The 70,171-nt window shown below is 46.6% G+C and overlaps 3 protein-coding genes across 3 annotated transcripts in view; 2 read left to right on the forward strand and 1 right to left on the reverse strand.

Annotated features, from left to right (window-relative positions):
• The first annotated feature begins 1,880 nt into the window (after positions 1 to 1,880).
• Positions 1,881 to 19,316, forward strand: ACBD3 (acyl-CoA binding domain containing 3). Its single transcript, XM_021543314.3, has 8 exons — positions 1,881 to 2,216; positions 9,114 to 9,255; positions 10,297 to 10,437; positions 11,153 to 11,311; positions 12,692 to 12,866; positions 15,324 to 15,516; positions 16,162 to 16,446; positions 17,264 to 19,316. Exons 1-8 carry the CDS (start codon positions 1,958 to 1,960, stop codon positions 17,473 to 17,475), a joined length of 1,566 nt encoding a protein of 521 aa, XP_021398989.1. The 5' UTR covers positions 1,881 to 1,957; the 3' UTR covers positions 17,476 to 19,316.
• Positions 19,317 to 41,616: 22,300 nt separating this feature from the next.
• H3-3A (H3.3 histone A) lies at positions 41,617 to 48,257 on the reverse strand. The gene is made up of 4 exons (XM_021543313.3): positions 48,121 to 48,257; positions 46,558 to 46,712; positions 44,595 to 44,748; positions 41,617 to 42,268 (listed from the first exon to the last, which is right to left on the reverse strand). The coding sequence occupies exons 2-4, from the start codon at positions 46,683 to 46,685 to the stop codon at positions 42,140 to 42,142; spliced, it is 411 nt and encodes a 136-aa protein (XP_021398988.1). The 5' UTR covers positions 46,686 to 46,712; positions 48,121 to 48,257; the 3' UTR covers positions 41,617 to 42,139.
• Positions 48,258 to 64,724: 16,467 nt separating this feature from the next.
• SDE2 (spliceosome associated SDE2) overlaps positions 64,725 to 70,171 on the forward strand; it is a 6,126-nt gene continuing 679 nt past the window's right edge. The window contains exons 1-6 of the mRNA XM_021543320.3: positions 64,725 to 64,850; positions 65,974 to 66,091; positions 66,626 to 66,737; positions 67,239 to 67,408; positions 68,051 to 68,162; positions 68,763 to 69,147. Coding sequence (XP_021398995.3) covers positions 64,731 to 64,850; positions 65,974 to 66,091; positions 66,626 to 66,737; positions 67,239 to 67,408; positions 68,051 to 68,162; positions 68,763 to 69,147 — 1,017 coding nt within the window. The 5' untranslated portion in view covers positions 64,725 to 64,730. The remainder of the gene's footprint in view (positions 64,851 to 65,973; positions 66,092 to 66,625; positions 66,738 to 67,238; positions 67,409 to 68,050; positions 68,163 to 68,762; positions 69,148 to 70,171) is intronic.

Below are 70,171 nucleotides of genomic sequence, written 5' to 3' on the forward strand. Positions count from 1 at the left end.
GATCAGTCAGAACTTCAGCTTCTCTTACTCTGAGGATGCATTTTAAGGATAAAGAATTCAGTTTCTTAAAGCAGAAACTATGGATTAAAGTGTAGAATTGATGCCAGAAGAAAATATTTATGAAGTGCATACTCAAGCCAGGCAAAAAATGTGTCAGACCAAAACTCTGAAAGCTAAAATGTCAATAGGAATTACTTATAAATTAACTATTAAATGCTTGCTGAAGTGACAGACATGTAAGGCAGGGTGCAGGCTTGTATGAGGAGATAAAATAATCTCTTCTGCTGTTAGATTGGTCTCTGTGAGGTAGCAGCAAATATTCAGTACAGAGACCTGTGTGCTCTGGAGAGCTCCAGCCAACAAAAGGGGATGGTACAGCCTCATTCTGCAGTCTTTGACAGGAAAAAACAAACCATACTGTGTTACATTTGATCCTCAATAAACAAGAATATTAGTGAAGAGGCTACAAAGGATTTCCAGTTAGTTGTAAAATTTATTTTGAAGCTTAAGTGACTCATCATCCAAACCAAATTCTGCCCCATGTGTAAACAGTGCCTTGAGTGGCATTGTCTCCCAAGAAATACTAACTGGAAATAAAGTAATTTAATTTAAAGCTTTGCATTTCTTGTCCCTTTTACCCAAAGGAATCTAAGCACTTTGTAAGTGTGACAATGAAATTTCTTCAACGTTCCTGAGAGATCAACAGATGGACCCAAAGCCACTTGGAATGGCAGATAAACTAGGCAATGTGACAAACTTCAAGGGATAACCCAAGAAGAGGGCACGGGCTTTGGGGGGACAAGTGAGACTCCCACCCCTCTGAGTTTCAGGAGGCTGCAGAGGTGTGCAGCTGTCTTCTTTAGCACTGGCTTCATGAACCACCAGGCAGGGATGTGCCACTTCCCAGGTGTGCAGCCTGAACCTTGGTTTGGCTGAGAAATGTGACCAAATGCACTCCATGCTAATGCAGTCTCTCGAAATCCCTCAAGACTGTGTGAGCTGGGAATAAACCTCTGCAGTCGTGCATGGTAGCGACTCTCCCCTTCCACAGCACACGATAATAGTATTATTGTAAGCAGTGTTTCATGGTCACAAGGGAATGAGCTAATTGCAGATACAGCTCTTGGAGAAGTAATTGCCTTGTGCTCTTTTTACCTTTCTCTGGCTCATTTCTTCCCTCTCCTGTGTGAGGTCTGAAGGATGATTTCTGAGAGAGGAGGGCAAGGTCAGCAGCAGACTCCACACCACCTTCCAGCTGGACCAAAAGGCTTTTACAGAATCATAGAATTGTCAAGCTGGGAAGGGACTTCTGGAGATCACCCAGCCCAACCCCCTGCCAAAGCAGGGTCACCTGGAGCGGGTGACACAGAACTCATCCAGGTGGGGTCTGAATGTCTCCAGAGAGGGAGACTCCATGACCTCTCAAGGCAGCCTGTTTCAGCTCTCTGCCAGCCTCACTGCAAAAGGTTGAGGTGGAATTTCTTGTGTTATAGTCTACAGCCATTGTTCCACATCCTGTCATGGGCACCACCGAAAGTCTCAGCACTTTCCAATAATTTTACGTATTATTGAGATTCTCTCTCAGTCTTGTCTTCTTCAGACTTAACAGGCACAGCTCCCGCAGTCTCCCCTCACGAGGGAGATACCGCTGTTGAAAAACCATTATCAACCAAGCATCCAAGAAGCGCGGACAGGGTGCCCGGCGGCGGCTCCCGCAGGCACTCACGTCCCCGGGATCCCGGGGTGCGGCAGCCCAGGGCCAGGGCCAGGCGCTGCTCCCGAGGGGAGGGGAGGGGACGAGCCGGCCGCCAGCCGCAGCCCGGCGCATCCCGCGGCCCGGCGGGCGGGGGCGGGGACGCGGGCGGGCCCGGAAGATCCGGGTCGGAGGGGACGGGAAGTCGGGACGTGGCCGCCGCAGCGGAGCAGGAGGCGGAGGGCGGGTGGGAGGCGGCGGAGGATGGCGGCGGTGCTGAGCTCGGACCGGCTCGAGGTCTCGGTGGACGGGCTGACGCTGAGCCCCAACGCCGAGGTGCCGCCCTGCGAAGCGCGGCCGGCGCAGGGCGAGCCGGCGGCGGGGCGGGGCCGAGCGGGCCCCGGCGCCCCGGGCGCGGCGGAGGCCGGCGGCGAGGCGGCGGAGGAGGCGGCGCTGAGCCTGGAGCGGCGCTGGGGCTTCGCGCTGGAGGAGCTCTACGGGCTGGCGCTGCGCTTCTTCAAAGGTGAGCCCGGCCGCACCGCCCTCCCCGCCACCGGGGAGCCCCGGGCGGCAGCGCCCGCCGGGCCGGGCCGCGGGGCTCGGGCGGAGCCCCGGTGCCGCCCGCAGGAGCGCTCGGTGTGCCGGGGCGGGCAGCGCGTCCCGGCGGCCCGCGGGGATGCGCTTTGCCTGGTGCCGGGCGAGAGCCGGGGCGGGAGCAGAGGCTGGCACTGCCGGGGTGTGCAGCTCCCCGCCTAAAACCGGCGCGGCGGTGGGAGAGCTCGGTGCCGGTGGCACGGGAACGGAGAGCTCGCAGGCGTGGGCGAGGAGCGCTCGCCGTGAGCGGTGCCGCGCCTGCTGACAGCCGGGTCCTGGCGGGAGTGCCGTGCTCTCTCCTCAGTGTGCCAGCTCCAGGGCTGGCTTTGCTGCTTCAGGACGAGAGGACACAGCTTGAGCTGTGCCACGGGAAGTTCAGGGCGGAGATTACGAAGAATTTCTACACAAAACGGGTGATTAAACATTGGAATGCGCTGCCCGGGGAGGTGGTGGAGTCACCGTCCCTGGAGGTGTTTAAGGAAGGACTGGAGGCGGCAATCAGTGCCATGGCGTTCATAAGCTGGACTCGATAGTCTCAGAAGTCTTTTCCAGCCTAAATGATTCTATGATTCTGTGTGCCACCATGACCCCAGCAGGCAGCTGTGAAATACCGAGGTGTAGACCTGGAATGTTTTTGCTGGGATCTCCTGTAAGCCAGGTTTGCTTCTTGGGAAGGTGGACGTACCTTGCCACACTCGGTGTCCTCAGGAGGGAGAAGAGGGCTGTGGCGTTTTTAGGGAGGAGCTGTGCTCACTTCACTGAGCACATTTCAGCAATGTTTCACCCCTGTGGCTTTCAGGCAGACCCTGCTTCAGGTGGGGCAGGCAGTACAGCCTCATGCCTGCATTAGGGAAGACAAGCTGTGCACTTGGAAAGGTCAGTCTTGTGGCAGTCAGTTGTTAGATGACCTCCCGGGGAGGCTGCCTCTTTCTAAGGGGAAGCACTTGCTGGCAGGTGGAAACACTGCTGGAAGGACAAAGCTATCTTTCTTCACATTAGCTGACCTGCACCTGGTAGTTGTTAGGAGTATGTGAGACACTAAGCAGTTTTCCTAACCCTGGTGCTTTCAATCTGATGCCCTCCAACAAAATAGTTTTTTTTTTTAGCATGTTAATATACAGAGGTGTTATTTTTTTTTTTTAAGCTGTAAAAAAAACATGAGCTTACTTTTTTTTCCTCCTGTATCAGAGCTTATCAGGTTGTGGAAGCATTGTACTCAATGTCTCTTTCTTCTTTCTGTAAAAGAAGTTGCTTAAAAGAGTTCTGGTTGTGTTTAATGATGCAGAAAGAAATGTCTCTGCAGCAGCAAATTCCTTGTCTTGGTCAGCTGTGGTCTTTTTCTGTCTTGGGCTGAATATTCTATGGGAACCTGTTTTTGCAGTATGAACTTGTGTTTACAGTGCAAAAGTTAGGTGCTGTGAATACTTTATCTATATTGTTGCTATGTAGCAATAACCTATATCTGTTATATCACGTTTTAACACAGTTTATGTTCTGGCTTTATCTCCTCTGTAATGGTGAAGTCTGTGCAGCGTTATTTGTGTGTAAGTTCCAGTTCCTTGCCTTGTGCTCTCTTAGCAATGTTTTTTTTTTGTTGCTGTTCTTTTTAATCAAAACTTTTTAATCAGCTTACTTCCACTCCTTTTTTAACCTTCTGCAATTTCTTGTAACTCATGGTACTGCTCATAAGATGATAATTTTCCCCATTCAATTGTGTAGTCAGTCTTTCCAGTGAAAATTTTGTTTCTCTATCCTTGTGGCTGGAATAACTCGCACAAAGTCATTGCTCCTCATTTCATCTGTAGATTTTTTCCTAAAAGTGACATAACACAAAGATTTTTATTTATAGGTCTGATGGGGAGCTACAGGAGCTTGCAATGCTTGGGTTACTGATTCTTCCAGCTTGTTCTATATCTGCACAGCTCCAAAAATAAGTGGTCTCATTTCCAAATTATTTTTATGCTGTCAGAACAACTGTGGGAGTGGGCACGCTTGGTTAGCAGCCATGTGCATGCCAAGCAGCAAACAGGGATTCCTCCTGTACTTCAGGAGGCAACAGATCTATCTGAAGGGTGGCCTATGTTAATAGGTCAGTGCTGAGATCTTGTTTCTGACCATTCTTCTAAAAACTATGCTGATAGTTAAGCGGCTTTTTTTCTGCTTCAGTCTGCAGCCCAAGTTGTCTGTAACTTTTGGGGTTACAAGATAAGGTTAATCTGATAAAAATACTTCAAGTTTGCTTATTACAGTGGCTGCTGGCACTTGTCAGTGGTGGTATACTGCAGGTAACAGAGTTGCTCAGAGACAAGACAGGGTGAGAGCGTGTATAAACAATGAGCAAAACACAACAGAAACCAGGCTAGGATATTAAAGAGACTCAAAAGCTACTTTATTCTGTCTCTGATAAAGAGAAATCTAAAGCAGATCTAAAATACTCGACCCTGGGTCACTTCAACTGTTAGGCCTTAGGCTGTGCAGGAGATGTGCACTATATTTTTTCTTTCTTTTTTTTTTTTTTTTTAAGATTCATAATGGCTTGTGAAGAGAGCTTTTCAGAATAACAGAGGCATAGAAAATACATGGTAACAGTGTTCCAGTCCATTTTTCTGTGGGAAACAAGAGCCTTCTTTCCCTTATGTGCTCTCCCTCCCTGCTCTGTTAAGCCTAGTGCAGTGTTAAGCAGCATTTTGGCTGCCATTAAGAAGCTGCTGCACTGTGCTGGATCCAGCATACAGTGGAGAACAGTCATGTTACAGTCATTGCACATTGCCTTGTCTCTAGGACTGCCTGTAATTGTGAGGCCTGGGGCCTCTGGCCCAGCAGGGAGTGTCTCTGATGGCTTCCTCTGCTTGCTGAGCTGGTACAAGTTATGCCAGTGAAGGTAACCTGTTCAAGCTCTGTCCTGAAGCAGGAGAGGATGGCTTGCATAGCTCTGCCAGCAAATCTCTCCCTGGATCAGCCTGGCTTTGTTGTTTTCCACATCCTGTCATTAAAATACCATTGCACCCAACCTTCAATATATGACAGTCCGTGAAGTGTTCATTCACTGTCTAAAATGATTTACAGTGCAGCACATCTGAGCAGACAGTATACAAACCATATCATTTTGGTATCTAAAAGCTCTCCTGGAATGTTAAGCACTCTAATTTTGTTTGACTGCTCTAAGTTATTTCCTCTTATCCTAATAAAAATGCATCTTCAACCTCAGCAGAACATCTTTCTCAGTTAATTGTCTGACCTTTTTTTTTGAGCACTAATTTGATGGTATGATTGTAATTCGTAAGTTAAGTAGACTCTTGTTGTCAAGAATATGAAAACCCCTATAACGTATCTACATTTGTGAAGTTGAGCTTTGATCATATTTAATTGGAAGGGCCAGTCAGTAATTCTTCTGTTGAGGCAGAGCACGCTTTCAGGAGAGGAGGATTAGGAGTGTAAGAATGAATTGGGCTCTGCAGGCAGCAGTTCAGTCCTCATGCTTCTCAGTTTTGGTCTTGCTCATTAAAACCTTGCAAATGAATAGCATTAACATATGTGACTTTTGCTCTTAAAAGGTATGAGGTGAAAAATCACTCTTCAGAAATTATTTTCCAGTTGCTTCTAGATGACTCAACTGAATGATATCCCAGTGGAATTAGGCATTCAGAGTGGGTGCAGTAGGTGAAGATGGAGTGGAAGGTGTAGCACGGTGTGTCGTGTTTCTAATGGGGAAAAATCTGAAGTTACAGAGGAGTAGCAGTATCTTGCACAATGCAATCTCTTAAGCATATTTCTTAAACTCCTTTGTGTCTAAATTTATGGCTTTTATCAATCCATGTCAATAATACAGTGCACACAGTGACATAAGCCCCTCACGTTACTAGTAACAGCTTCATCTTTCTGTTGTGGGGAAAACTGAGCATGTCCCTGCCCTTGTTGGGTCAGGGATACCAGTGGCATAGGGAAGGTGGTACAGTTGCTGTTTTACTGCTGTGCATGTCCTTTGGATTTTTCAGTGTGTTCCCTGGAGCTCTTTGGTGTTCTTCCACTTCCCCCAGCTGTGCGAGGTGTGTGGGTAATGCTTAAATGGCATGTTCACGGATGCTTGGATCCCTTTGGCACTTCTACTTGTCTAGACACACTAATGCTCTTTTTGGCATATTTGACTCTGCAGATGAATTCAGGTCCTCTGGTTCAGTTAAACACCAAAAATTCCTGATCTTTGGGCTAATTACAGTGTGGTTTATGCTGTAGAGTTCAACTGCAAAATAGTTAGTATGAAACGTAACTTCACTGTCCAACTGGCTGCAAGTGTTTTTCTGATAATTTGCTTCTAAGCTACATTATGTAAAAGTCACTGGAAGCTTGTCTTGTATTTTTCTCCTATGTCTTTTACCCTCTCTTATTTAGCTTGTTTGTTGTTCTTCCCTTGGGTCACCATTCTTTGTAAATGCAGATTTTGGCTTCTGACAGTAATTAGGGCATGAGGTCTGACTTCTCTGTTCTGTGAAAATGAAGATGTGCTGTATATTGCATGGGAAAGGTTTTTTCACTTTAACTCTTCTCAGGAGTGAGTTCAAATATTGATGTTACCTGGCTTAGGTAGCAGTTTAGCACAAAAACCAGCTGTGTGTTTTGCCAGACAGGTGTAGGTACACAGGTTGTGAAAAGTTAACTGTGCTATAGGGACCCCTTGAGAATCATGCTTTGTTCAGAAGCCTGGCAAAATTTCAGTGCAGTACCTTTATCTATTGAGTTGCTTTGTAGCACAATGCCCCAGGACATTAAGTATTATTTCAAAGTAGTGCTCTTTATTGAGGCTAATGGAAGTGCTTGTTGTCTAATAAGTAAATTCTGAGTTGAGTATAAACTGTGTAGAGTTGAGGAAAAGCCAAAGGGCTCTTTGGTAGGCCTGAGAGCAGGAGTAGAAAACTCACCAGAATGTGTGATTTGAATCCCTTAAGGATCACAAACTTGGGGTGGGAAGGGACTGCTGGGGATTGTCAGGTTTAGCCCTCCTTTTCAGTTCAGGCTTCGTGGCACTGTCTCTCTTTGGTTTTTAACATCTTCAATCATGGAAACTTAAAAAATTTTTCAGGGCAACCAGTTCCAGTGCTTGATCAATCTCAGTTTAAAAAAACCCAAAAACAACAGCATTAAGAAACCCCCAACAACTTCAAGCAAACAAACAAAACCCCATAAAAATACTTAAGTGGCATTTCTTATACTTCAGTTTGTGTCAGCTGCCTCTTATCCTTTCATTGTATACACTGAGTAAACTCTGTTTCAGTTTTTACTTTTACCTTTTCTACCCCACCAGATACTTTTGGAAGTAGATATTTTTGGGCAGAAATGCTTCTGTTTTTGAAGCTGGCAGTTATATTTGCTGCAAGGCTGTGTGACACTGGGACAAGAGCAAATACTTGAAATTCTGCAACAGTGATGTGGACTTCTAGGAATGGATAATAAGTAATTAAATGTTTGCCTTCCTAATAATTTGATTGTGGCTTCAAAATAAACAGCATGCATGTAGTAGTTCCTTGTGATTTTTTTAGCTAAGTCCAGCAATGTACTGAACTTTCTCTATCAAAAATATAATGTCTTGCTGAGGCATGCAAGCACTTTCCCCTAGGATTGTTTCTGATTTCCAGAAGTATTTGCTCTGAGTTTTTCAGTACTGTAGTAGGGGTATTTTCCTTCCACTGTAGTTCCAAGATTCACTTATTTTCCTGTTAATAACTGTTGACAAGTGTCAGCCAAGCAATTTTGCAGTATGTGTCAGCCTGAAATTTAGGTGTGGACTGTTCAGTTTGGGGCTGTAAACACCTTGCTCCAAAGAACTGGGAATGAGTGGCAGCTTTGTCTCCAGCTCCCAGTTACGTGGAGAGCAGTGCAGTTGTGGGAAGTGGTTGTTTTTTACCTCTGGTAGTAGCTTCCTTATTTCTCCTTCCAAAAGGAGATGCTTATTTATCTGTTTTCCTGTTCAAGAAAAATGTCTTCCTCTCAATGAACAGTGTAGTCACACACAACAGTGCCTGTTTGTTTGATTTGTTTTGACAATTCAAATGTGTTGAGGTAAGCTGACTAATTCATATATCATTTTAAATCAATGCAAGTATCTTCTTAACAGTAAAATCATGGTGGGATCTAACTGGGAATGCTTCAGAAGATCTTCCTGTGGAGCCACTGGAACTTTTTCAGCCTTATGTTGCCTTCTTATTGTCAGAATTCACTGTATGTGTTCGAGCTGATGGAGTCAGGTGCAAGGATTTTCATTGTGAGGGGCTGTTCCAGCTGCCTTGGCCAAGGGCAGCAATTGTATTCCCTCAAGGAAAACTCTCCTTGACTCTTATTTTTTCCTCTCTGCAGTTCTCCTTGCCTTCAACCTTGGTTGTTCTGCTTTCATCAATGTGAAGAGCATGAAAGGAGAGCAGTTCATAAAGCTAGCATCACATCTTTCTTTGTGGAAATCCATTCTGTGCACACTAGAGTAGACTTGGCAGACACATTTGAATTCACTTAAAGTTTTTAAATATTTTGAAGATACAGATCCATATGGTGTGATGTTCAACAATTTAATGTAAATATCTATGTGATGACTGACTGTAGATAGTGGGATGCAAAGCACTCCACACTGAAGTTTTCATTAGCCAAAATAGATGTGTTTCTTCTGGACAGATTTATATTTTTAAAAGAACTGACTTAATTTGTCTAATCTTTTGTGACTCGACTTTTGTTCTCTTTTTTTTATGGTGGAAATAATGGTAATGGTTATGCAAAACACTCACTCATATTCTGTGCTTAATTAATCACAATAGTGAAAATGATTTTTTTTTTCCCCCTACAGAAAAAGATGGCAAAGCCTTTCATCCAACATATGAAGAAAAGCTCAAACTTGTGGCACTGCACAAGCAGGTTCTGCTGGGACCTTACAACCCTGACACTTGCCCTGAAGTTGGATTCTTTGATGTGCTGGGGAATGATAGGAGGTAAAAGGGCTGGTGCTTTTGTTGGTCTTAACTCTGCTTTTCCTGTGAGAAGATAACATCATCCAATTTCTACAACTGTGTGGGTTATCTCAAGTGTCTGTGCTAGTGGAAAGTGAAAGTGGCCTCTTCAAATACATCTTAGAAGTGTGAGTCACAGTTCAGTACTGGAGCTAACAGAAGAATATTGTTTGTTTTTTTTTCAACCACACTAAAAGCTGCTCGGCTGACAGTCCAGTTTCTCATAGCAGTTTAAGATGCATTAACATGCAGGCCCCTGTTTCATCAGAACTCCACACCGTGGCTACAGCAGGCTAAGGCTTTTGCCAGTGGTAGAAGCATTCACCACAGCTTGTCCTAACACCAAGATATTTTCTGAAGTCAGAAGATTAAAACCTTATGCATTTAAACCCTGAGTAAATCTTTTATGAGACCTGGGAAGTCTCAAGTATGTCTCTTGTGTTGCTTCCAGCTCAGGCTGCAGTTCTCATGTTCACTGTTGCTCTTTTTAGTGTTCTAGAATGAAGGCAATGTGCAACACAGCAGTGGCTTCTCTGAGGTGGACCCAGTGCACTGCTTCTGCACAAAAGGATGCAGCTTTTCTTACAAAGAACAAGGCTCTTTCTTTCAACCAACTGAAGTGCTGTAATCAATATTTGTTACCATGTTTGTTCATTCAGAAAAATATATACTTTTTTTTCCACAAACTAGAGTGGAAGTAGGTTAGAAAAATACTTCAGGTTCACTTGTAGCTGGGAAGTTTTTGGTCATAGTTCAGAATTCAAAGTAGGGTTGATGGGATGTATGAAATTTCATGTAAGAGCTGAGTTATGTCTATTTGAAAGACAGAAGAAAAGAGAACATTGTGCAGGCAGAAGAGAACGTTGTACTGCCTTTGGGAAGAAGTTGTTGGTTCTCTGAAACTGCAAATGATAATATTTGATTCCTGGTTTTCCAACTTTCTTTTCTTTGCTGAGTTGTCAGTGCTCACTACTAGCTTAAAAAGAGTTGAGTCTGTTGTTTCAGCTGAATTCTCTCTCTCAGGAAGGAATGGGCTGCCCTTGGAAACATGTCAAAGCAAAAAGCTATGACAGAATTTGTCAAGCTCCTACATAGGTGCTGCCATTTGTTCTCAACATATGTCACTTCCCACAAGATAGAGAAAGAAGAGCAAGAAAAGAAAAGGTAACATTTGGGTGCTTTGGTGTTAGCATCTATGGAGTGTGTAACTCTTGGCCTGCGGACAGTATCACAGCCAGCTTAGGCTGGAGTTGTCTTGTGAAGGGAAATACTTGCAATGTAGGAGGCTGTGGTACCATTTGATCTCTTTAAGCCTTTCTACTTTGCCAGTAATGGATCGTTGTTTAGGAGTTTTAAAAATTTTGCTGATGATCTGCCTAAGAAGAAATGCTTCACAAAATGTCTGTCCCGATATGTCTGTGGACTAAATATACAGAGAATATTAAATTGTCAGTTTTAACCTTCTCTTCTAATATGAGTTAGCAGCTTGACAAAGGCTGCCTTGTTATTGCTTCCAGGTGTGATTATTAAACCATAGTATCCACATCATTAATGAACATGTGTGAAAGCTTGGAAGATGTGCTTAAAGCTTCCAGGCAATTTTTTCTGCTATACAGGTGGCATACTAACAGGTTAGCATGAATATCAAATTGTAACACCGAATTTACCCTTGTCATGCTGCTGAGTGCAGTAAAACTGCAGTAATCCGATTTTTGTGTGTGTCCAGTAAGCCACTTCTCCAGGCCAATTTTAGTGTGAGGAGATGGTACCGGACTAAAAGCCTCACTGGGCAGGCAAAAGGCAGGTTTACAGCATGCTAAAAATAACTGATCCTAGGATTGTAGGAATGCTGAAATGGCTTATTGAGTGGATGTTGCAGGAGAGAAGAGGAAGAGCGAAGGCGGCGTGAGGAGGAGGAGCGGGAGCGGTTACAAAAGGAAGAAGAAAAACGTAGGCGAGAAGAGGAGGAAAGACTGAGAAGGGAAGAAGAGGAGAGGAGGAGAATAGAGGAGGAGCGACTTCGGATGGAACAGCAGAAGTGAGTAGTGGAAACAACACTTAAAAGAAAATAACTGCCTTGCATTTGAGACAATTCTATACTTGGAATATGCAGTTCTAATTATAATTCATTGTTCCCATCACATCCGGATGCTGAAAACACAGATCTGGCTTTGCACATGTGATATTTAAGAGAATAGTAAAGCTGTTCCACATCAGTCAGCAACTATTTTCTGCCATAAAAATGCAGGGGGTGTCTCTGAAGTAGATCCTGTGCTTGCTATGCAATGGTTTTGAGAAGGGAGCAAATAATTAAACCACAAGTTTTGCTGCTTAACATGGTGAGAGCCAGAGAAGTGTAAGAGACAGACATGAATTTATATATACAATAAAGTGTTGCACAGTGCTAAGTAACAGGAAGTGTGGTATGCCTTGAAGTTGAGGGTTTTTTTCACGTGAATGGGAGTTGTGTATTAAGTGGTCATAGCAGGTTACAGAGATAAAGTGTTTAGACAGAAAAGGAATGGGGACACCATTCTAAACTGGTCACAGTTTGCTGAAAAGCAGTAAATGCTGCTCTTTGGGATATTAGACCAGTCTAGTACTGATGCTTTAGAGTATAATTTGAGAAGGAAAGAATTTTTCTTGCAATTGTGTGATACTTCTTCCTTCCTCTGAAACACTGATAGCTGGTCACTGATGGACACAACATGAGACAGGCCCTTGATCTATCTTGTCATTTAGCCATAGGATTTCTGTTAGCTCTTTGGAGAGAGGAGAAAAACAGCCTGTGTATATGTAACCCATGTGTTCCTCCTGAAGTTTCAGCAGTTGAGTTTACTGGAGATGCAGATGCCCCATCTGGCAGCTTTTTTTTTTTTTAATTCCTGAATTAGGCCACTGTCAGTCATGTTTTTTGTATTTGTTTGCATACTGACCAGGACAACTAAGATAGTTATGTTGTGTGTTTTTCTTAGATTCACCAAAAAGCATTGGTGTGCTGTGCTACAGCAGGTTTATTCCTACCAATATTTATAGAAGGTCTGCTGGAAGGATGGTTTCTGGAAAAGGCATATGTGGGTTTTTCCTTTGCTTGTTTGAGAAATTCAGTCGTGGGTTTTGTGTAGCACTGCCTCTTCATCGGATCAGGAATTACGTAAGAGCTTTTGTTGTTTTAACATTTGATGTTTCCAAACAATGGGTAGAAAATATTGCTCCCTTGTTTATGTTCTCAGCATATTTTCAGGCAAAACCCACGTCTGTGTTAGCTCTGGGTTCTGGTCCGTTGCGTAGATGTATTTTAGTTGGGTTTTGCAGAATGGAATTTAGTGCTGTAAGTGGCCTGCAAGGCAGCTCAGGCAGGGCTTGCCCGGTGCCCGAGCTGTTGGTGAGGCCGTGCTGTGCTCCCCGTGCCGTGCAGGCAGCAGATCATGGCAGCGCTGAACTCGCAGACGGCCGTGCAGTTCCAGCAGTACGCGGCCCAGCAGTATCCCGGCAACTACGAGCAGCAGCAGATCCTCATCCGCCAGCTCCAGGAGCAGCACTACCAGCAGTACATGCAGCAGCTCTACCAGGTCCAGCTCGCACAGCAGCAGGTATGGCTGGGCAGCCTGGGCTTTGTGTCCCAGCCTGTCACTGGGACGTATGAATGTGTCTGCTGTTATCTCCTTGGAAGGATAATTGCTACAGGGAGATCTACCCAGCTAGTGAGTAATGCTGCTTCAGATTCAAACACCAAAGCCCCTTTATTTGTTTCATCTTTTGGAGTAGTTTTCTGAAGCAGCTGTTAATTAAGAAAACAGTAAGCATTCTTTACTAATGACTTGGTTCAGTATTATTATTAAAGATGAAATGTGAGCCGCTCTGCTGCAGTGATGGTGATGTGTGTGTGTAATTTAATGACACACCAGTGCATCTGAGCATGAACAGACCTCTTCAGGTGACTCTCCTGAAGATCAGTGCAGAGCAGCAGGCTGTGGTCAGCCCTGTGTTTCTAGCTGAGCATGCCTATGCAGCACTGTAGCATCACTGCTGGGGTGGAGGTTGCTTTTCCCTGCCAGCCTGAGCACTGCTGATTTCTCTCTCCTTCTGCACCTATTGCCTGTCTTCATCACATACTAACAGCCGATGAAGTTGCTTGCCTGCAATAAGCTGCTCATGATTTGGGTGGGAGGACAGGCTGTAGCTGCCAGCCTGAGGTCTGTTCTTGAGCTAAAGACCTAAAATTCAGTAACTGATTTCCTGTTATGTAATTTGTATTTTGTGGAGGCTGATGCCCTCAGTAAAAAATATCCAATAAAGAGAGCTGTGTGAGCCTCATGAAGTTCAACAAGGCCCCTGCAGTGGGTCAAGTCAGGGCACTCCCCAATATCAGTACAGTATTGGGGGTGAATGGGTTGAGAGCTGTCCTGCAGAGCTGGACTGCTGAATGAAGCACTGGGTATGAGCTGGCAGTGGGCTTTTAGAGCTCAGAAAGTCCTTTGTATCCTGGGATGCAGGAAAACAAGTGTGGCCAGAAAGCTGAGGGAGAGGGATAATTCTGCCCCTCTGCTCTGCTCTTGTGATGCCCCAGCTGCAGTGATGCATCCAGCTCTGGGGTCCCCAGCAAAAGAAGGATGTGGACCTGTTGGAGCAAGTCCAGAGGAGCCACAAACGTGCTCAGAGGGCTGAAGCACCTCTGCTATAAAGAGAGGCTGAGGGAGCTGAGGCTGTGCAGCCTGGAGGAGAGAAGGTTCTGGGGAAACCTCACTGCAGCCTTTCAGTGAGGGGGTTTGTAAAGAAACACAAAGAAAGACCTTTTTACCAGGCCTCTAGTGACAGGACAAAGGGCAGAGGTTTTCATCTGCAACAGTGTAGGTCTAGAGTGAATATAAGGAAGACTTTTTTTTTACAGTGAGGGTGCTCAGACACTGACACAGATTGCCCAGAGAAACTGTGGAAGTCCATCCCAGGAAGTGTTCATGGACAGGTTTGATGGAGCTTTGAGCAGCCTGGTCTAGTGGAAGGTGTCCATTACCATGGCAGGGGTGTGGGGCTAGATGATCTTTATAGCTCCCTTCTAAGCCAAACCACAGCTGGATGGAGCTGAGGTGGTGTAGGAAAGGCAGAGACTTTCTCCCCTGTTATAATTACTCTTTGGCCTTTCCTCATGTAGCTTCTGTAACACTTCTGAGGAATTCTTTATTTGGATGCCAGGTGCACTGGGATCTCTTAGTGCTGTTATAAAGTGCTGTTCTGCTTGCAGATCAGCTTCTGATGTAATTAATCTTGGAAGGGCTTTGTGCAATAGTTATGTAGAAAAGTTCACACCACCTTTCAGTGCACAAAACTGCTGTAGTAAGTAGTAAAATCTGGACAGCATCTATGCAATTGCTTAAATTTGAAATCTTAACTGGTATTTTTTCTATATTGTCTTCATATTCCTGCAGGATACCTATATTCCATTTGCTCATCAAAATCTTGTGATTATTGGGTTATCCTTTAAAGTGGCACTGTCACTTATACCTTTTCCCTGTCCCAACAAATAAAGCCTGTGTTGTCTCTCTGGGCTGATAACAAGGGACAAGGAGGCTGCTCTAGAGAGTTCTCTGTTTAACTCATAAATTGGCAAGTAGCTAACAGACCTTCAATAGTCAGCTCTTTTTAGACCTGGATGAGCTCAGGCTGGATGGAACCCTTCCAGCCAGGGAAAAAAAAAAACAACAAACCAGCAAACAAGTCAAACTTCCAACTTGGATAGAAACATTATAGGAATGAAAAACTTCCATAGTTCAGTGCAAGAGTTTGTGTGTACTGTAATTAATTTGAAAGTTGAACATTTTTTTGTTCAGATTGTATTCACCAGCCTAGAAACAAGTGACTTCACATCCCTTGGGACTGAGTAGATGTAACTGGTTAATGTGTGCTGCTTCTGGTCTTTTGAGTCAAGCCCCCTTGTAAGGTGAAGGGGGAGGTTTTTTCTTTAAATTGTCTGCATACCTTTTTCTGGAGGATGTAAAGCTGGCATCTTGGGAGGGTTTGGTTGTACTTGACTTAAATTCCTGTTGTTTTAGGCAGCCTTACAGAAGCAGCAGGATGCAGTGGTGGCAGCGACAGGGACACCCCTAACTACTGCATCGAAGGTGAACACCCCTGCCCCAGGGGACACCCCATCCATTAATGGGCAGGCCAGTGCACATGCAGACAGCCCTGAAAAAGAGTTGGATCCAGAGGTTTTGGAAGAAGCATTGGAGAATGGACCAAAAGGTGGGACTAGCTGAATTTCTTAATTAAAAATAAATAGCAAAAATCTTTCTTAGGATTCAGGTGTCTTAAGTAGGGTTACTGTGGTTCTGTGTTTGGCTTCATCTGCCTATGGAAAAACTAGGTTCTCATGAGAGAATAATACTGCAGAGCAAAGGTCAGCTTTGGGAGGGGAGGGAAGGAGGAGTATTTCAAAGTTGCAAAATTGCAAAGTTGATGGGATCCAGAATCTCTTGCCACTCCAGATTTGAAGGAAGCTCTAGCACAAAGCTGTTCTGGGCAGAAATATGCTCAGTTTTATTTGAACTGGGTCAGAGCTGTTTAAAGATCCTTCCAGTGAAGGGTTCTGTGCAATACAAACCTGTCACCTGTAGCAGTGCATTTGCCTTCTGAGGCTTTTCTGCATAAGCACTGTTGGTTTAAATGTGCTGGATGGGTGAACTGGTAGCATTTAGTAGTGTTATAACTAAATTTTCACTCTTTCATACATCTTTTTAGAGTTGTAACTTGCTTCTTCTGTTAAAAAAAATTACCTGGAAGCAACTTGAATGCTTGGGGCCCTCAAGTACTCCTCAGGCACACACTTAAGTATGCAGCATAAATAACTGAAACAGAGCCTAACTGGAGTATTTCCTCCCCTGTCTCCAGATTCTGTCCCAGTGATTGCTGCTCCATCCATGTGGACACGACCCCAGATCAAAGACTTCAAGGAAAAAATCCGTCAGGATGCAGACTCTGTGATCACAGTGGGCCGAGGGGAAGTGGTTACAGTCAGAGTCCCAACTCATGAAGAGGGGTCTTACCTCTTCTGGGAGTTTGCTACAGACAATTATGACATTGGTTTTGGGGTGTATTTTGAATGGACAGACTCCCCTAATACTGCAGTCAGTGTGCATGTCAGCGAGTCCAGTGATGATGAGGAGGAAGAGGAAGGTAAGCAGGCTAATTCAGGTAAACTGTCAGGGTTTGCTGTGAAGTAAACCCCTACTGCTGATCTTGTGTAATTTCCTGCTTTCTCTGGCTTCCATCTGGCTGGAGGCATGTTTTCAATTGTGACCAGCAACTGCAGTTCTGCAAGTAACTTCAGTCCCCTCCTTGGGTCACAGACAGGTTAAAGCAGCTGAGGCTGGGGAAATCCTTTTCCTAAGTCAGCTACTCAGTAAACTGAAACCCATGCTATAACAGAGCACAGTGCCTCTGCACTCTGAAACCTTGAGGACAATCCTGTCCTGTTCAAGAGATGTTTCTGGGGAGGAAGTTTCCTTGAGGCTGCAGCAAAACAGCCTCAGAGAGCAAGTGGCTGAGACACAGGTCACAGCCTTTGCTTGTGGAGGAGTCTAGCATAGCAACACAAGAATGTTTTGAAATGAGCATGTGATTTGCTTGGAAAGAGCTGCCCTAACTTGGCTTTTTGGTCATCACTACCAAGTAATCTGTGCTAGTCAGTATGGCACATCAGTGCTGGGTGATTGTTGTACTGACAACTAGAGTTTGGCATCTCCACAAACTGACCTGGCTGTGTTGGGGAGATGGGTGGTGGTTTTTAATATCAAGGTGTTAAAATCATGATAAAGTGAGCATGCTTGCTGTTCCTCCTGCTTCTGAGTGCTTCAGCCCCAGCCTTAATATGAATCCCTGCAGCTCCTCTCATTCCTAAGCTAACAAAGAGCGCCTTGTCCCCTAGAGATTAGTTTTTCTTTCATAAAGCATCCACCCATGTTCACTGGCATCTCTTTTTTTTCCCTTGCAGAAAATACTAGCAGTGAAGAAAAAGCCAAAAAGAATGCCAACAAGCCTCAGCTAGATGAAATAGTGCCTGTGTACAGACGAGACTGTCACGAAGAAGTGTATGCTGGCAGCCACCAGTACCCAGGGAGAGGAGTTTATCTTCTTAAATTTGACAACTCCTACTCTCTATGGAGGTCAAAAACAGTTTACTACAGAGTTTATTATACTAGATAAAGGTGTGGCTGTGTCTGAGGCTGGGCTGTGCAGAAGATGTCATTTTATTTGGAATTTTCTTCAAGCATAATGGATCCTTTTGAGTCTGTGTTTCATCCTGTCTGTATCTGTATGGTTTGTGTGAACTTTTAACAAGTAGACACTGGGATCTTCCTGCTCCATGACACTAATGCATATTGCATTGGGCTTAACACAGGATCTCCCTAACCTTTTGGGGATTGGAGTCATTGGCTCCCGTGCTGAGGTCACATCCATTGCACTTGTTAAAGCCTCATGAAAAAGGGGGAGGGAGTTGCTGGCTCACTGGCTGGGTGATCTGATGTTTCCAGGTCTGGATGCCTTGAATAACTTGTTGATGGTTAATATAAAGGTCCCATCAGTTGCTGGTAGATTTGGATGCAGTTTGCTGTGTAGCAAGTTTCTCCTAACTGTAATTGAATGTCAGATTTTTTACATCATTAAAACTTGAAACTTTAAGTTTATGCAGTTTAGAAACAAGTTGTCTCACTTCTGTCCTCATCAAAGAAGAAACATTCAGTTCCTTAAACCAGTGTAATGTATAAGACAAGGATGAACAGCATCCTGAACGTACAGCAAATAACCTCTTCTGAAGGCATAAGCTGAATGAAGTTTAAAAGTATGTGTAACAAGAAGAACCTTAATCTCTGTCCCACTGATAATCCTAGAATAAAAGTCATATCTTGATGCAATTGACTTCAAACAGGACACAGACTACTCCTGAGTGTAATGGGGTAGGCTAAAAAAGCTACAAGGCTACAAACCCGAAACCAGTTTTGTAAGACCTGAATACGCATGTTGTGCCTGGAGAGCAGTCAGTCACTTTGGTAGAGTACAGGAGTTAATGTTGCACTAATGATGGAAATCGCTGCCACTCCCTTTTAGTCTGAACTGGCAATAGTGGGGTGCAAACTTTCTGCCTTAATTTGTAACTGTGGGCAGAAAGGCCAGGTGCACATGCAGATACTTAATGTAGCTTTAATCTCAATTTCTTACGGTTTGGTTGGGGCATTTTGTATTTTGTAAAGCGAAAAGCACTGCAGGTGTCCCTTGGCTTGAGGCTGCAGTAAGAATCCACTCCCCCGGAGCCCAGGGGTGAGTGTTGCAATAATGACTTGTGCAAGTGCTCTCTGCATGGGTGATGCACCTTGTTACTGAAAGGAAATGGTTGCTTTGGGTCTCAGACCAGCTCTTGCAGTCAGGCTTCCATTGATAGCTGCAGCATGTGCAGTTCCACGGCAAACGATGCTGAGTTGGCGGGGTTTGTGTGAACGGTCACTTTGTACATACATGATACTTTACTTTTCTCATACCAACCATGGAGATACTTCTCCTAGAGTGCTTAACTTGTCATCTTGCTTTTTGGGTCAGCAACACCGTACCAGCTCACAGCTAGTTAGTGCTGCTTTATCCAAAAACACTGTACAATGTTCTGCTCTTGTGTACATACAGTATATAAACCATGAATTTAGAAAGTACCTTGCTTTTAAAGAAAACTGTATTTAATGTAAAAAAAAAAAAGAAAAACAACAAAAAAAACTCCCTTTTACAAAGGCAGGCACTAATATATTTCTTCTGGTCTTCAAATTACTTTTTTTCTTTGTCCATACAAAAATGTTACAACTTCTTCCTCTAAGAATATCTGTTGGGAGCGGTGTTTGTCGCTTTAAATGGCAGCACTTACTGTCATGTGTTGGATGCTAGAACTTCAACATTTCCAGACTTTTTTTTATTGCCTCTGGCTGTTGATAGTACAGTAAAAGTGCGATTTCAAGATACCTTGAGATAGTATTTAATCCTAATTAAAATACATTTATCTGTAATGCTGTTGGCTTTTTATTAATTTGCAAACCTTGGCATTGCTGTGTACGGCTCTTGAGCTAAGATAACCTTGTCATCATCTCTCTCATGATTAGGGGTTCAGCACCATGCTCACACTGTGGTCCAAGGCTCTGCCCAGGAATGTCACTGGCTCTCTGCATGTATCTGTCAGTACTGGAAGAGCCCAGCTTGAACTGCATCCTCTCTTTGGGTTTTGAGTGGGTAGCAGAAGGGGTTGGATGTGGGCAGTTAAAATCTGTAAGCTCTCTCCTCCAAGAGAGTCCTCACCTGGAGGGCAAGAGACAGGGCCATGCATGGTTTAGACTAAACAAGAAGAAAAGCAAGGACCTAGAGGCAAAAAGGCAAGTTATGCTGAGGTTTGTGTCAGTCACTTTTTACTGCTTAGCTGCTCCTGGTAAGCAGCTTATCCTGGAGCTGAGGCCAGGATGTGCCCTAGTTTGGTCCCAGAGTTTACCTGGGGGGCAGAATTCTCTTTGAGGACAAAGCAAGTGCTCTGCTGTGAGAAACAAGATGCTGAGAAGTTCAATGTACTATTGTCTGGCTACACTACAGGCTCATTTCACATGAAATGTGCAAGTGCCCTGAAAATCAAAGCAATTGCAGCAGCAAGCCTGCCCCAGTTGAGCCTATTTTACCTGTCTCATGCATGTATAAATTCTCTTTTCCCCAAATGGAAAGGAAGCACTGTGCTCCTCACAGCTCACTTTGGGCAGCTCCCTTCCATAAGAGTTACTATAAACATTTTGTGGAAGGAACAGAGCCACTGGCAGTGACTCAGGTGACACAACATCAACAGCTTGACAAAGCTCAGTTCTCAATACACTGGTCCTTTGAGAAAAGCTAAATAATCCCAGGGGAAAAACACTGTTAGAACAGGTTCTTGGAGGCACTTTGGTGGGAGACAGCAAGGCATGGTCTTCCTTGGCTCTGCTATCCCAGAAGGATATGCAGTGTGCTCAAAACAACTTCCTAATTAAGCCACTTGTCTGCTCTGTGAAATTATCCTTGCTTATCCCCTTTGCTGTCCTTGCCACCCCTTGGCTTTTAGCACTTTCTGCTTGTCCTTGGCTTTGTCACTCATAGATGAGAGGCTGTGGTTTAGAGCAGCTGGATGCAGCCTTTGAGGCAACTTTAGTGGGCAGGGTCATCAGACTGGGGGCTCTGCTGTCAAAGGGACAAATTTAAGGGCTGGGTCACTGCTCTATTTGCCACAGAGATGTGCAAGTTCCTGTGCTAATTAATGTTGGTCCCATGCTCTGTGACAGCAGCATCCCTGCCTTGGCTTCTGGTGTGAGCAGCTTGCACCCACGGCAGGGTTCAGAGGCCAGCTTACAAATGTCAGCTATCTGCTTTTGGGTCCATTGCTTTAAAAAATAAAGCTTGTTAACTCACACCACATGTACTGGAAGATGGAGCAAGGCATGAAATGCCATCCCAAACTTTTCCTGACTACTGCTCATCTGAGGCCTGCCCCTTGGACTTCAAAAGTTTTACTGAAACATCAGACTGGCTTAAAGAAACACACTGAACTGCTTGTAGATATGGCCATGCAATATAGATACTGCATCTGCAACCTAAAAATATAAAATGTGCAAGGAATGAGGAAAAACAAGGCAACACTGGTTCTCTATAATAAATTCTTCTCCCAGCCCTTGTTATTTTCATCTTGTGCCATCTCCACCATGAAACTGGTGAGAAACCTGCTCCTTTTATTCAGGGGGTCAACAGTGGCATGGCTTGCTGGTGGTCAGATTTGGAGGAGTAATTCCTTATTTCAGCCTCCACTTCTCTGGAGTTTAGTGTTGTCCTCAGTGCTGGACGTCAGCTTTGGTGCATGTTTGGTGCATGAAGGAAGGAGCTGCTGGGTGGTGGGTACTGCTCTCACCTGACCTGCCAGCTGCTCTGTGCTCAGGCTCAGAGGAGCTTTGATGTTTTATCCCTCACAGTGCATTTGAGCAAAAATTCCCTTTGGCTGTGCTCCCCTGATGGAGAAGCAGCTCCAAGTGGAAAAATTCCCTTGGCCTGGACAGTTCACCACTCCCTTTCCCCAGGGATGTCTGAGCTGCTGTTCCACCCCTCCAGGCCTGCTTGCAGCTCCTTCCCTGCGGTGGCTGCATCCTCTGTCATGGCAGGAATGTCCTGGGGAAGCTGCTGGCACCTTGTCTGCCCAGGAATGCTTGGGCTCTCCCCCTGCTCTCTGCGTGACCTGTGGGCAGGAGAGCGGCCCCTGCTCAGCCAGCAGAACAAACGCTGGGCCCTCTGCCACCAGCACTAGTGAAATGCCTGCACAGCCATCAAGGCTGGCACAGGATGCCTGGGGCAGCCTGGGAACAGGTATGGGCATGTGGGAACAGGTATGAGGATGTGGGAACAGGTATGGGCATGTGGGAACAGGTTAGGGGATTAGGAACAGGCTCTGCTGTGGGGTCTGAGGGGCAGCCCAGCACAACCTCTGCTGCCCCAGGGCTGGGCACAGGCTGGGCCTGGCCCCCTCTTGCTGGGGCTGCTCATGAAACCGGGGTGGCTGTGACCTTCAGACCCTTCCTGTGCCACTGAGCAGTCAGCTCTTATCCAGCTGTGACCCAGCTGTGACCCAGCTGTGACCCAGGTGTCCTTTCTAGACCTGCCTGGATGGACTAATGAAGGGGTCTCCTTCCTCACATAAGCCACTCCAGGTCCTCCTGCCCATTGCAGCAATTTGCTCTGGAGGGTTGCAGTTCTCCAGTCCCATCTCTCAGGCTGTGCAAAACTTCGGGAAGTTATTTGCAACCTGTGTCAAACCAGATCACAGAGAACCTAGCAGAGTTTTGCTAAATGCTTGTTGAGTTTGGCTCTGGCCTGAAGAGAACAGAGGTTTTTAACTTCCAAAAGAAAAGCAAGTGTCACTAAAAGCTTGGATTGCTTCATGCCCAGGGGGAAGTGACTTCATGCAGGCCTGGTGATGGGAAGGATGAGGCAGCAAGGAAAATCAGCTGCCCCCCAGGCAGTGCCCCAGGGCTGGGCTTTGCCCTGGCACAGCAGAGCTACAAGAGCATCCCAGCACAGCCCTGGCACACAAACCAGCCCCTGGCCCAGCCAGCTACACCCCACAAATGTCCCCTTTGGCCTGAGGTGTCCCTCAGTGGGGAGTGGGGACTCACAAGCCCTCACCAGCCCAAGGTGGGGCACACTGAGGAGAAGCAGTGTCCTTTTGCAGGTGCCCATCTGCAGCTGGAGATAAAGCTGTGCTGGGTATGTCTGAGCAGGTTGCTCAGCCTGGCTGGGTGATTTTCCCCTGGATGAGTAATCCTGTTTTCCTAAAACCTGCCGACAATATTTTTCCCTGGCAAATGCTCACCGTGGGGTTCTTGTGCCAAAACTAATTTTTACAGGTAGATTTTGGTAGCGAGCCCGTGCTGGATAAACAAGGGCTGGGGGGAGCTCCCACTCACAGCAAAAGGGACCCCACAAAGAGCCACTTTCTGCTCCCCTGGAGCCCACCCAGTGGGAGATGGGCCAGGTTTCCCTTCCAGCCTCACTGGTGGAACTTGCAGTGGCCACAAAGCAAAGGAAAACCATGGAGGAGCAGGGCGGTGCTGGCATGGGCAGCCCAAGCAGGGCTGGCTGGCCTGGTGGTGCCAGCCTGGCTGGTCACAGCCATGCCACAGCCCCCAGCTGCTGGAGAATCCCCTGCCCTAGTGCCCAGGCAAGGGGAAAGACCAAAAACAGTGGGAGAAAATAAATATCCTGAGGCTCCAGCTGTTGGTTTCCTGCATTTCTGTGCTCTTGGGGGATAGTGTGTAACTTGTCGCTGTGGGAGAGCTGGGGCTTGCTCCCACCATGGTGCACGCTCTGGAGCCAAAGGGATAATTCCTGATGTTCCGATGCTATCTTGTTCTCAATGCCCTCATGCCCGCAGGGCTCCTAAAAAGCCCCCAAATCACCATCCCCACTCAGACTCAGGCAGCAGGAGGGTCTCAGGTCACATGGGAGGTCAGGGCACAGCCTCATGCATGGAGGAAGTGCGAGGTGAAGGGAAATACCCACAGCACTGAAGTGGTGTAGGTTGTACAGAGGAGCTTCTTTGCCCAACCACAGGAGCATTTCTCTCAGCCAGGCTTGGAAAAATCCTGATCCTGGCTTCAACCCCACTGCTGTTTTTATGGCAAGGAGCTGCAGCCGGGGTCCTGCTGGGCCTTCATCCTCCTCATTTCCCTGCTGTGGCTGCTGCTGGCAGCACAAAGTTCCAGCCAAGCTCACCCAGGCAGGCTGGGTGACACGGCCAGGGCTGTGGATGCATGCCTTGACACACCTGGATAATGTGACTAAAACATCCCCAGGGCAGCACAGAGGGCTTGCCCACCTCACTCCACTTTGGGTGGGCACAGCAGAGCATCCAGGCGTTCCAGCCTGCTGTTGGATCATCTCAACACCACGGTTTGGCTCCAGAAAACAAGATCAGCCACATCTGGCACTGGGAGCTGGGTTTGAGCCAACAACATTTGAAGATGTGTGTAAATGCAGTTAAAAAAGAAACCCGAAACCAAACCACCCTAAACCAGCTACTGACCTGGCTGCCATGAAACTGTCCCCAGAGGCAGCAGCATCAGACTCCTGAGGCTCAGGCCAGCCCCAGGCAGCACCCACAGACAGCAGAGTGCAGAAGACAGAAGGATGCTTCAGCCAGCAAGGCACCGAGCAGAGGCAGGACCCCTCCTCCAGGCAGCAGCTGGGCTGAGCCATCCTGGCAAAACACACGCCACAGGCCCGATCTCTCATGGCTTTTCCTACCTCAGCCACAGACAGCACTGAAATCCAGCTGAAGTCCCCACCAGGTGAACTTTCTGTTGCCCCTGGGACATCAGAGCAGGGTTGTACACAGGGCTCAGCCCAGGAGCAGAGAGTGCCCGTCCCAGCTCTACACCCCAGGGCCACCCCATGGGTTTGCTGGAAATTTTCCCCATTTTCCTTGCTGGAGAGTGCAGGGAGCCAGCAGAGTCTGGGTGTCCATTGATGCCCAGCCCCTGCAGCAGCAAGGAGATGTGTCCAGGCCAGTGTGTCCATGGACTATTTTGTGTCCATGGACTATTTTGTGTCCATGGGCTGCAGCTCTGTGTGTCCATGGACTATTTTGTGACCATGGGTTCCTGCTCTGTGTGTCCATGGACTATTTTGTGTCCATGGGCTGCAGCTCTGTGTGTCCATGGACTATTTTGTGTCCATGGGTTGCTGCTCTGTGTCGCAGCCCTGCTGTGTCCCAGCCCTGCTCCCGGGGCTCTCCAGGCAGGCAGCGCTGCCCAGCCTGTCCCGGCTGCAGGATGCGGAGCCCCAGGCAGCTCCTCCAAGCAGCCGCTGTTTTACACAGTAAAAAGGGGGACACCAACCCCGTTCTGGCGCTGCAAGGAGCAGCCTGGGGCACAGCCAGAGCCGCTGGTGTCCCGAGGGAGGTGACAGCTGCTGCTGTGTCCCTGCTCACCGACTCTTGGCAGGGGAAGCTGGCATGCCCCGCCAGCGAGGAGCCCCGGCTCCCGGGCAGGATTTGCATCCACCGGAACAGCGGCACGGCGCAGGGACCTGCGGGGATCGGGCCATTAGATGGGGCTAGAGTTAAAGAATTCGGATTTGCATTTCAGACTCCGAGTAGGGCTTGCCCGGGGTCAGCAGCTGAGTCCCGGCCATCCCTGCCGTGGTCTGGCGCCCTGAGGCAGGGGATGGGCACTGTGGGATGCAGAGGCGTGGCAGGAGGGATGGGGGTCCCGGGGAGTCTGTGGGAAGCTGTAGGTGGGAGAGGTTAGCAGACTTCCTCTCCTGGCATTGCCGTTTATCCACCCCCACTCCCCTGTAACATCCCTTGGTTTTCCCAGGTGTGGCACACAGATCATAGAAATGGGAAATGATCATAAATCAGAGAAACACCTGGCAAAGGCAGGGGGCTGGTGCTCATCTGCCCATGGGCTCTTTTGGCTGACAGAAAGAGTCTCCCTGGCTCCTGGTCTAGACCAGAGAACTATCGTGGCTGCAGGTGCTGGATAAATATTTAAGGAAAAAAAAATCCAACTGAAGACTTTGAAGCTCCAAAATAATCCCAAACTGAGCAATCCCTGGGGGAACTGGCACGTCTGTGGCACTGCTGGGGGAGTGAAAGAGGGAGCAGAGCTTGCTAGGTTTTTCCAAGGCACAGTGAGACCCCTCTGCCACAGGACCACCCCATCCCTTTTGCCCTGCAGGCTCGGGGGCCTCTGTGGTGCTGGAGGCAGAGGAGCTGGGCTGGCCCTCGTCCCAGCAGCATCAGCATCTCTCCTGCCACAGTGGGGACTACTGGATTAAAGACCACAAAACCAAACTGCAGGCACGACCATTGGCCTCCTCCCTGCACAGGCACATTCTGTGTAGTGGAAATTCACTTTCCAGCATGCAAATTGCTACCCCTTCGGGGACAGGAGAACCCAGGAATAGCTGCTGACAAATCTGTCAGAAAACACCAGGATTTTTGGCAGCTCCCACATCCTGTTATTTGTGGGAATAAAGCCATTTATCCTGGATGAGAAGAAGAAGGGATGTCCTCAGCCTGCACCCAAACCCACTCCACTCTCCCAACACCTGAATGGGAGGACATTCAGCAGAGCAAGGGCCACCCCAGCCTCTGGGAAGGATGGATCAGAGAAATTCCTGTGCTCCACCAGGACAGCCACACCAGTGCCCAGACTCACCAAGTGCACGGGGCATTGCTCAGGCCAACACTGGTAATAAAAACCAGTCCTTCCCATCCTTTATAAAGCAGAAAATACCAGATATGCCCCAGAACAAAGCAGCCCGAGGCTGCAGGAGCAGGCAGCACACGTGCCTGCATGAGGCGGGTGAGCAGGAAAAGAAATAGGAAGTGGAGACAAAGAATTTCCGCAGCATCCCTCCAGACTGCTTCCTGCAGGCTGGGAGGCAGGAAACACTCACAGGAGAGATGCCCAGCCCAGGCTGAGCAGGGCCCCACACAGCCCCTGGGGAAATGGGCTAAACACAGGGAATTAGATGGGAACTCACAGCTCACACCCACAGTAAAAATCCCATTTGATGCACCATGAATCCTGGTGCATCAAATTTGGGAAGCATTCCATTTGGGAATGGCTCTTCACCTCAGAAAACAGGTGGACCAAACTCTTCAGGATCCATATCTACATCCCACCTCAGCATAAAACCCCTCCCAACAGCCCAGTGAGGAGCAAGCCACCAGGAATGCCACTGATCCTCTGTGAACCTGGAGGGACACACTTATTTCAACGCTCCCCTTTGCTCCAGGAGAAAAACAGGGAGACAGGCTGGTTACTTGTGGATTGAGAAACGTCATGTTTGGATTAAAAACTCAGTCCTAGCCCAAGGGGCAGGAAGGCTGGAGCCCCAGGAGATGCTTCTAATTCTTTGAAGTAATCTGGGAGGAGCCTGGTGCAGTTCCCTGCATCCCAGAGGTGACATTTCACATCCCCCAGAAGCACTGCTGACCCATGCACAGCTTTTCAGCCAGCTGCAGACAGTGTTTTTCCTGCTTCTATGGAAAGTTTTGGATTTAGCTACATTAGGAAGCAGAGCTGCATTTGCTTCCTGGCCCTGCAGCCCCTGCTTGGTAGAGGCAGTGCCTGCAGCTGGCAAATCCAGCTCCAGAGACAGGGAGTGACTATTACATATTGGAAAGGTGTGTTGTCAGAGAATCTGTGTGATAATCTGTGTTTTATACATGCAGATATGAAAAAATCTGTTGCGCTTTTTTTTCTTCTTCTTTTATTGAACTACTCCTCATTTTGTGGGCTATTCATTTTGGGTTCCTGCTGGATTTTGTAGCTGGCAGCCCCAGGTCAACATGAGAAGATTTCATTTGGGTTGGTTAAATAAACCTCTCCCTGTCATTAAGGAGCATCTCTCACACGTGGGGTGGGACCAGCCTCTGTCACCAAAGACAGGGTGACACATTAGGGAACTTTGACATGGGATTATGCCTTTTTTTTTTTCCCCTCCCTGATCTGTTTGGCAGTAGATGGTTAAGGCCTATAGTCAGAAGCACTTCATTAGACAGCTCATTAGTTAATCATGCTTGTACGTGTGATTTCTCCTGTCCCCATGCATGTGACAAGGGGAGCTGAGGAATCCCTGGGAATTATTTAAATCACCCACATCCCAAACCTAAGGCTTAAACACCCTGACAGGCAAAGGAGCATTAATTCATACAACCTCCTGGCATTCTCCCAGTGTCACTACTGTACTCCAAAATATTAATAAGCCCCAAAGCAATAATGGTTAACACTTTAACAGTTAGAAACAGGCGGGGGAGGGGGGTTAAGCATTAATTTGCCAGGAAGATGACAAGATTATTTACATTGTCAGAAAAGCAGCTCATTAAAGCTGCCCTCATGCAAATCCTTGGCCATGCTTTGTTGGGAGAGCATAAAGCAAGGGGGCTGCTCCTGACAGCAACTTGCTGCAGGGTTGCAGCAGAAGAGTCACAGCTCAGATAAAAGGGAAGGAACAGCAAGGGGAAGGGATCTTCTTTTTAAAAAATCTAGGCACAAGTGAGAGAGAAGACATTGCAGCTGCATGGTTTCAACCAACCTGTTGGGCAGGATGTGCCAGATGTGACTGACAAGATTTGATGGCTTTGAGATGTTCCCCTTCTCCTTCACCCAGTGAGCAGCAGTGAGGACCAGCACGGTTCAATCCCATTTCTGTGCAGAAGGATGCAACTGGCCCCAGGTGCGGGGATCCCCTGCAGCACACAGCCCTGCCCTGTCACCCCCAGGGCACCCAGCCATGCACACAAGTGACACAAGAATGACATCCTGGAGTTCCCCCAGGGCTTTACCCAGTGACCGAGCTAAGGGATACCTCCAAGCTTCAACTGTCAGAGAAACCTCTAAGGGCTTATTTTAAACCTTTATTATCTTAATACTTAATTCCCTGATGCTGGGCTTGTGCAGATTCCCAGCAGCCAACCTGCGCTCTGCTTACACACTGAGCACCCAAGGAATGCATTTATTTTTGAAGGTTTAGTGTCCAGTGAAATGGCTCTGACGTCCTCAGGAAAAACAAACCTGGGAACACGAACTTCCAGACACAAATTACTCTGCTACATTCCCCAAACATGCAAGGAAGAGTAGCAGCCCCAAAAAAAACACTATCAGCCACAACTTGGATGCCAGTCATGCAGGGAGGACCTAACTTTGCTACTGGCCCCAGTGTCACTTGGGAAGGGGGAACTGGGTGTAGATGGGCACTTCCCCACTTGGTCACTTGTAGGGGGAATTGGACATTTACTGGTTTTAAGTAAAGCTGAAAGCCTCCCCCTCTGGGTGGCAAGGGTGTCAGTAGGGTCTCTGGTGTTCCCTGGGGATCCCAGCACTGTGCCAAGGGTGTGCTGGGGTGGGCAGGAGATGGGGCAGCCAGCTGGGAGCCCTCCCTGCTCCATTTCACCTCCACATTTGTGCTGCTTGGCACTGGGCAGCACAATCCATCAGGAAGGCAGGCTGGATGAGGGCAGCAGAGATGCTCTTCACACAACAAGGAATGCTGAGCCCCTGAGGACGAGCCCACAACCTCCACTGCAGCTGCTGGCTCAGGGCTGGGCTTCCCACAGGGCACTGTGATGTCAGAGGGACATCCCAGGAGGGTGAGCCTGGGGAAGATTTACCCTTGTGACTGCAGAGCTGCTGGGGCCTCGCTCCATGCACCCACTCAGCTCCCAAATTCTCCTGTGGCCCTATTGCCACTGCCCTCCCCTCTGCAGCCAGTGTCCCACCTCCTCCCAGAGCATCCCCCCAGACCCCTCTGGGATGCTGAACTGCCTGGTTTTGCTGGGAGCTGCTCAGGACCCAGGAGGAGAAAAGAGAGGGGGCTGGAGTCCTGGTGAAAAATGTGCTGGCAGCAAAGCGCTGTTACAGCCATGGCTCGGGGTTATTAAGGAGAGGCAGGGAGGAGTAACATCTTTTATAGGACCAATTTATAGTGTTGGGAAACAGGCTTATGGGCACAGGAACTCTCTCACAGGAGGATGGATGTGCTTCCTCTCGGGCAGCATCCATTAAAGGGATGGATTTGGACAGGGTAGTGAGGAGCAGCAGCACAAAAATTCTAAAATAGACATGACAATGTTTCTTTCTGTCTGGCTCACCTTGCACAGGAGTTTCTGCTGCTCCTCCAGCAACTTGCCCAAGGAGAGGGGTTTCCCTCCAGCACTATACCCACCTCCATCCCAGATCTGGCTCAGTGTGATGGGATCAGGCTGCAGAGCCATTTCCAGCATCCAGTTCAGTGATCTATCATTTCTGGAAGCCTTATACAGACACCGTACCCCTCACACAGCTTCCACGCTTCTCATCAGCCCTTGTCAGCCTCTATATTACACGTGTACATTCAAGTCATGCCCCTAGCAGGAAATTTTGTATCCCAAGGAGCAGGGTAATGCTCAGGGAAAACCCAAATCACAAAAATTAGGTGTGGTGGGGTGTGGGAATGGGAGGTGATAAATGCTAAATTCTGACTCAGGAAGTCAGAGATACACATGAGTAAGCAAACACAGGTGGATGGAAATGAAAGAGCATTTTTGTCTTGTCTCTGAAACCCTGTCCTTTTCTGTCCTTTTCTATAGCCAGCATCAGCTGCAGAAGGAGCTGGGGTGGCGAAGTGACTGGGAAGGGACTGGGAAAGGACTGGGAAGGCTGGAGATCAGCAATGCAACTGGAGATCTCTAAAGCAAACTGCAGTCCCCTGGGGTGACATCCAGATTTTTGTTCCCAACTCTGTCCCACTGAGCTGTATAATAAATTGTGGAGTTTTTATTTAAATTCTGGTCCAATATCTGTGACTTTAGGCCTTTCCTTGCTGTTGCCATCAGTCCCTGCCCATCAGGATGTGCCACTCCAACACAGAACACAGCAACACCTTGACCCTTGTGCTCCCACATGAAATATTTGGCATGTTCCCTGCCATGCTCAGGCAAGCCAAATATTCTTTCCTTTGATTTGTTTCAGACACACCAGTCATAAACCTCATTCTCTGGCCTCTTGTTTTCATGTGATAAGACTGGCTCAGAGGAAGGCAGGGGTCCATCTTTCTCTGTGCTGGGTAGCCTCATCACATCTGCTGAGCAAACACCCTCAATTTCTCCACCGTGCTATCCAAAATCACCTCCCAGCCCTGCCACCTCCTCCCTTTCAGTCCCAGTTGCCATTTTCTCCAGGTGAACCAGGGGGGTTGGGTGTCCTGGTGGAGCTGCAGTGACCTTTGTTGTCACTCAGTGCCCAGCCAGGCGGGTGCTGGGATGGTCACTGCCCTCAGAGGCCCAAAAGTTCATGTGAAAACCTTCCCTTGAGCTCAAGGTACCCCACACTGCTGGAAATGGAGCCCTGTGTTCTGTTAAATCACTTTTTCCCAGCACACAGACACTCCAAGACATCTCTGAATTGACTCTGAGCCCCAGGCAGACTTTGTCCCATGTGAGTCTTTAACCCTCATTTCTTTTTGCCTTATTGCAGGAAGAAAACTGCCCAAACTCTCCCCATGAACACCAAATAATGCCTCATTAAATTCTTCAGAAGCACTTGTCCCTGAATAGGTGCAGAACAGCAGGAGCAATTTTCAATTACTTTAGGAAAGTAATCAGTTACAGAATTATCACAGAAAAGTTTGGGTTTGAAGGGATCTTAAAGGACATCCAGTCCCAGCCCCCTGCCATGGGCAGGGACACCTCCCACTAGAGCAGGTTGTTCAAAGCCCCATCCAATGTAGCTTTGAACACTGCCAGGGATGGGGCATCCAGAACTTCTCTGAGCAACCTGTGCCAGGGCCTCACCACCCTCACAGTGAAGAATTTCTTCTCAATATCTAACCAAAACCTACTCTCTGTCAGTCTAAAGCCATTACCTTTTCTCCTTTCACTACAGGCCCTTGCAAAAAACCCTTCTTCAGCTTTTTTTTAGGTACCAGAAGGTGCTGCAAAGTCTCCCCAGAGCCTTTTTTTCTCCAAGCTGGACAACCAGCTCTCCTCATTCCAGCAAGCCCGTGTCCTTTCTACACTGGTGTTTCCAGAGCTGGGTGCAGCCCTGCAGGTGGGATCTCACAGGGGCAGAGCAGAGGGGCAGAATCCCCTCCCTCGGCTTGCTGGCCACACTGCTGGGGATGCAGCCCAGGATGAGGTTTTTTTGAGCAGCCAAGCAGGGGAAAGCAGCCTGGAGCCTGTCACTCCTGCAGCCCTGGGAAAGGCAGACGCTGCCTGCTGCAGCCCTGAGATGGTTTTTTGCTGGAGCATCCCATTGTGGTGACCATTGTGCTGCTGCTCAAAGGAAAACCTTCCTTAGGAAGCATGGATTGAAGTGGCTCCTTTCAGTGCTGGATTTAGTCTGGAACAGCTTTAATAGGGCACCACTGCCCTTCCTTTTCTTCCAAGGAGTATTCAGAATTCCCCAGCCTGCTCTGCTCTCCAAGTAGCCACTGCCTATAATTTTGACTACTACATAGAAGTCGTTTGTGCAGTTAAAACAACTTAAATGGGAACACAAGGAGTCATTTTAACAACTGTTTGCATAGATGGAGGTTGGAGAGTGTAGCTAACATGGAAATGGGAAAGCTGACCTCTTATCTGGAGCACAAGGCTGAGAACTTCTCGCTCTGCTCCTCACGTGTCAGATGGAAAGGAGCAAACCACCTCCCCTTAACTTGTCCAGCCTAAGTAGAGTGGTGTTTATAGTCTCCCCAATTAACTAGAGCACATCTACACATTAATTAGCTCTTTGTGCCCAGTTATTCCATTTATAACCCTTATTACATCCCTCTGTCAATGGGACATCTCCCCATCACTGCTGCCTGGAGGTGAGGGCAAAAGCGTCTGCATGGATGCGAAAATGGAGCCAAGATGGCTCAGCTCCTTCCTAGGGCTGCATTTCTGCCACAGAGATGCTGTGTAACCTTGGAGAATAACAACAGCAACAACAGAAAATAATAAGCCTTTCACACAGGGCAGTTATGAAAAATTGAGCTGCTTCTGAAAGAAATAAATAGAGTAGCTCGAAGGAGAGCTAAAGCGGTCAGCTCAGCTGTGGCACAGCCCCATAACCCCCAAGCTTCCAGCAGATTTTCTCAGCATTTCTTCAGTGCCTCTAAAGCATCCTTTCAGCCCAGTCCATCTCTGCAGCTGGAGCCAGCCTCACACACACACAGATACCCTGGAGGGAGCATCCCTGCAATCCAGCCAGCAGCTCCAGCACAGCTGCCCACTCCGGGTCTGCAGCCTGGCTTTGGGAACACAGGAGCTTTGCGAGGGCATCGTTGGTCCTGGGGAGGAGAGAAAATCATCTCCTCCCTTCTCATTTCTGTCTGCCCCAAATGAGGTCTGGAGACTGAACATCTGCTTAACGTGCCAGCCAGGCAGGGCCAGGCTCCCCTTGTTTGTGGCAGAGCCACAGCCACAGAAAGCTGAATTTCCATGTGTAGCCTGGAGACATGCACATGGCCCTGGCTTCCCAGCTGGAGCAGCAGCAGGGCAGGAGAAGGAAAGCAGCAGAAAGAAAAAATGGGGATGGAGCAGAGCACCCACAGAATGTCTGAAACCATCCAGCAGCCTAGGTCCTCCAGTGGCACCTGAGTGCTGCTTGTCCCAGCTTGGGGTTAAGCCTCTGCCTTCTGAAATGCAAGCCTGGCATCACCGAGGTACAGGGGGATTCATGGATGACTGTGGAAATGCAGGAGCTGACAGCACAGCCAAGCTTATTCAGCAGAGTAGAGTGATAAATAGAGAGCAAACAGCCCATTGCATACTGATTTCCCTTGAGGATCAATTAACTGTAGTTAAAAAATATATTTTTAATGTCATGGTCTTCAACTGTCACTAGCTGATTGCAGTCACAAAGTGGAGCCAAAATTCTCAGTCAAAAATGTTGGTTCCTCATTAAAAGGGAAAAAAAATAAATTTGGCTGCCAATATCAGCACCAGGCAACCCTGTACCCAACAGAGACACAGGAACCAGCACAGGGGACACCAAGAACAGGCCTAATGCCAAAAGAGCGTTATGACATTTTATTAAATAAAATATGCTTATTTAGCCACCTCTAAATAAGGTGGGTGTATTTCCCACTGTTTGAATCTGTTCAGCTATGGAACAACTTCATTATTAACATCTAGGCAAGCATTTAAAGCAGCAGGGAGCTCAGCAATGTTGCTGAAAGCTGATTTCCATCAGCAGAAATGCACTCCTCTCCGAGCTTCCCAGGAGAGACCTCTGTGGTCCCACCTGAATTCCTGCTCTTCCAACAGTGGAGCATCAATTCCAGCTTTCAGAGGACCTGTAATGGGAGGAGGGTGCATTTCAGGAACTAAACTCCTCCTCTCCTGGATAAATCTCACTGAGTGGCTGGTGGCTCTTTGGAGTGTGTTGCAGTTACAATTGTCCCAGCCACACTGCAAAGGCAGAGGAGCAGCAGCCTCATGTTTAGGAGAGAAAACAAAAATTCAGAAGTGATGTAACTTGCCTAAAAGAGTTGAGAAAGTAATTACTGGGGCAAGGCTGGGAGGGAAATCCTGCTCCTGAGCTCACAGAGAGAGCTGGGTGTCTATTCCCAGTGCTGACTGCATCCCCAGTCCTCATTTTTTGCTTGTTTGAGTCTCCATCACACTTTTGCTCCACCCTGTGGTTTGTTGTACTTGGTCCTGAGTTTATTTGATATGGAAACACTTCCAGAGTGCTCTTCCTCAGCTTGTGAAGCCCTGGTCACAACTGTGGCATTGCATAAATACCAGTGGGTAAAGGCTTGGTTAATTTTATTTTGGCTGCCTTTACCCCAAAGCTATAGCTCAGCACCTTACTGGGTTTCACCCAGGGGCTGAGATTTTTTGCTGCACCCTGGTCCAGCAGCTCCCTGCACTCGTGGGATGCAGCCACAGGTACTCTGTGAATGCCCACGTTGCTGGGATAAAAGCAGCTGCAACTCAGCACCAACACATCATCGTCAGGCCAGCTGAAGAAGGGATTAGTACCACGCTGCATCCCGAGGACAGCAGTAGCACCATGGTGCTAAATAAAAGCAGCTCCATGTGGTGCCAGTCAGCTCACAATGGACCTTATCTGCTGCTCACATCACTCAAAAGTGAGCTGCACACAGTGGAGCCATCTTCATCCATCTGGCAGTAAAACCCACAACCCCACAGGTTTGCTATCTTTGTGCAACTCCAGATCTTGGAACTGGACCCATGTCCTGCCCCTGGTTTACTGCACCCTGCTCCTCATCTCCCTCACACACCATCTCTGCGAGCTGGAGGCTGAGGCAAACACCCTGAGTCTGAGCTGCTCTGCAGAGCATGTGCTGGAATCCTACTAGGATGGAAGACTTCTGGAGAAACAAAATTAATTTTCTTATATTTAGTAAAGGTAACCCAGGAAAGAAGTCACCATTAGAACTGTGCTATGTCTGTCTCAAGGCTGTGAAGGCAAGGGGGTGAGGAGAGGGCAGGACAGAGCAGGTTCATACATGGGAGGGAGGGAAATCTCTGTTCTCCACACTGCAGCCCTTCCCAGCCTCTAAAGAAAGAGCCTGGGCTGGCCCCTGGTGGCTGTGGCCTGGGTGATAAATGTGAGCTCCACACTTTTGTTGGTGCCATTTAAACACTGTACATCAGTAAAAATGTTTCTTCTTTCTGAAGAATCCACATGACTTTTTCCACTTAAAAAAAAAAACAGAAAAGACAATATTAACAAGTAAACCTAGGGCAACCTACCTTTAACAGCCCTATGGAAAAATAAAATTACAGAGTTATATATATAAAACTAGCAGCAACCTTCCATTGTAATACTCCATCCCTCTCCCCTTGTGACGTTGGTATGCTTTAATATGCCTAAATATATCATTATGATAAATATATTATAATTAAAACATTAAAAAAGCATCTGTCTAACCTCACATGCTTTAATAATAACATACTATTATTATATATTTTAGGATGCACGTATATAATTACATACAATTCACATTAATAAGTTTACAATAAATATATGTACATTTTTACTGTGAGTGGATGCAGTGGCAGGAGAGGGAGCCTGTGCATGGGGAAGACCCTCTGGGAATGTTGTGGTACTCCTGTTTTACAGGGAGCAGGGCTATGGATGCGCAGAGAGGGGCAGGGCGGTGCAGCAGGGGAGAGGAGAAGATTTATGGCCAGAAGGGAATTATGGCTCTCTGACATGCAGAGGGAGCACACAAGTCACCGTGACACGGAGTTGGAGAGACTCAGGCTTCCCAGGCTCGCTGTGTTCCTTCCCTGCTGGGAGCACATTCCCTGCCTGCACAGCATCCGGGCAGCAGGAAGGCAGGGCAGCCTCAGGAACAACGTGCCAAGGCCGACAGCATCCTGCTGTTAGCACTGGTGTGTTTTACAGCATCTCTTGAGGCTCAGGGAAGGCAGACCAGGGGACAATTCAGTGCCAGCAGCAGCAGCAGTGGAGCCAGAGCAGCTCCTCCTCGGCAGGGCAGCAGCAGATGTGTTTCTATGGAGCTGCTACGCCCCAGCTCCACGATGCTCCTGGGTGCACTGTAACCCCTGTTTGCACCCACAGCCAGGGCTTGCACATTACAGAGAGTGGCTGCTGCACTGTGTGCTCTTCCAGCAGTATCCAGGATGGCTTAAAAATATGCTGTGTGCTGTTATGATCTTGAATGCTACCCTGTTAGTGTTTATTAATTTATTGAATAAACACCAGCGAGATTAGATGCTGTCTGTGGCTTTGGCTTCTCTTTTCCACAGCATTCAAAGCAATTACTTTCATGAAAGCAAATGGTCCATTTAGCTGGAGAACCTATAAGGCAGAAATGAGATCAGATTCCTGAACAGATGTGCCCTCCTCTAGAGGGATTCAGTGTCTGTGAGGCTTCAAGATGACACCAGGCAGAAAACATCTCTCAACTCCACCGTTTGAGCTGCACAGCAGAGCTGGAAGTTTTATCAAAGAGCCAGTTTCACCCTTCAAAACAATGACAAATACCATAATTTTAAAGCATTTCATGTCCCAGGGAAGGGGAGGAGAAAGGATTTCTTTCTCTTGGAGATGGGGATGGCATCACCATAAAAGCCCCTAACCCTGATCCACTAAATGAGTCCCTCTTCCTCAACAATGCAAAGAAAAACACTTCTGCTCATTTTTTGTACACACAGACCCGCAGAGGGGGCTGGAGGGAGCCAACAGCTCCTGCACATCCCCACAGTGTGTAATGCTTTCCCTCGCTGGCGCTGTGCTCTCTCAGGAAACACCTGAGCTCCCCACCCAGCTCAGTTCCAGCCCAGACAGGAGCAAGTCACAACTCCCTTATGTCACTTCAGGGACCGCTCAGGCCATGCCCTGGGAACAGGGCAAAACCCTCCTGGAACAATAGACCGCAACCATGCCAGGAGAGAGCACATCCATCCACAGCAGGATCCCTCAGAGCAACGCCTGGCACCGCTCCTGTTGCTCACATCTGCCTGGTGAAATCCCAGCTCCCATCCCGTCCTCCAGGGAGAGCAGTGCTGGCATCAGCCTGGCTCCCCGAGCTCCAAATGCTGCCCACACCCCCGGGATCTGCTGGAGACGTCTCCCCTCCTTTGAGCATCTTCCCCATCCCCAGCGGGGTGCAGATGGCAGGAGGCACGAAGGAAAAGCCACTATCCCTCCACAGCCCCTCTGGGCAAAGCCGGCAGCGCAGCAACTCGTGCGGCTCCCGCCCCGCTCTCCGGCCGGGCACAGCCGAGGGGCAGGGATGGATCTGCCTGACCTGGCAGCCCTGCCGGGCCCCGGGCGAGCCGGCACTGAGGCCGCTGCTGTGCGAGGACATCTCTGCTGCCCTCATCCAGCTTGGAGCGGCTCCAGGCTCCGGGACACGCAGGGAGCGCTCCTGGGGCCGCTTCCAGCTGGGAGCCCCATCCTGCCATGCCCGGCTCCTGCTCGCCCTGCTCACGGCCGCCATCCGCGCCCATGTGTTCACCTGGCAGCCCTCCCAGCCACGCTGCTGCCAGGGCTCAGCTGCCAGGCACTGATGCAGCGGGAGAGGAGGCCCGAGCAGGACTGGCAGCGCTGCTCCTGCGGGCTTCCTGCGCCTCCAGCCCGCGGAAAAGGAAGGAACCTCTCGCACCTGATGATCACTGAGGCGATTCTCAGCCTCTCCTCAAAGCAGGCGCCAGATGAAGGCAGAAGAGAGAACCCACCCCTCACCAACTCAACGGATGCTGAGGAAAACTAAAAATCACAACTAGCTGTTATCACAGCATTTCTTGCAAATCTAGGCTGGTGGGAGTGGAGAGCAAGTGCTCAGGAGCAAAGAGTGGTAGGGGCAAACCCAAGAGCCAGCATTTATCACCGAGGCACGTGGGATTAGCTCTCACTCACTCTGGGGTGTAGAGGCAACATTTTCCAGTTGGGTTTTGCTTGGGATGCCTCCATCAAACAGCACATACAGGAACACAACGAGGAGGTGAGGGCGGCTCCTCTCAAGGGAGCAGGGCAAGAACCCTCAGTCCTGACACCATCGGGAGACACAAGTGTTTTCCAGAGCTGTAGGGATTTTTTTTTTTTTCCTTTTCCAGGATTTTTTTTTTTTTTTTAACTTCTTGAATCTTTCTGACATCACAGGAGCTTTCAGTAACATAAAGCACCCCTGCTGCTCGAGACCCTGCTGTGTGTAATAGTCTCCCTGCAGAAGGAGATGAGGGGGATGCTGCTGGCAGGGGACAAAACCACAAAGGAAGTAAGAGCACATATCAAACCACGAGCTACATATAAGTGTACAAATGTGTTCTGAAGAAAGATGGACAGAAAATCCAGGCTTATTTCCCACTGAAGAGCAACTATGATGTTGACTTGGAGAGCACACACCCTGCCTTTGACCCCAACCTCACTTTCTGTGGGATTTTAGCCCAGTGTCCTGATCTTTGGTGTTACTGCTGCGGAGGGACAGTAAGGATCACCATAAAGGAAAAAGCAGAAAGCTTCAGCCTAGGTGTGCTGCAGCTGAGAGCATTCCTGAGCCTCAGCATTTTGCAGCCATTCCTCAGAATTAGGCAAGTCTCTTAACTTAAAATATGTAATTTCTTGTATATTGAGTTTTGATCATATAGCAGGTAATATTCCCAGGAAAGCAATCAGAAAGATAGCTTACATTAAGATCCTATAAGCCTATACAGTCCTAACAATCCCTTTTTAACACTACTATTTACAGATGTAAAACTTTTTACACACTCAGCTATCTTTTTGACATTGTGTTACCAAGGTCAGAAGATCAAAACCTCCTCACAGATTAAAATAAAAGGAATAGATAAACAGTGGCTTTCTGTTCAACAAAATACTTAAAGGCCAACCTGTCACAAACAGGTCTGCAATATCCACTTAGTGCAAAAACATCTCATCACTGAGGATGATTCATTACACATGTGAGTAAGACACAAGTAAAAGCTGAGCAAGCAGCTCCCCAATATCCTCCTGATCTCGACCAGGGCAAAAAGAACCCAACAACTATCCTGACACTAGAATTCCTCCTCTTAATTTCAGCCTTTGAAACCGAGTTATATGAAAAGTGTTATTAAGTTCTTACTCCTATGAAGGCCAAGAAAAGTCATGTGTTTTTATTACCAAAGCAAGAAATAAAATTGCAGCAAACAAAATATTTGACCAGAACGTTGCCTGTATTTTATTAAACCTTGAATCTTAAAGTTAAGTTCCAGATCTTCAGAGCAAGTGGATATGCAGAGTCCAGTTCTGGCTAAAAGACCAAAAATGGTGGCACAGGGAGTATGGATGTGAGACACACTAGCTTTAGTCACTAAAAAAAGTGGAATCAGGTGCCTGGATTAGGATCACCTAATAGCTACTGCCAGGTGGGATAAAGGGCTGGAGGAACATGGTTCAGAGATGCAACACTAAAACATAGGTGCACTAATATTAGTTACTTTATATTCAGCAAGTTACTTTCCTAAATAAAATCTGAAATGCTGGGTTTAAGCTCCCTCTTAGTCAAGCTCTCAAGAACTGCTCATTGAATTTGATAAAGCCACATAAGAGGGACGGATCTTGTGTCTGAAATCATTTCCCATTACATTAATTTTTGGCTCTGGTAAGAAAGCTGGCTTTTTGTGTTGCTGATACAAAGCAACCAACTTAAAATAAGGTTTTGTATTTACTCTGGAGGAAACAGCAAGTAAATGCAGCTGTAAAAATACAAATATAAAACAGAGCCCTAAAAACCAACTTATTGCATACACATTATAAGGGACTTCACCAAAATAATTCAGAAACTGGGCTGTGGACATACATCAAACAATGTCTTAAAGAGATGTTCTATTTCTGAATATGACTGTTACTAACAAGGAGCCACTTCACATCCAACCTTCCACTCAGTACAGTTAAACTGCTCCACAGGACTAGAATTTGTTTCTGGTATTTAAAATCTCAACTGTAGCTGCACTGCCCAGGAAACAGCAAAACTGGTATTGGGGGGAAAGAGGGGAAAAGTGGTAAACTATTTTAAAAATGGAAGTTTCTTGGCATTGATACAGGCACAGACAGCTAATCACTAAAAGGATTTACCTGGCACCTCTAGGACCACAACTTTCAAATAGGTGAAATTTATCCCTATGCTGGAGTCAAAGCACTACACACTAAAATGTCATCTGCTCAGATTCCTGATCCCCTCATCTTCTATCAGGATTTCTTCTGCCTTTAACAATTTAACTGCACTGTCAGTTAAACTGGGATATTCCTCACCCCAATTCTCCCAAAGGGAAAGAGCTCAGTATTTCATTTGAGTACCAAAATTTTGAGATTTGGTTTCCTAATATTCCTAAGAAAGAAAACCCTGAGTTCCTTATCTATACTTCAGTTCCAGATTATTTAATAAAAAACTCTCAGGCTAATTACCTGCTTGCAGCACTGCTGACTGATAGGTGAAACAGAATTCTGAAGTACAGGACAATTGAAATGCATTGATAGCAAGTTTAACAGGCTCATTATCAAGTAGACAGAAATGACATCTTAAATCAGTTCAAACTCAGTTGCTCACCTTTTATATTTCTGTTGTTCTGGATGCTCCAAGACAAGTCTTCCTTAATTTTCAGTTGATAGCTATGAACTGCTTGGCATCAAAAGGATGTGATCACATTTTGTCTAGCATTAGTCTTGCCTGTGACAAGCTACTCCATTTAAATATACTTTACTTTGCACAACCCTGGCAGTCAGCATTCATTACAAAAGCCGAGCAAGTTATGAACAAAGTGATTTATTCTGTAATTTTTGGCTCTCTGTTCAAGATACCAAAGCAGATAATATATCTCTATTAATCCTCTTTGGAAATCTTCAGACAAATTCACTCGTGTTTAGAACTCTCACAACTTCTCAAAAGAAGTTAGCAGCAAATAAGCTCTGCAGGAGCCTTAGCATGGAGGTGAAATCTGTTCACCGCCTACGTTTTTTTCTGTGGAGCTCATTTCATTATCTGCAAGAGCTATCAAGAACTACAGCACATAACTCGTTTCCAGACTGGTCTGCCAGAACCCTTAAACAAATTTCAAGGGGAAAAATTAAAACCAGGTTTTCACAGGACAGAATTTCAGCAGTAAATTTCTTCATGTGAAGTTCCATCAGCAATTGTGGGAGAATATAAAAACCCAGTAGGTTTTAAATGTGTGATCCTGTCCAAGTATTGCTTCTGTAAAGAACTGCAACAAAAATGGTACAAAAGTATCTTTTAGATTGGGGTGTACAAGCTGAAACTAATCACATGTGGACTAAGCTCTCAAAAATGCTAGAGGGTGTGACAGAAACAGAAAGGTGGTCAACCAAAAAGGGAACATCTACAAGAAACTAACGGAGTGAAAAAGGGGAAAAAAAACCACAACAAAAAACACCCAAGAAAAATAAAACCCCCAAACAGAAAAACCCAAACCACTACATTCCACCATTTATACCATACTAAAAAACCAGTAAAATCAGAAATGCTTCCAAATTCAGCACAAGATCAAATAAGAAAGGAATCTAAGTAACAAATTGCTGCTTCTTAGCACTGTAGCTTAGAGAGCTCAGTTCAGCTCCAGACTTTACCTACACACACCAAACTTGCTTTTATGCAGTCCAATTTTGCACTCTTAAAAGAACCTCAGATATACACTACTTCAGCCAAGGCAGCAACCCCAGTATTTCCTAGATCTGCCCCAAGGAATAAGGCCATGCATTGAAGAGCAAAAGGGGAGGGAAGGCTGGTCACTTTTGAAAAATATAACCCATGTGCAATATTTAAAAATCAAGACTAAAACCAGGCATCATTTAATGTATTTTAATAGCAAACTTACAGGAACAGCACAGAAGACAGACAACATTAAAAACATGTACTTGCATGTAGGACAACTCAGTTAGAAAAGTATAGTGAGTGGATGGAATCTACTGTATGATAAAAATGCTACAAACACCATTTAGTTGCCATTGATAAGAAATTTACTTGTTTAAAAAAATCCAAATGCTGGCATTGTCCAGAAAAATTTGACAGGTTTATTTATAATTTTTTTTTATAAAGTTCTTTTGGTGAACAAGTTTCCATGATTCACAATTTTATTTTTTGACCACATTGTTTGTTTTTATGTCCCCTTGTTTATATTAAAAATCCACACACAAATGAAAATGGAAAGAAAACTTGCCAATACCCAATTCTGTCCCCTATTTTTCCACTTGCAACCATATACTTAAGGTACCTTTTAACCCCATGGAAAAAATATCTAACGTTCATTACTACCAATAACAGGAAGAAGATTTTGCTTCGAGAATGACAAACCCATCGTGGTGAGGTTTTAGGCACGCTCCCCACGTATGCGGCGTGCTAGCTGGATATCTTTTGGCATGATTGTGACACGTTTGGCATGGATAGCACACAGGTTGGTGTCTTCAAACAGGCCAACCAAGTAGGCTTCACTTGCCTCCTAGTGTGGAAGAAAAAGAGGAAAGAACATTTTCACTCTCTGAGCACCAGGAAAAAAAGACATCGTTCAGAACTAAAAGTACAGCGTAACATGGCACTAAGCTGAGGTTTTGATCTTTATTATTCACAAATATCAAAAGTTTTAGATTTTCAGAAAAGAAAAACCTCCACTTTCTTATAATATTCTATGTTTAAAGTAGTGTACTGCTGCCATTTGGTAAGGACATCCTCCAGAGCACAACAGAATAACACTCCCATGGGACTCCCACGAGACAGGAAGGGGTTACATTATTAACAGGTTAGTTTTCTTTAGGAAATTCTCTTTTCAAAGGCTATGTTACACTGTTTCAGGGACTTGTTTGCTGCCTCTTCCAGAGTAAGAGTCACTGAGGTCAGGTGAAATTGGCAGTGCCAGGGAAAAGAAGAACATGTATTCCTTCCCAACACACCGTTCAGGCAAACAGCTCCTTCCAGATACTGAGGAAGTGGCTTAAGTCAAAAATTAGCAGAAAAAAAATGTACTGAGAACTATTAGAAATAAGAGAACTCTTTTAGTTTCAGACACTTGTCCTGCTCCTGTACTGGGGGCACAGCCCTGGCCCCACCACCACAGACAGTTCTCACCTCACACCAGAGAGAACCAGGGCCAGCACAAGAACAACGCTGACCACAGGGGTTTTCCCTGTTACTGAGCAGCTGCAGACAGAACTCTGAGCTAGACAGATGCTCAGCTGGACCTAAATATTCATCTGACTCACATTAAGTTAGCTGCTGCTAAGCCCAGCACAGCAGTGGTAGTTGTTCAAACACTTTTGGAACACATGGAATTCTAACACCTATCAACCTCCTAGGAAGCATCTTAGTGTGCCAATACTGGACACAGCCACACCTGGGCTGAGGAGGTGGGAATGATGGGGCTCAATTATAGAAAGGAGGGCGAGGTCACCCTATCTACAATACACGTAAGAGAAAAACTTGTGTGAACCACTTCATTGCCAGGAACTCCAGGAATCAACTTGTTAGGTTCAAAGATCCTGTTTAAAAACATAAGAGTATCCAATATGAAAAAAATCAATATTTACTACAGCAGATGAAGACTGTGGTATTACTAAGTCATTTAATTTGCAGTAGGATATGAGAATCCCTAATGAAGTTTTGTCAAATCACTATGTGAAAAATTAAGACACTTCACCAAATATCCATGCTGGCACAAACAACATGGTACCCAAAGGGTTAATAGGAAAAAAAATATTTTACTTTTTTGAGTTTGTTTCTTTTTTCAACTATGCAAGCAGAACCCACTAGGAATTGTATGTGACCAGGTTCTATACCAACAACTCCTCAATGCAAAACCAGGAACATTCAAACTAGGAACTTTCTGAAAGTGTATTAGCTACTAAATTTTAATAGACAGTTCTAGATAAAGAAACACACACATAAACATCAGGATTTAATAACTACCACAAAGAATAACTAAAAGCAAAGGCAGCAACTCTGCAAACACACAGAGGCACCTTTTGAAGCTAAGCATATGCCCAAGTTTATGGGCTCTCATGGCAAACATCTTGGCCCCTTATCAAGTGGAAGTCATTAACTAGAAAGAGACCATTTTGTCTGCATGTCAGACAGACTACAATTACAGATACACTCTGGAACAATCTTTCAACAGCTATCTTTAATCAGGAGTGTCTTCTATCACGAGAGGGAGATGTCCCCATGATAAGAACTGAGCCTGTGGGGGAATCCTAACTTAGATTCAGGAATTTGAGCCAGAAAGAGCAGTTAATATTTTTCTCTCTGTAAAATCTGTTACATAACTAATATATTTTTAAATGTGCTTCGCATCAACTACATCCTAGGAAAGCAACTATTTCCCCAACTGTGTTTAGATGTGGTTTATTGGGTTGTTTTTCTTTAGAGGGTGTTTGAGGACACCAAGACCTCCTCATTAGGAAACCCCTGAATCCGCTTTACAAAATGTTCCCTCTCCAAGTGCAGAGCTCAAAGGTGGAGGAAATGTGTTTTTCTTCGGCATCTTAAGCACTGTCCTAACAAATCGAGGGGCTATTTTACAAAACCCAACCCAAAGCACCACCCACAAAGCCACACCGAGAGGCTCTAAGGAGCAGCTGAGCCGTCCCTGAGCTGTTTGAGCCCACGGCACCCAGGGGCATCCCCGGTCCCCCTGGGCAAGGCAAGGCTGAGCGCGCCTCCCTCCCTCCAGGCGAGCCACGCCCACCGCGGCGGCGCCGCCAATCAGAGGCGGCCCGGAGGAGCCCTGGAAACAGGCTGGCCAATGGGCGCGCGGGGCGGGGCCGCCGGCTCACCTGCAAAGCACCGATGGCCGCGCTCTGGAAGCGCAGATCTGTCTTGAAGTCCTGAGCAATTTCACGCACCAGGCGCTGGAAGGGGAGCTTGCGGATCAAAAGTTCGGTGGACTTTTGATAGCGCCTGATTTCACGCAGAGCCACAGTGCCCGGCCTATTAAAATTAAATACAATGAAAATAAAAATAATTCGTATTGAAAAACATATTCTGTATCACCAAATAGGGGTCCACCCTCCAGGCTAAACCAAGCACCATACACTCCTGTTTCCCCTAGGAGAGTCCCAGCATTTACAATACAAAATAGGTTCCGCTGGCAAAGGGTCACTGCTTTCGCAGCAGCAGTCTGTGCCAACTTCCACTGGCTTCATCACGGATCCCTCAGGCAGACTCCCAAGGCCTGGTGAAGGCTCCTCCCTCTTCACCAAGGGAAGAGTTGGCCAACATGTGCTGTCCAACTGACAGCAACACAGCTCAGTGCAGATGTGGCAAACCACAGAGCTGCCCCAAGTTCAGCTGTACCAAAGGTATCCCTGAGGGGCCTGACAGAAATCCCTGATTTTAATGGAGAATTGGTTCTTCTTCTCTACTGCCAGCATTCATACAACCAACAAAATTTATATCCCCTATTATATTTTCAGTCAAAAATATCCAGCATTAGTTTTGGTGTCAAAATGACAAATCTCGAATAGCAACATATGTTTGCAACCATGATGTCCATCTGTGAAACTAATACCACATTTATTTCCATGGAAGCTTTGTCTTTTCCTGCTCCAGCTTTATTACTTTCCTCCCAATTGATGAATTCCGCCTCACACCTAGAGCAGGAATCACAGAGTGGGTCAGGTGACCACAAGGAAGGGACCACAGTGGGTCACCTGGCCCAACCTCCCTGCTAAGTCCCAGAGATTGTTTCTCAGGATTGTGTCCAGATGGCTTTTGGTAATCTCCATGGAAGACAACTCCACAACCACTCTGGGCAATCTGTTGCAATGCTCAGTCACCTTCACAGCAAAGTTCTTCCTCATGTTCAGGTGGAATTTCCTGTGCATTGGTTTCTGCCCATTGCTTCGTCCTTTTGCTTGGCACCAGTGAGAAGAACCTGGCTCCATCCTCTTCAGACTCCTCGATCCATTAATAAATCCCCTCTTGGACTTCTCAGTTAAGTCCCCTACTTCTAAGTCCTACTTCTTCCCCATCCATCTTTTCTCCAGCGAATACCTACACGTAGCCCAAAACCATCCTCCAAGCTGAAGCACGACTGCTGCCGCTCTGCACAGAGCCAGGACGGGAAAGGTCAGGACTCGGGGGCTGTGTGACAGCTCTGCCGCCGACCGCGCTCGGGCCCGGCAGTCCCAAGGCCGGGATTCGGGACGGGCGCGCGGGGCGGTGCGGGAGCCCCGGCGCATCCACGGGTGCTCGGCCCCCTCTGGCGGCGGCTCCGCGCCCTGCAGGGCCCCGCGCCCGCCCAGCGCCGCCGCCGCCGGATCCGGCCCCGCGAGGGAGCGCGGAACGCGCCGGTAACAATAAACTTGGCGGCGGCGGAGGCGCAGCCCTGCTGCGGCCTCTAGATAACCGCGAGTACAGAATTAGAAAAATTTAAAAGAACCGCCGAGCCGCCTCCGCCGCGGCGGGAGGGGTGTCGGTTTTGTAGTCACCAGCACCGGAACGCCCGGAAAAGGGCTGATGACAAACGTCGGGATCGGTGCCGCCCAGGGAATTTCTGGTTATTTTTGCGGCTGGCGGGGACCTCCGATTATTTTCTTTTCGGTGATTTTTCGGTTGTTTTTTTTTTTTTTTTTTGTTATTCTGCCGTCAGGCGGGCGGCTTGGGGAGCAGAGCGCGCAGGAGGCGGGGAGAAGCGCCCCCCGCCCTCTCGGTCCCCCGGGGTGGGGGAAGAAGATTTTTTTTGGGGGGGGTTGTCCGGTAGCGCCCCGCGGCCGCCTCTGCGCGGCGCTGCGTTACCTGTAGCGGTGCGGCTTCTTCACCCCGCCAGTGGAGGGCGCGCTCTTGCGGGCGGCTTTGGTGGCGAGCTGCTTGCGGGGCGCCTTGCCACCGGTGGACTTGCGGGCGGTCTGCTTGGTACGGGCCATGCTCCTGCCGACGTCGCTGCCTTACACCTGCCGGGAGGAACGTAGGCAGACGGGGCAGGGGGGAGGTGGTCGCCCCGCTCGGCGTGCGCCCCCCGCGGCACCTGCCCCCGGGGCGGGCGGCAGCGCGGCCCCCGTCCCGCGCAACGCGTCCCTGCCCCGCCAGCCCCGAGCGCCGAGCCCGCGGCGGCCGAACGCCTCCGACGGCCAGTTTAAAAAAAAAAAAAAAACACACCAAAAAAGGAAAAATTAAATTAGAAATTAAACGCCTGCCGATCGCGGAATATTAAAATACAGCTTTTTTTGCCCACGAATTCAATATCAAAGCGGCGGCGGCTGAAGCCGAGCGAGCCGCACGGCAGCAGGCGCGGAGAGGCGGCTGTCGCCTCCCCCCGCCGGCCGCCCGTCACCTGCCAAGTGTTTGCAAATACCGCCCGGCAAACATCGGGGGGCTGGCACCGACCCGCCGCTCCCACCCGCCGGAAAACCTCCTCCGAAACTGCGGAGCGGGGGCCGGCGGAGCGGCAGCCCCCGCCGGCCCTCCCCGGCTGCCCGGCGCTCGCCGCCGCCCGCCCGCGCTCCCCGACCCGCCGGCAACCGCAGGCAGCCCGGCGTTTATCGTGCGAAAAGAAAAAGGGCCGGATAAAGTGCGAGAAAGCAACAAACTTTGTTTTCGGGGGGTTGTTTTTTGGGTGCCGTCTTTCTCTTTCTGTGTAACTGCTTCCCCAAGAGCTGCCTCGCTCCCAAGCGCCTCTCACAGGCAAACTCGGCTCCCAGAGCCAGAACAAAATGGAAACAATCACGAAACGCAGCCCTAGTCCTTTTGCAAAGGAGGAAAAAATAAATTGCAAAAAATATCGCCAAAAATATCGCCAGAAACTCCAAACCATGCGGGTGCAGATGCAGGGGGAGGCAGCGGAAAAGTTTGCACTCGAAAACCAAAAAATTGCGTCGCGTTTGGGTCGTTCCTTCGGCGAATTTCTTTCCCTTTTTATTGTTTTTTATGCAATAGGAAAAAAAATATGGTCGGTGACCAGAGAAAAGAGACAAGATGGTGAAGCTGAGCAACAACTGTGGGGAGCAGGGGAAGGAAGGCAGGAGAGTTACCCTGGGCTGGCGAGCGGCTCCCCTTTGCGACCGCTTCCCGGCCCCGATCCGGGGGATGTCGGGCTGAGGAGGCAGCTAAGGGGCTGGGGAGGCCGCTGGTGGGGGTCTGGAGCGGGGGCGAGGGGAGCAGAGGGGGGCAACGACCGCGCGAAGCGGGGCCGGGGGTGCCGGCGGAGGGAGCCGCTCCGGCTGCGCCGGGAAGGCGGCGCGGCCGAGGGGAACCGGAGCCGCCGCCGCCTCCCGAGCCCCCCAAAAGTTTGTGGGGAGGGTCGGGGGGCAGCGGCGGCGGGTGTCGGGGCGCGGGGGGCGGCGGGCGCGGCGCCAGACTTACCCCGTCCGCTGGGCGAGCGCGGCTGCCGTGCGGGAGGGAGGGAGGGAGGGATGGAGGGCGGGCAGGCGGGCGGGCGCAGGAGGAGCCGGAGCTGCTGCGGCTGGCGCTGGCGGCGGCTCGGAGCACAATTGAAAGATGGCTGACCGGCGAGGGCCGGCCCCGCGCGCCGCCCCGCCCCGCGCGCCGCGCCGCCCCGGCCCGCGCGGCCGCCAATGGCGCACAATGGAGGGAAGGCGCGGCCCCGCCCGCGGCCCCGCCCCGCCCGTGTGTACAAACACAAAAGGCACGCCGCGCGCGAGGGCAGCCCGGCCCCGCCGCGCCCGCCCAGCCGCGGGGCGCCTCCGGGCCCGCCGCTGTCGGTCTCGCTGTGTGTTAGGGGGTTCTTTCCGGTTTGGGGTCACCCTGCGGCCAGCAGGGCTAGGGGAGTGATTTTTCCTCCCGGTACTGGGCGTTGGTGAGACCACGCGTCTGGGCCCCTCGCTACGGGAAGGACGCGGAGGTGCTGCAGCGTGTCCAGAGAAGGGCAATGGAGATGGGGAAGGGTCTGGAGCATTCATCTTACGACGAGCGGCTGAGGGAGCTGGGGTGTTATCCGGGAGAAAAGGAGGCTCAGGACTGACCTTATCACTCTCTACAGCTCCCTGAAAAGAGGCTGTAGCCAGGTGGGAGTTGGCCTCTTCTCCCAGGCAACCAGTGACGGGGCAAGAGGAAATGGCCTCTGATTGCACCAGGCCTGGTTTACCTTGGACATTAAGAGGAATTTCTTCACTGAAAGGCTGACTGGACATTGGAACAGGCTGCCCTGGGAGGTGGTGGAGTTACTGTCCCCCTGGATGTGTTTAAGGAAACACTGGACATGGAACTTAGTGCCATGGTCTAGTTGTCAAGTTTGGACAAAGGCTGGACTCGATCTTAGAGATCTTTTCCAACCTAATTGATCCTGTAGTTCTGTGCGGTTTTTTTCTTTACATGGAAACAAAACAAAATTTCACCCTGTAAGCTGGCCCATCAGACCCCACCCAGCAAAGATCTGCTGTGGAAGGACCATACTCGCTCTTTAAAATGAGAGCCGAGTGTCAGGAGGGGACTGCTGGGGATGCTTCTCAGAAACACACTGCAGGCACGATGGTTCGCAAGCAAAATCTACTGTTGGGGAAGGAAGAGGAGCCTCATTTCCTGCATCAGTGCTGTCCCACTGTTTGGAGTTTGAGATGCAGCTATTGGAAAAGCAACTGTAAGTTTAGCACTGTCATTGCCAGCAGACCCCAACCAGTTGTATCAGCTGCCATGATATTAAGTGAGAAAATTTGCTCTTTATTTTCTATTAATGTTAGGTTCAAAATGCCCTGGGGAAAAGTAACCTGCACTCTAATACAAATGAACAGTCACTAGCAATTGTCTTAAGCGCATCTCAAATACAGAGTCAGATCCTCTGCTCACACAAACTGGTGCCACCATCTTGTCTGTCATTTAGGTGTTAGAAGGAGCCATATTTGATTTGCAAAATCTTTATTACGGATGATGATGTAATGCAGCTCCGTGTGGAGACATCCAAACTACCTCCAGCTGCAGCAGTGGTTTAACCATGTGAGCATTCACTTGGGGCTAATCAAACCTGACAAGAAAGAGAGTGTTATCATGGGCAGAACACCCTGCTAAAATAGATATAGTCTGCATTAGTGCTCAGATAAAAACAACGGGCTGCACGACACAGACATGACCAGACAAGCCACACATACACCTCTGACCCTATGGTGAGTTTGAGAGGTGGCTGTCAGGAAAGAGAAACCACAAACAGAAGTATCGGTGGATTGATTTATCTATTGATAATATTTTATGAGACAACAGTGCCTTACTGGACAGTCTGAAGTGAACTCTGAGCTGTTCAGCATCATACAATAAGAGTATTTGCAAATGCTCAATAAACTCTAAAAGCCAGGCACCGAAATTGGCATCGATTCCCCACGCAACACACACATCCCACGATGAGCATCTGGAAAAGTTAAAAGAGGGCAGCACCGGTTCCCAGCCGCAAGAAGCTGCCTGGAGGTCCATAATCCATAGGTTGTCCCTGGCAGCTTTAGCTCTGCCCGCTGCCGGGGGGTGCGGAGGAAGCGGCCGCGCTTCCAGCGCTCTCCGCGCGGCTGTTCCGCGCCCTTCTCCCGCAGGCGGAGCTGCTCCGCCGCTCTCCCCGGCCGCGGCCCTCCCTGGCGGCCGGGCGTGCCCGAGCCCCGAGGTCACCGGCGGGGCCCGGACCCGCCGCGCCGGGGCTGTCGCGGGTGGCACCGGACGTGCCCCCGCCGCCATTGGCGGGAGCGCCCTGGAATTCCATGACGCCAGGCGGGGCGGGGCGCGCGGCTGTCCCGGCCCCGGCGCTGCCCCCTCCCACCGCGAGCCCGTGCTTTCCTCCGGGAGCTCGGCGGCCGAGCCAGCTCCCGTGTCTCCTGCAGGACCGCAGCGCTGCTCCCGCCCTGCCGCTGGCAGCTCTGCCTGGTTTCAAACGTATGGGGAAAGCCGCAGGCAGGACTACAGGGTATTGTCTGCCCAGTGCCCACAGCGGAACACAGGGAAAGCCCAGAGAAGGAAAAGCTATTCCAGTATTATCAGGTTTTGCACCTTCGTTTCGTCCTCGCTGATTAATGCCATTAAACCCGTGCTTTTCCAGGGCTGCAGGAACAGGTACGGCCCTTTGAGCTTTACCACAAATGCTATTTGAGTGCCTACAGAACAGCACAGAAAGAGCTGGTCCAACTCTAAAAAGACTTCAGACGCTCATCTTTCACTGGCAGCACCGATAAGCCTTTGCTCCTCCTTTCCAAAGGCCTTTATCTCTGCAGACCACAGGCATCTTCCACCCTAAGGCATCCATAAGCGGCCATGAAGAAATCTAACCTAATGAGATTCCACTGGTTTAGCCGGCAATAACACGCCAAGGACAACTGCAGTACTTCATCCTCACCCAGCGTAACCACCGCTGCTGCAAACGTGGCCAGATTGCTACGGGAAAGAAGATTAGGGTGGAAAACGGCTGGTGCAGATTGGAGCCAAAGACTCAAATGATAATATATAGAAAAGAGGAACATTCAAATCAGATGTTGTTTTCAGCACCTTTCACAGAAAGTAGACAGCCCTCATTCAGCAAAAAGAGGCAGATTTCCTGCTTATACTCTTTTTACACCTTCGGGCTGTCCAAGTAGCAGACATTTTTCAAAATAATCTCTTTCACCTTTCTCTTGTTGGGAAACTCTCATCTTGCCTGGGAGACTGTGGACAGAGGAACGAAGGCATTTAATCCATCAAGATACATTAATTGCAACTATTATATAAACCTAAAAACACTGTAACAAAATGTTACTCAAAAAAAAAACCAAACCAAACAAAACAAGCAAAACTAACACGCTGTTGGTTTGGTCCTTTCCAAATAGCTACTAGTCAGCTTCCAATGCCAGCGTAATGCACTGGCCCAATTGGAGGGAGAGCTACCAGATCAACCCCAGTGACATCAGAGACTGCAGGAACATCTACAAACAACTGCAGCAGCTGCTTCCCTTTGCTACAGCACACATTACAAGCCAAATAAAACACAGCAGAGCAGATGAAGTTTGCCTTTTTTGAAGTTAACAGGACCAAAAAAGAAAAAAATAAAGGGAGTCCAGAGTGTTATCAGAGTATGGTTGTTTTCAAGCAACACTGCAGGTAATCTTTCAGAATCATTTGAAAAAGGTTTCCCACTACAAAAGACAGGCACAGTTTGTCACCAAACTCCAAAGGGTCTTTGATCAAAGAAGAAATATTTCTTTCCTATCCCCCCAAAAGCACAAACTAAACATCCAAATTACTTAGTCAACAGAAAAAGGTCCTCTCCTATCACCCAGGGAAAACTGGGGTTGTTATTAGTTTTATCTAAAAGCTACTCCAACATTTTGGTGATGGAAGGAGTATAAAAGACTACCTTTGTTTATCTACAGCCTTCACCTGACTCCTCCTTTCTTTCACCTCCTCCCAGACCCAATTCTCCCTTCCTGTTCTCAATCAGATCCATCTTCCTTCTTTAAATTGTTGAACCTCCAACCAACCTTTGCACTCCAGATCTGCAAGTTCTCACCTATTCCCTGCCCCAGCTCCCAGTTCCTTATTTCATATTCCCTACACACCTCTTTGACTCAATGTATTTGCTCAGACAGTTGCATTTTTCTCTTATTTCTGTTTGTTTTTTTCCCCTATCTCTATCTTTCATCCTCTTGATTCTGATGCCAAACAGTTCCCACCTTCCCCTAGTTTTTCAGCCAGCCGCAGTCCCATACCTGCTGTGTTCCCTTCTGCAGCTCCCAGGCTGGACAGCCTTTCCTAGCCAATTTCAATTCCATCCTTAAAAAACATTGGACTGTGTTGCTTCATCCTCACTCCAGTCCTGGCAGGCCTGCCACCCAGTTTGTGATTATGGCTTCTATGCACTTACAATTTCTCCTGGAAATTAAAGTTAAATGTCAGTACAAAATGCTCACAAGCTTTAAAACTATCTTCCTCTTAAAATACATTTTGATAGGATTAAAATATTTGTAGCCTTAACTTAGCATTAACAGTACATTTGGTGGAGATTTAAACATATTCCTAAATAATCATCTACATAAAAGACAAAAATACACATTTGGTGTTTTTTCCTAGGAAGTTACTAGGGGTGGCAATCATTGGCAGCTGTTAAGGAAAATATAAGTCACCTAAAAACCTCAAAACGAGTTACAATAATCTTGTCTCTGTGTAAATAGCTTTCTATTAGTATTTGTTTTGAAGGTTTCTATGTCATGGGTTTGTAGAGCACAGAAGTTACAGCACAGTAACAGCAGCCATTGTACTGCATAGCTGTTTGATATGCTGGGTTGCCCATCACATAGGACACCTTCCTATCCTTTGGAAGATTTCTATTCCCTGTCAATGAAGACACCAAAAGTACACTGGCCAGAACTAGCAGCTGTGTAGTACACCCATCTTTAGAGATTGGCACCTACTAGAAACACAGATAAGTTGTTGTGTAGTAGCAGTAATAGTAGACACAGCTTTTTCCTCACTTTTATCATGTCTTTTAACAGTGTCTTTTGCCTTTTGCAGTTCTCTGAAATGCTTCACATATATCAGACATTATGGCCCCACTGTTCAAAGAAAACTCTTCTACAAGAGTTTACTTTTAAGCAACTCTCAAGCTCCATGGGTTCCTGGGGAGGATTCATAGTTTTTAATTTATGCCTATAAAAGAAGTGTATCCCTGAAAACTGAGCCCAAAGTCTCCCTGTTTAAATAACAATGGAACTGTACATGTGCCACACAAAAAATTTATTGGAATTCCTGGGTTCTTCAGGAAAGCTTAAAAGAGACAGCTACTATAAAATGCAAAATCATCAGTCCTGACATCCAAAGTCCAAAGGCACTTCTTTTCACACTTTGTGCATCACATATGGCCAAGGGATTCAGGACAACCTACTTTGGTGACAAAGTGCATTTTTCTAATGTCTCATAACCCAAATGCAGTAATTCTGGTTTCTTCTCCAAACCTTTTTTGCTAATTAACACTGTTTCAATGGAAAAAATTTCCCAAAAATATTGCAAGGACAAAGTTCTAAAAGAATGAAAATAAGCCTACAATAATTCAGATAATAAGATTCAGGACTTTTGTATTTTGCTTCTCTTTTTGGATTGGCACTAATTTTTAGGAGGCTTGGTGAGTTTGACTTGCAGGATCTTCTCCTACAAAGACTTACCAAGCTCCTACTTTCACCGAGTATATGCCTGCTTTTATATAGGGACTCCTGGCTCTAATTCCTTATGTATCATCCAGGATTCTCTTATTATAATCTCATTTGTATGGCCCATTATTAACACACATCACTGCTGGAACTCATCTCTCATCCTTCTAATAAGGTCCCACAGAACATGAAAGAGTAAATAACATTACATAAAATAGTGCTAATTCTTTCTTTTCTGTGGTCTAGTGAGTTTCTTCTGGTGGAAAGAGTCATAAAAATCCTGTATGAGCACCCTATAATGACATCCTGAAACTCCATTCCTATTCCTATCTAGTTTGCTTATTTGTTTGTTCATAATAGCCTTTTAGATATGCTTAATATTTTAGTATACTTTCTAATAGAAAGTAAAAAAAATCTCCATTGCCTTTTGAAGACTGGAAGTTAAAAATATCTTTAATTGCCTGATCCAGAGCTAAGAACAGTTCCAGGTACATACATTGCATTGTAGCTGTTACCACAGTCTTCATTTCTTCTTATCAGCTTTGAAGGACTAGCATGCAACAGTTCAGTATCTTAAGGTGGAAACAGGACTTGCAATATCATGCCAAAAAAAGCAGTATTCCTATTACACTGTCACTATAAAAAATCCCCTTGTCAGGAAAACTTCAGCTTCTTATTGACTTCTCTAAGCTTATGCCCAGTCTTCTTCCATTTCTTGGGACAGTATTATGCTTTATTCTTAGATACTGCCAGTTTGGAGTGTACTAAAGGGTTAACTGAAACAGAAACCAAGTCCTAGGACCCGATAGGGAATAGGGCACAACAGATAATCGTGAAGCTATTGTACAGCCCTGCCAAAGCCTGGAAATTGTATGCTATGACAAGGAGTATCTGTGATTTTTTAGATTAAGTATGATCAAATGTGATAACATATTTCAGAGATATTATGTGAAATTTAATTCTAGAAATATGTTAAAGGCATTGTGTGAAAGGACTGGTGGACAAGTAAAAAAAAAAGGGAGTTTTCCCTCTGTAATGATAATGCAAGAATCTGAAATTTACTGTAGCTGCCTGAGTTAGTTTGCATTGACAGACACATTTCAAGTGGGTTTTTGCAGAATTTTCTGCAGAACAGGGAAGAACAATTGTTCTGGGGAATATTTCTTCCCGATGTTACAGCATAATAAAATTATTTAACTGATTTTAGCTCTCCTGGCTCTTCACACATGACTAAGTTAGGATAACAACCTTTGCTGTCTTTTGAAGCATTGTATTGTACTGTGGAAGGAATTGGGTAGCCCATGGTTTTCTAACAGAAACTACTGCAAAATCTTTTATTTCCAGTACTTCTGTGTTATGCGTTCATTAAAACTGCCAAGGAGAAACAACCAGCACAAGCTCTAATTGGTTCCCAAATAAGATCCCTACTACAAGTACACTGATTTCCTAGGAGCTCCTGTTGTAGAAGAATTCCAGCAGGCTGATTTGCTCCAAGGCTCACACCTGCTGGAAAAGAAACCCCTGCAGGCTTGCATTAGGGAGGGGAAAAGAAGGCTCACTCTTTCCCACCACCCATTAGGCTCCCGTTGGCTTCATTCTGCAGCATTGTTCTTGTAAAGGATGCCTTTTCACACACTGATGCAGGCTCCGGCCCCTGCTGACACTCCTTGAAAGGCTCTGAGAGCTACTATACTTGACAGAACTAAAAGATAATATTATTTATTTCATTTCTTTGCTCAGTGGGGTAATCACATGAGATATGAATCTCTTCTTCATGGGGCTCTGGGGATAGCAGGCAGAATGAAACTCAGCTACTCTTTAGTACAATGCAAACAGCACAGACCGAAGTACTCAGGCTCCAACAGCAAACAGCAGACCAAAATACCAGTTATGGCATCCTATATCTTAATTTATTTGGAACAATATTCTGTAGGCTGGTTGCTTTCAAAATAAATCTGCTTGTTCTTCATAAAAACCTAAGACTGTCTTGAAATGGCATTGATGCTTCATAAGCCTCATTTGTGATGCTTCCTCAAGCCTCAGCTGAGGAAGGGTCTCAAAAATGAAAATACTATTCTGAGGTCTGGCTCTAAGACAGCTGAGAAGTGTTCTGACATGTTCCATCTTTCTTAGCAAGTATTCCCAAATCTCAAAACCCACTTCTGGAGAAAGTGGTCTCCTGAGAGCAGAAAAGGGAGAGGGAAGATGGAGTAGCAGATATTATATCTTAAAGCATCAGCAAAGAACATGAAGTTATTTTCAGTCTTATGAGACTACAGAGCTCTGGGGGTTTTCAAAGAAATGAAAGCTTCCTATTTTCCCAACATTCTTTGTAAGTTACACACTCTGTAGACTCTATCTTTCTGTACCATATTTTTAGATTATTTTTCTTCATTTCTCCTCCTCTTCTTCTCAAATTCACATCTCACAAAGCATCACAGTATGAAAATGCAGCTGCTATTGAGAACAGCACTTTATAGTAGCACTTCTCATTAGTTTCCTAATGCTCAGAAACTTCTGCAACACAGTTCATGTACAAGCCTACTGAAGAACAATTTGCCCTGACTACTTAATGTTCAGTATCCACAATTCCAGCAGAGAATAAAAGGATTCACAGATATTCACTTCGGGAAATGAGGCCTAGTGTGCCTCTGACTACATACCCACACGTGGGTACCCTAATGTGAGGCTGTTTTTTAAAAACTCCTTTTAAGTGCCCTGAGAGCTGCTTTCACATCACAAGGAAGAAAGTGCCAGAGCCAGAATTAGAAGTTCCTGTCTCCCAAACACACTCTGACCACACATCTCTTGTGTCAGAGAAGGGGGCCGGAAGCAAGGGTGCACAGGAACGATGTGGCAATAGGTGGTTCCTTCTGATCAAACGGTGCCTGTCAAGCCTCACTTGCTTTGGGAGTGCCACAAAGCTGCTTTCATGGGGCCCAGCTGCCTTAAAGGAGTCCAAGGATCATTGGTGACAAGAAGGATTTTTCAGGCAGCACCAGTTCGTTATATATGACTTGTATGTCTTAGTTGCTGACAAAATTCCCTCTTAAGTTTTACAGTGAGACTGGGGAGTTTTACCAAAAGTCAGACAAGTGATAACATCAAAATCTCATCTTTTGTTTTTGAATTCTAAAGAAAGTGTCAGCCAGTTGTGTTTGCAGGCACAAGCTTGATCCCCTAACAACTCCAAACTCATCAAAACAAGCAACAGAAGGTAAATGAGAATGCACAAATTTAGCATGTGCTAACATTGCATGATTCTGGCAAACCTTACGTTCTGTGGGGACTCACTACAACTTCTGCATGCTAAGTCTTGGCACTACAACTTACAGTGTAAAAGTGATGTTAAAATACAAGCCACAGCCTGGGCAACTAAAGTGGAGAACATCAGGTGGATTAAACATAGACCGCAGGGCACAGATCTCAGGACAGAGAAAGAGAAGAAGCATTTGAAACCTCAGCAGTGAAGAACCACAGGAAAGGCTGCCAGCCTCTTTCCCCTGGGCTACAAGGCTTCCAGTCACAGTTTCCATGTTGGCTCTGTGTCCCACATTCAGCAGAGGGGCTGTGCTTATGCAGGATAAACCCCCACTGAGAGAAGGAGTAATTTATCAGATGCTACTGAAGTTGACATTACACATTTCATTCCATCTTGAAGTTACACCTTTGGCCTAGCCCTGACCCCCAAAAGACAGCAAGCATTCCTGGGAGTCACTGTCACTTCCCCCTGCTAAAAGCACACAGCACCCTTCTCCCGTGGTGCACTGAGGGACAAGCTGGCTGTCTGGCAGTCCTGAATTTTGGGATGTGGCTCAGAGGGCCCAGAAGATTGTTCCTGACACATCTGCAATATTTAAGGTTCTTGGTTCTGAGAAGCACAGGGTCACCTGTAGAACCTTTATGGGCAAAGGGCCACCTGCACAAACCAGGAGTGAACACAAGTTGGAGCCATGCCCAGGTCTGCAGATGTGGGAGGTACGACTGCCATGAAGGCTTCTCCTGACAAACTGTTCTGGTAACTTCCTGATACAAAAGAACATGAGGGAGGAAAAAAAAAAAAACCCACAACAAAACAACCATCATCAACAAGATTTTCCAACTGTGACTTTCACACACTGGCAAGAACTTCTTCACAGCCCTGGTTGAGAAACAACCAATCTGGCATATTCTGACACGACATCGCTTCTAGGCCAGAGCCCAAGTCAGACAGGAACATAAAGGAACAAAGGCACAGCTGTATCATCATCATGTTCCTAATATTGAAATATAACCATGTGAGGACATGATTTTTCCAGGCCTCACATACATATGACTTAAGAAAGATCCTCAAGGGGCATAGTGAGCTGTATTACAAATTCCTCATAGATGACACATAATTACCTCTGTTTTGGAAAGGATTAGAAGAAGCACTGGAGGGGAATCCAACCAGTGGTATTCCCTGAACATCACAATAAGAATTTAATTTCAATTGCATGGGTGCAAAAAGATACTGTGTAAAGAAAATGGCAAATTACTCCAATATCAAATCAACAAGAAGCTACACATGTCTGTAATCCTATAATGTCAGTATTCTCCAACTCAAACTTATGGTATAGAACAACAACAAAAAAAAACCCACACATTTTCCCTAAATCAATATTTGTATGTTTTTTCCTAAGAGAAACAAATACAAATCTGAATGTGTTATTATTAATTTGTAGGTCCTCAGCAAGCTGGCAGAACATTCTTTACACAAGAAGATGAATATTACTACTACAAGAATGTTGTCTAAGTGGGACTTGTATGATCCAGTCAAAAGGCAACAATGTCAAACTCAGCACCCAAAAAATGAGGCCTCTCTCCACTACAGACTGGATCCTTAACTTGGGGCATTGCTCCCTCAAAACAGTGGACCCTTGAGAATTTACACTAGCTGAGGATCTGACTCATAACACTTGATCAAAGGTAAAATGATCAGTGTCACCATCTGCTTTAAACAGGATTTATGAACATCACCATACCACAGACTGCCAAGCACATGGTATCTCTACTGAACATAACCCAAAATGAGGGCTTACCCACTCTGCTTGAAATTTCTGGTTTTTTAGAGCACACCTGTCCTGTGTGCTCTCCCTTTTGTTGCTGTCCTCTTTTCCTCTTTCTGTTTCTTTGTAGTCTCTTCAGGTAAACTGAAAGCAGGCAGACGTGGGTGGGGTAGTATAATTTGGGAGCTCCTCCCAGTTACTGGAAATGCAACTTCAGTTCTAGCAAGGAACATTTCCAAATCAGTTTTCATCTCAGTTGAAAAACAAATGAGGATACCTGGTTTGATTTTTTTTTTTTTTTTTTTTTCCTTCAGCTGATCATTTTAAGAAGAGTGTAACTTTGGTCTAATTATTGCAGACAGTGTCATGATGGGAGGAAAAGTCCACATTGCAAAGCCATAAAATGTTCACTCTCTCCTGTTTCTTAAAAACTTTAAGGTATAAGGGTCCAACAGAAAATAGAGATGTACCTTGCATAGTAGACACATTTCATACCTTATGCTTACTCTTACCTTTGGATTTTTATGAAGTTGTCAAACACACAGGTGATAATTAGAAAACTAGAATCCAGTCCCTACACAGAGATTCAGTAATTAAGCAGTGTCTCTGCAGTGTCTCTGCAAGCTGTAATTAAAAGCTTCATTAGAAAGAGAGCAAAAGTAAAGAGGCAGAGAACTGGTTTTGGTATTATTTTCCTATAAAATATACTGTTCACTACAAGTGACCCATTCAGCACTGTCTAGCTGTATTTGGTTAAAATGAACCAGTGGAGACCAAATCTAGGCAGACTAGCAAAGCAGAGAAAACACAGGGTTAAGGAATTCTTAGAACCAAGTGCTACCTTCTACAATGTTACCTGGGTGTCTAATTAATCAATTCATTTCAAACTGTTGCTGCCAAATTTCAAATTGCTATTAAGAACACAAACAAGTCTGACTGTGCTGATGGTATTTATGGCCAAACAAAGAAGCACCTTGGTTTCTCAGGCTCCTCACATATGCATGTGTAGAGTAGTGCATGTTTCTCCTCTGAAAGAACTCACAGTTTAAATATGCCTGAATAGGATGGAGACAAAGGTGTTAGGTACAATATAGGGACCAATATGAGGGTAAAACTGGGTTTAGAGTTACCTTAAAATCTTGATTATCTCTTGATTATCTGCACTAGTAACAACTATGGGCTGTAAGAATAAAGAAATCCAGCTAATTGCCCCAGACTTGTTCGGAGATTGAAATCCAGGCATTCCCTGTGAGACAATAAGAATATTAAACAGCAGCTATTGCATTCATACAATGGATAAGTAATATTTCTATTCCTCCCTCACCTGCTCCCATCCCAGTATCAGGTATCTTAACACCTTCTCTCCCCATTGCACCAATGACACAGAAACTGAAGCAACTGACTATTGACATTTGTCAGGAAACTGCTCTTGCAGCTTAGATTCATTACAGTTAATTAAGTTTTTGTCAAACAGTATGATATGTCAAACAGTATCATATTGTCTGAAGTAAGAAGTGTTCCCTCATGTCATACAGCCTCTTAGTTATTGTCCTAAGAACACACACACAGAGGTTTCTTTTCATCCTGTCCTCATCCTCCATGCAACACATTTAATTGCAAGTAACTTATGTGGAATTTACCCTTTGGGATACCATTAAAATGTAAAAGAAAATATATCCACATGATCCAGTTCCATATATTTATGATAGTACATGACTGACTGCATAGCAGACAAAACCCCCCACTCTTAAAGGATGTGTTTTCAAATTTTGTAACTGACCTCAGTGGGCAAAATTCACTTTTGTTAATATCTCTGAACACTTAGAATATCCTAAAAAGAACATATGCATGTGTTTCATACTTTTAGTGAAGTCTTCCATCCTTTCTCTTCCCTGTGTCTGGGAGCATTTTTAGAAGTGAAAAAGACTGAATACTTACCAGAACAACTCTTGACCCATCCTTGATAATCTGGGCCCCTACTGAACAACTGATCTTGTGTTCTTTACTCCCACAAGCATCTTTCAGATTAGAAGACAAGGGCCAGCAAGTACCTTACACTTTCCTCATTACAGTCTTGGATAACGTGATCCTGGTCTTGACAGACCATGAAAAAACACTGGGAAGCATTGATACCACCATTAAAATGGAATACACTGGAGGAAACAATGAGGGTGAATGAATGAGCAAGTGAATGAATAGCATTATTATGACAAAAACACATCTGATGGTTCCAGACAGACTGAAAAATCCATGTTTCATGTCAAATCAAGTAATAGATTTGAAGCAGATCACAGCTTGGTCTCCCACACTGCATCCTGCAGGCCACAGAAACCCACCTGCTATTTCCACTACATATGGATGAAATACAAAAAGGATGGGTGGCCTCATCTGCTAAATTATGTTAAGACGGCAGAAAGTTTTAAATTCTAGACTTGATCCTTTGACTGATTTGATAAGGTAGAATAACCAGTTTGTCTGAGTGTCACCACTGAAATAGTCAGAGTACTTACTTATCCCACAAGGATACTGTCAGGTTTAATTAATTATGTCTATGAAATCCTTTCTAAATGAAAAGTGGCAAGCATGATTTATTAACTAAGTCCAAAGCACCACTGCAGAATCAGAGAGTGTTCATTGTATTACCAAGAGAATAACATTTCTCATAAAATACATTTCAAATGGGAAATTATAATAACAGCCCTTTTGACTTATTTAGACTTTTCTGTGAGGAGCAAGGCAATAGACTTTTGACGAGTTCTAGGAATAGAAGCATAATCAAGAACAAGAGACACAGGAACACTCGCCCACTGACATGAACCAGCTAAATGGTGTTGCATAAATCCTGAGAGCAGGGTCTGCTGTAGGGCTGAGCTGGGAGAAAGCCACTCCTCTGCTAGTTATATGCTGCTTGCTTGTAGTCTGACTATGTGCAAGGATCTGGACAAGTCTCATAGACACTCATCCATCCACAGACCCAGTACCGGGCAGAGAATGGCATTAGTAGCCCAAAACCACCTGTAAGGTGGTGATGTAGGAGCAACCTGTCAGCTCTCCTGCTCTCAGGGTATCACAGCTCTAACTTCCCAGGCAGAATCCAGGTGTCAGAGTTAGAACTGACAGGTTGCTGTCATTGAAGGACATCTCTCAGGATGCAAAGGGGCCTCTTTTTAGGTCCACTTTTCACTGAGATGATACAAAATCCCAGAGATAAAAGAATAGACTGAAACATTCAGAAAAGACACAGCTCAAACAACCTGTGGATTGCACTGATCCAGAACATCCACAGGGCAGTTCTGTGGCCCAACTCTTTCTTGGATAGCTCCACCTATTTGGCCTGTACTGGCAAGCTCCACACCCTCCATGCCAAGAACAGGAGTTTCAGAGGAGGAAATGATTCATGCCCTCAGAATGCAAGTGAAATCCCACAGATGAGAAGAAAATACTTATTCATCTGCATAAGTATATGTGCATACCTCACGTTCATCAATTACATTTCAATCAGACACCACAAATGAATAAAAATACCCCAAATCTGGTGGAATTTAACATTAGGTGGCATGACACAGATATGGCATGAAACAAGCACTACCACATGACTTAAAATACAACATCAACTGAATTTGGGCCTGATCCAGCAAAAAATAACCACGGGTTTTGCAGGCTACAAACACATAGGGTTTGAATGGCTCCACTGTGTCAACATGACACATAATTCAGAAATATCAACTTGTTGTAGCAAATAAAGACAGTAAGGGATTATCTGGACTGGATCATAATCCTTTACAAAAATATTTTAGCTAAAATTATAGTGTAAGAAATGGTGGGTGGTTTTTGATTTGTGAGTTGGCCAAGATAAACCCATTGGGAGATCCCCTTAATTAAGTTATTACTCATTTGTTTACATTTTGAAGTCTGCACTTCAAGTCATCTCTCTGCCTCTTTGTTTCCCAGCTTCCTCCTTCTTTATCACATCAGCTTAAGACAGCCAGGCATGAGAACCACTTATCCACGCTGGCACAGGGCTGGCCAGGCAGCACAGCTCTTCAGCAGGCTGAAAGGGTGGGACAGCCACATCACCAAACTTTTGGGAACAGCCAAGCAGCTCAGACACAGCCCCTATCTTTCTGAAACAGCACTATGCTTAAGAGCTGAATTCAGGAGCCTACCTTGCTTGCTAAAAGGGATTTTCAGGGTGCCAGGTGCTACCCTGGCAGGGAAGCTCCCCCCTCAGGTGGGGACACACCTGAAGTGGGCAGATGACACTATGAGCAATAGTCCTTGCCCATGCTGCTATTAAACAAAAAGGCACTGCAGGAAACATTGTTATTTAGAGATAAAGTGACAGAGGTATCACACTGCAGGTCTCAGGGCAGTCCAACCACATCTTTGCTAGTGTTTGAAACAATTCCCACCAGAGACATCTGGGAGCAACCTGCCTTCAAATATCATCTATGTGGATGGTTATATTGAAGATGAAGACATGGAGGAGATCTGAAACCACTAAAGAGTACAACAGTTGCTCTGCCTGGATCACCATCATACCTCTGTACACATACTTTCCTGAACAGGAAGAGGTGGGATTTTCTTCCTTAACTAATTCTTCAGTCTCCTGCTTACAGGTAGTTATCATGTGTCATGAAGAGCTGATTGTGGACTCCCACTCCAGATCAACCTTCACTCTGATTTATACACATTATATGTGACTGCATAATTGAACCATAGAAAGGCTTGAGCTGGAAGGGATCTTAAAGATCATCTTGTTCCAAGCCCCTGCCATGGGCAGGGATACCACCCACTAGACCAGGTTGTTCAGAGCCCCATCCAACCAGGCCATGGACACTTCCAGGGATGGGGCAGCCACAGTTTTTCTGGGCAGCCTGTGCCAGGGCCTCACCACCCTTAGTGTAAAGAACTCCTTCCTAACATCTAATCTAAATCTCTGCTCTGTTAGTTTTAAACCATCCCCCCTTATCCTATCACTATCTGTCTCTGCCTCTTTTCTATAAGCCTCTTTTAAGTACTCTAAGGCTGCTAACATGGCCTCCCCAGAGCCTGCTCTTCTCCAGGCTGAACTACCCCAGCTGTCTCAGCCTGTCCTCATAGCTGAGGTGCTCCAGCTCCACTGAGCATCTTCCCGGCCCTCCTCTGGATCCGCTCCAACAGGCTGCCTTTCTTGTGCCGAGATGAGCCGGGCACAGCCCTCCAGGTGGGATGTCATGGGAGGAAAGGGGGCGAAGCGCCTCCCTTGACCTGCCAGCTGCCCTTCTGCTGCAACCCCGGATGGTGCTGGGGCTCCCGGACTGGAAGTAGACACTGCTGGCTCCTGTCCAGCCTTTCACCCACAAGAACCCCCAGTCCTCTGCAGGGCAGCTCCCAATGAATTTATCTCCCAGTCTGTCCTCCTATCTGGGATCACCCCGACCCAGGCACATCGCCCCCAGATACCCGAATTCAGGGCCTGTTCCCACCTCCCAAAACCGCGTGTGGGAGTGAACAAGGCGAAGAATGCGCAGAGACGGGTTCCATCGCCCTGCAAATCCTGGCTGCCCCTCTCGCCGCGTTTCCACACTGCGTGTTCCCGTCCCTCAGGGGGCCGAGCGCCCCGCTCCCCTCGCGCCCTGCGCCGCCGCCAGCGGCAGCCGCTGCGGAAAGGCTCCCAGCCGGCGGGCCGCACGGATCCCGCGAATCGGAACGGCGGGGCGCCTTGGATTCGCCTCGATGCGGTTCCATAAGGAGCCGCGAGCTGCGAACCGCGATAAAAACCGGGCGAGAGCGCCGGGCGGGGCTGAGGGGGCGGGGCGCGGCCCGAGCGCTTCCGCGGCACGTGACGGCGCGGGCCGCGGCCATGGCGGCGCCGGCGCCGCTCTGGGTGCGGGACCCGCTGGGGCCGCGGGCGCGGCCGCTGCCGCCGCCCCCCGGGGGCCGCTCCGTGCTCTGCCTCCGCCGCCACCGCGCCCGGGAGCTGGTGAGTGCCGGGGCAGCGGGCGGCCGGGGGCGGCCCTGGGGCCCTCTGGCCTCGGGAGGCGCTGCGCGGCCGCCCGCGGCCTCTGCCCGCCGGGATCGCTGCGGCACCCGCGGCAGGGCGGGCGCGATGCCCACCTTGCGCACCTTGCTTTCGTTCCCGTCGCTTTGCTGAGCAGGACGGTTTGCTGTCAGAGAGCCCTGTAGCCTCTTATATACGTTATATATATACATATATATATATACACATATATATATATACATATATATATATACACACACATATATACGTATATATATATGTATCTATGTGTGTGTGTGTTTATATTTATATATATATGTATATCTATGTATGTATATATCTATGTATGTATATATCTATGTGTGTATGTGTGTTTATATACATACATACATATATATACATATATATACATATATATACATATATGTATATGTATGCATATATATATATATATATATATATATATATATATATATATATATATGCACACACATTGTGGTAGGTTGACCCTGGCAGGACTCCAGGGGCATCCCAAAGTCGCTCTCTCCCTCCTCAGCTAGACAGGGGAGAGAAAATGTAACGGAATGGGTCAAAGGTCGAGATAAGGAACGGGGAGATCTCTCAGCAGTCACCATCACGGGCAAAACAGACTTGGCTTGGGGAAATGAACTTAATTTATTACCAGTCAAAATCAGGGTAGGATTATCAGAGGTAAAAGAAATCCTAAAAACACCTTCCCTCCTCCCCTCCCTCTTTCCCGGGCTCTATTTCCTTCCCACTAGTGGCACTGGAGGACAGGGAATGAAGGTTATGGTCAGATCATCACAGGTTGTTTCTGAATTTTTCCCATAGTACAGTTTTTCCCTGTTCATGTTTGCAAGCTGATGTACACTGTATTCAGTCCTTTGGTAACCAGGAATTAAAACAAGCACCATCAGACAGAAAAGCATCATGCTTTTCAGATTGTCTGATTTTTTTTTTTTTTTTTTTTTTTTTTTTGCTCCTCTCTGGAAGGAAGAAAGCACATCTGATTAATTATTTTATTTGTCAGAATGTTTCATTTTCTCTGGCTCAATGATCTGACTCAATTTTGCTGCGTTTTTAGAATATTCCAGAAGAAAGCTTGTATGTGAAGTGTAATGGGCAACTGGCCAGCGACGAAGATGAGTTGCAGAGTGGAGTTGTTTATAGCCTGGAGCCAAGACTTTGTGGTGGAAAAGGAGGTTTGTTGTTTATTCTGCTTAGTGATTGGATTCTTAGGTTAAAAAGCTGCTGCTGTGCCATAGTCTGTACTGAGAGCAGGAGTCCTCAGATACTGGCAGATCTCTTGTTGTGTGTATGACTGACACAGAGTGTCTGAGCTAAAACCAAAGTGTGCAAAGCTGAGGATTGACCAGGGAGGCTGAAGTCCACTTGTTCCTCACATCACTTTTCAGCATATCTCTGTTAGTAGAAGTCTGTAGCATGAACCAAAGGGCCTTCAGAGTTGAAATTGTGTTGAAAAGGACCTGTCATCTTAGGCTGCCAAGTGTCATTTGGTGGTCACTTAGGACAAATATTTCAGGTAGAAATAGTCTGTGATTTGAATGTGCTATGTGACCTAATTGACTTTATAATCTCTCTTATTTTTAAAAAACCCATATAAATGCCAAGATCTCAGTAGCCAAAAAATTAAAGAATTCAACCTAAGCTGGATTCCTTATACTGACGAGATGTTTCTGTTTAGCTAATTCCTGATTACTTTTTTCCTCTGGAAGGGTTTGGGTCGATGCTGCGAGCCCTTGGTGCTCAGATTGAGAAGACAACAAACAGAGAGGCTTGTCGAGATCTCAGTGGAAGGAGGCTGCGGGATGTCAATCACGAGAAAGCGTAAGGCATCTTCTCAGAAGCTGAAATTGTAAAATAACTTGATCCTGTAGCTCACTGTTAACAAAAGAGACCAAATGACAGCCTGTTGTAGCAATGAAATGGTGTTTTGAGTACTAAAAAGAGCAAAAATGAAATCTTGAGTGCAGGTGGACTGGAAGCCAAGAGGGCTTTCATGACTGTAATTCTATTATTGCAAACATAGATGTGATTTTACTGCAGCCTGAGTCTGAGAGACTGTTTTGCACCTCTTGGATTCCTTGTGTGGAATTCTCACAGTTGTCTCTGAAGCTGCAAGACCGCAGTCTTGGGGGTGTGTGAACTTAACTGCTGTTTCTGGCTTTCGAAGTAAACCCTACTCTCCTCTCTGCAGCAGAGTCTCTGTTTCCTCAGTAATTCTGCTGGGTGCTGTTGTCATTTCCCATTGCCTCCCAGCCTAGCAGGCGGTGGGAGCGTGCTGCAGGCGAAGGCTGAGAGCGCTGATGTGTGCCTGTGTCCGTGCAGGATGGCCGAGTGGGTGAAGAAGCAGGCGGAGCGGGAGGCGGAGAAGGAGCAGCGGCGGCTGGAGAGGCTGCGGCGGAAGCTGGCGGAGCCGCGGCACACCTTCACCGACCCCGAGTACGAGCGGCAGTACCGCGAGATGGCCGAGCGCCAGGAGGAGTCCCTGCGCATCGGTACGGCAGCCTGGCCGCCTCTCCTCAGAGCCCACGGCGCGCCGAGGGCCTCTCTAGCCTCGCTCCAGCAGGAAAATTAAAAAAAACAATTGGTTTCTTTCGGCTGAATGAAATCTTACATTTCAGCGTAAATTTCTTAAATTTAAATTTAAATCCCATTGAACATTGAACAAGCGATGCTTCACCTTACTTTGCTAGGTCACCTTGTAATAAGAGCCAGATTCTGTGAAGGTGCTTTTGCTAGTTGAGCTGTAAGAATTACACAGGAAAACTATAAAGGGGTTGTACATAAAAACTAGACATTGGATCCAACTGCAGAATACTTTGTTTCATTTCCTGGTTTCTTTGTTTATCCCTGTATTGTTCTCTTGCTGTCAGCTAGATAGTGAGACTTGAGTCTGAATGGGATGAAGAACCTGATAGTTCAGTTCAGGAATCCAATTTTAATTGACTCTGCCTTAGTAAATCCATGTAGGAAAGGATTTGCTGCTACTCAGTTTATGTTAAGCTTTGAGTCTATATCACCAACAGTGATTCTTTCAATTAGTCTTTTAAATTGCAAATGAAGTGAAAAGATAAGTAGAATTTACAACAGACATTAATTGTGTCCTGATGAAGTTCGCTTTGAAATTTATTTTGAAGGCTTGCAGGTTATTGCCAGCAAAGCGGTGTCATCAGAAAGTGGCAAGAGTCGGAAGCGTCCAGGTGAACCTGGAAAGAGCGAAACAAAATCTGAAAAAAGAAAATGTCCTTGGTAAGAGTTATACCTTGTTTTTATATTTCAGTCTTAAGACTTAAAAAGGATGAAAAGTTAGATACATACAACTAAGCAGAGTCTAGTCTGAGATGTAGCCTGAAATAGAAATAAGACTGACCTGAGTAAATCAAAGAACTGAAAGTAAACATTTCTGCATTCCTATAATTCTGTTCCAGATGGAGGGGGCAAACTTCATTTGCAAAAATAGAAACTTTCCCCCCCCACCCCTTCTAAATTATTATATTTTACTACTTCCTATTGTCCTTTTTTTCATAAATTAATTATATTTACAATGAACTTAAAAAGACTATTTCCTCCCCCCCCCCCCCACTCCTGGCATCTTTCAGCTAATGGAAGAGAAGTCAAAGATTCCAGTAATTTCTGTATTGGGAATGCTGTAATACCTGTTTTGGTCTCCTTTTCAATGTTGACAAATCTTCCATTAACTAAACTAACCTAAATAGCTGTTGGAGTAGCTCCTTATATCTCTCTGAAATGGGTTTTGTAAAGAGAAATATGACAATTATAAAAAATTATTTTAAAGAGAAAAGGTTTAAGATAGATGCATGTTAATCTGTAACATATTTCCTGTGCCAGGCCGGGATTGGATGAGGCCACAGGCTTGGGCTGTGAGGATGACAATAAGGATGACTCCCCTTGTACATCTGACAGAAGTTGTCCATCAGGCAGCAGTGCTAATGGAAGTGTTGGAAATTCTGATGAGTGTTCAAGCAGCTCTGTGGCTTCTGCAGAGGACAGTCCATCTACCAGTGCAAGTGAGAAACCACTGGAGCAGCCAGAAGGTCCTGGAAGAGATCTGCAAGGAGAGGTGTGCACAGGTGGGCAGGCCGAGGAAAAGAGCAAAATGACAGAGGCCCCAAAGGAAGACATCCAAGGAAAGAATGGAGTGACTCAAGCTCAGAAAGAAGAGCAAGAAAATGTTCCTGCTAAAGCACAGGAAACAAACCAGTCACAGAGCACAGTAAGTATGGAGCAGTTTAAAATGTGATGCGTCTTCAGCTGCTTTTAGAGCTGAAGAAGCAAACAAGCTCCAGCAATGTAGCTTTTCCCACAGGATTGATGAAACCCCAACTGATACTTAGCAGCAAAAGGTGCCAATACTTCTGCTTTATAGGTCCTTGCATATACTGTTAAAGGTTTTTGGGAGTAATGAATCTGGGCTTACTCTAGTAATAAACCAAAGTGTAGCTCTTTTTCTCAGGGAGTTACTGGGATCTTCTGCTTTTTTTCACCTTGGGTGGAAAGTCTGCCACTGGCAACAACGGAACTCTGACGTGTGAAAGTTCATTACAGTTCAGTGGGGAAAAGACCAAGGATGTAATTGATCAATTAGAACTTTGTCATCTACTGTACTATTAGAGCTGGCAAGTTTTAAACAGGATGTTTACCATTCTTCACTGTTTACCTTCTGCTCAGTATTTGCAAGACTTTTCTATTTCTAGAACAGGAAACTCCACCAATGCTGTGGCAGATTGTTATTGCAGGTGGAAATATTTTTATAGTAGTCCTTGATGAATACTTCTTTTTTAGAAGTAGGGTGAGAATAATGAGGCAAGCAGTTGGATTTTTGTACACTTAGCAGGACAAAGGTTCTGGTTCTGCTGGCAAGAATTGTTTTTGCCAAGTGCCTATGGGGAGTTCTCTCATTCCCACTGCTGTTATTCCTTGCTCTGAAGTCTCTTAGGTACAGACTATAAGACCAGTATGTGCATTTAAATATTGAACAAAATGGGCTTAGATTTGGTGTCCATTATAGTGTGTTAGTAAATTCCAGCGTTTGAATTAACCCCTCTATTCCATGGGTTTTTGTAGACAAGGCCCTGGATTGGACTAGACTATCTGTAGGGGTCCTTTCTACCTTCAGTCAATTTGCCAATGTATCAATTTCCTTTGAAGATGAAATTTTAATCCATATTTTCTTTTAGTGGCAGGATGAGATGTGAACTTCACAACTTGTTTTTTGGGGTTAATCTTAGTAAAAAGAG

This window comes from Lonchura striata, chromosome 3, assembly GCF_050655825.1.
Source record: "Lonchura striata isolate lonStrDom1 chromosome 3, ASM5065582v1, whole genome shotgun sequence".
NCBI lineage: Eukaryota > Metazoa > Chordata > Aves > Passeriformes > Estrildidae > Lonchura > Lonchura striata.

Excerpts from the sequence above, each read along its gene's own strand:
- ACBD3 (XM_021543314.3), top strand. The coding sequence starts at position 1,958 with ATGGCGGCGGTGCTGAGCTCGGACCGGCTCGAGGTCTCGGTGGACGGG. Across the intron at positions 2,217-9,113 it reads GGCGCTGCGCTTCTTCAAAG|AAAAAGATGGCAAAGCCTTT; the intron begins GTGAGCCCGGCC and ends TTCCCCCTACAG. Across the intron at positions 11,312-12,691 it reads CTTCGGATGGAACAGCAGAA|GCAGCAGATCATGGCAGCGC; the intron begins GTGAGTAGTGGA and ends CGTGCCGTGCAG.
- H3-3A (XM_021543313.3), bottom strand. The coding sequence starts at position 46,685 with ATGGCCCGTACCAAGCAGACCGCCCGCAAGTCCACCGGTGGCAAGGCG. Across the intron at positions 44,749-46,557 it reads AAGAAGCCGCACCGCTACAG|GCCGGGCACTGTGGCTCTGC; the intron begins GTAACGCAGCGC and ends TAATTTTAATAG. Across the intron at positions 42,269-44,594 it reads CGGCCATCGGTGCTTTGCAG|GAGGCAAGTGAAGCCTACTT; the intron begins GTGAGCCGGCGG and ends CTTCCACACTAG.